This window comes from Pleurodeles waltl, chromosome 5, assembly GCF_031143425.1.
Source record: "Pleurodeles waltl isolate 20211129_DDA chromosome 5, aPleWal1.hap1.20221129, whole genome shotgun sequence".
NCBI classification, from domain to species: Eukaryota; Metazoa; Chordata; class Amphibia; order Caudata; family Salamandridae; genus Pleurodeles; species Pleurodeles waltl.
This window is the reverse complement of record NC_090444.1, coordinates 147,440,571-147,512,659: the sequence shown is the minus strand read 5'-3', so window position 1 is coordinate 147,512,659 and position 72,089 is coordinate 147,440,571. Positions and strand designations below refer to the sequence as shown.

The 72,089-nt window shown below is 43.5% G+C and overlaps 1 protein-coding gene across 3 annotated transcripts; it reads right to left on the bottom strand.

Moving 5' to 3' along the window:
* Positions 1-28,325: 28,325 nt before the first annotated feature.
* On the bottom strand, positions 28,326-48,060 carry YPEL5 (yippee like 5). Of its 3 annotated transcripts, none has more exons than XM_069233818.1 (3): positions 47,716-48,060; positions 40,673-40,843; positions 28,326-29,288 (listed from the first exon to the last, which is right to left on the bottom strand). In XM_069233818.1, exons 2-3 carry the CDS (start codon positions 40,811-40,813, stop codon positions 29,064-29,066), a joined length of 366 nt encoding a protein of 121 aa, XP_069089919.1. In that variant the 5' UTR covers positions 40,814-40,843; positions 47,716-48,060; the 3' UTR covers positions 28,326-29,063. The 3 variants fall into 3 exon arrangements, with proteins under 3 accessions (XP_069089919.1, XP_069089918.1, XP_069089920.1); XM_069233817.1 differs by having other exon boundaries at positions 47,698-48,047; XM_069233819.1 differs by lacking the exon at positions 47,716-48,060 and adding an exon at positions 47,520-47,652.
* Between the last annotated feature and the right edge of the window lie 24,029 nt (positions 48,061-72,089).

The window sequence follows — 72,089 nt, the reverse complement described above, 5'->3', positions numbered from 1 at the left end:
CCCCCCAGAAGACAACATGGTAGGGGCACTGTTAGCAGTAGCCCCTTCCTCCAGGTCAGGGGAGACACCCTTAACCTGGCCTCCCAATCCAGGGTCTGTACCCACAGACTGGATCACTGCCTGGCAACCCAGGACTTCCTGGGGGGCATACCTACCCCCTACCAGGTCAGAGTTTACCCTCTGAACCTGGTCATCCAACCCAGGGTCACCACCCTGCGGTTGAACCACTGCCTGGCACACCAGGACTTCCTTGGGAGCACACTTACCCCCCATCAGGTCAGAGTTTACCCCCTGAACCTGATCATTCAACCCAGAGTCACCACCCTGCGGTTGAACCACTGCCTGGCACACCAGGACTTCCTTGGGAGCACACTTACCCCCCATCAGGTCAGAGTTTACCCCCTGAACCTGATCATTCAACCCAGAGTCACCACCCTGCGGTTGAACCATTGCCTGGCACACCAGGACTTCCAGGGGGGCACACTTACCCCCCTCAAGGGACACACTGTCCCGAAGGGCCACACAAGAGTCTGGCTGGCGCAGGTCTCCTGACCTCTGCCCATGTGACAGAGTCTGGATTCCCCCCAGCCCAGAAATGGTCTCACCAAGGTCATTCATGGGGGGCTCTGCTCTCAGAGCTGACCCCTGACCCTCCAGGTTCTCCACTGGGGTCCGCAACCCCCTCTCAACCCTCTGTCTGGACTTCTGCACCCCCTCACTAGGAGTGGTACTGCCAGACACCAGAACTGGTGGGACGCTGGCTACAGCCGCCCCCCCAAGTTCTCCTGACACTGTGGGGTCTCCCTTAACAGATGGCCCTATGGTACAGGCTAGGCTCCCCTCCTGGTGTTCCCGCAGGGAACCCTCTAGGACCTGGGACCGGATCTCGGGCACCTTGGGCCTCAACCCATCCCCATTCCCTCTCCTCGGAGACTGGACATGGGGTCCCTCACCCATCCCACTACACTGGGACCTACCTGGGACACTACAATCCTTCCCTACCTCACCTGGTTGGGAACTACCTAGACCACTCCTCTCAGGAGCACCCCCAAATGCCTCTTCAGACTCTCTGGTACTCACCCAGAAGTCTGCCTCCATTGTAAGCTCCCTGGGGTCAGAGAACTCACACTCCACCTGGTGTTGGCATAGCTCTGGAAAATAAGGACTAGACATATGCTCTCCAGCAATTACATCACTCAGCCCCTCACATGAATTAACCAAAGTACCCTTCACCCAACCATCCAGTGACTCTGCTTTGAACAAGCACCCCACATCACCCTCCTGAGACTGGTGAGACAGTACCTGACTGTCCCTGACACTCAACCCACACTCTTCTGGGATGTCTTCACACTCCATAACCAGGACTTCTACCTGGGGGGAACCCCTCTCCCTGTCACTCTCAACTAGAGTCAGTAGAGTGTCCCTCCCACCAGTAGGAATATGACTCCCCATGCCAGTTCCCCAATCTACCTCAGAGACCCTGTGCATCACTGGAGCTACCTCATACCCCTGAACCTCCTGGCGTGTGTTAACTCCCTCCTTCAAGTAGGGCACCACCTCTCTGGGCATGTGTACTTCTGCAGCATCACTGGATATACAATTGTTGCTGCCACCATTCCAGCTGGACTCAGCCCTCATGACTTCCAGCTCTTTCAATTTAAGCTCGTAAGCATAAATCATTTTTTTAATCTCTAAGTCCCTCCTCCTTTCTTCCAACTCCTTGAATCGGCGAGCCCTGTCTGCCCGTCTGTCCTGTAACTCTTCAGGAGTCAGACCCTTGGGTGACACCCTGCTATCCCTCCTGGGGACCCTCCCCCCAGGCGTAACAGGTACCTCCACTACACCACTGTGTATCCTCTGCACTTCCCCACCCACATTCTCCTCCTCTGTGTGCCCTCCAGCCTTCTTGATTGTCACCCCGGCCCTCTGTGCCTGTTGCAGCTCCCCCTCCCTGGTGGAGCTCTCAGTGGGACAGTCAAGATCTTTAAGGAACTGTTTCAATTGAGCAACTGAGTACTCCTTCAGTTTCTCCATTTCAAACACAGCTCCAGCTGTTGCATCTCCAGATTGAGACATGATGGTCACAAGTGCAAAGTTCCAAAGGCAGAAAAAAAATAATTTCCCAATGAAGTAAAAAGAATCAGTCAAGGGATCAGCAAAATCATGGAAGTAGAATAAAAAGAGTCCTTAAGAGAAAAATCAAAAGATCACCAAACAAGTAGTATGTGGTCGCGTAGTGGTCTGATATCAAAACAGTAGTGTACACTTAATTACTGTATGTCAAGTACAAATACAAGTCCAAATCCCGACCGCTGGTCACCAATGTTAGAAATGGGGTCTTTGGTTGACAGTCAGGTTACCCCCTGTTCAAGCAAGGACCCTCACTCTAGTTAGGATAAAAGAGAATCACCCTCAGCTAACCCCTGCTTACCCCCTTGGTAGCTTGGCAGAGCAGTAGGCTTAACCTCAGAGTGCTGGGCGTAAAGTATTTGTACCAACACACACAGTAACTTAATGAAAACACTACAAAATGACACAACACCAGTTTAGAAAAATAGGAAATATTTATCTAGACAAAACAAGACCAAAACGACAAAAATCCAACATACACAAGTCAAGTTATGATTTTTTAAAGGTTTAAAATAAAAAGAGTCTTTAGGTAGTTGTAACACCACACTAGCGCTGCTAGCGTGAAAATGTACCTGGTTTGCGGCAAAAATAACCCCGCACGGGCTGTGCGCGTCGAAAATAACCCTGCACGGTTATATGCGTCGAAAACAACTCGGCACGGCGATGCGCGTCGAAACAGCCAGCCACGCGACGGTCCGAAAGTCCCGCGGCGCAGGTTGCGATCTCTCAGCCTTCGTCAGCGATGCTGCGCGTCGTTTCTCCTGCTCCGGGCGTCGATTCTTCGGTCGCGTTTCTTGCGGCGTCGTTTCTCAGCTGCGGAACCGGCGTCGCGTCGTTTTCTCAGCCGCGATCGGATTCGCGTCTATCTTTTCCCCGCACGGCGCTCGGTGCGTGTATTTTTGTCCTTAGGCTGCCAGCCTCTCCTTTCAGGGTCCCAGGAACTGGAAGGGCACCACAGAGCAGAGTAGGGGTCTCTCCAGAGACTCCAGGTGCTGGCAGGAAGAAGTCTTTGCTATCCCTGAGACTTCAATAACAGGAGGCAAGCTCTACATCAAGCCCTTGGAGATTTCTTCTTCAAGATGGAAGGCACACAAAGTCCAGTCTTTGCCCTCTTACTCAGGCAGAAGCAGCACTGCAGGAAAGCTCCACAAAGCACAGTCACAGGCAGGGCAGCACTTGTTCCTCAGCGATCAGCTCTTCTCCAGGCAGAGGTTCCTCTTGATTCCAGAAGTGTTTCTCCAGTTTGTAAGTTTGGGTGCCCTTCTTATACCCATTTTAGTCTTTGAAGTCACCTTCCTTCAAAGGGGACTCACACCTTTTTGTGAAATCCTGCCTTGCCCAGGCAAGGCCTCAGACACACACCAGGGGGTTGGAGACAGCATTGTCAGAGGCAGGCACAGTCCTTTCAGATGAGAGTGACCACTCCACCCCTCCCTCCTAGCAGAGATGGCTAATCAGGAAATGCAGATTACACCCCAGCTCCCTTTGTGTCACTGTCTGGTGTGAGGTGAAAAACAACCCAACTGTCAAACTGACCCAGACAGGGAATCCACAAACAAGGCAGAGTCACAGAATGGTTTAAGCAAGAAAATGCTCACTTTCTAAAAGTGGCATTTCCAAACTCACAATCTTAAAATCAACTTTACTAAAAGATGTATTTTTAAATTGTGAGTTCAGGGATCCCAAACTCCACATGTCCATCTACTCTCTAGGGGAATCTACACTTTAATCATATTTAAAGGTAGCCCCCATATTATCCTATGAGAGAGAGACAGACCTTGCAACAGTGAAAACGAAATTGGCAGTATTTCACTGTCAGGACATATAAACCACATTACTATATGTCCTACCTTATCCATACACTGCACCCTGCCCTTGGGGCTACCTAGGGCCTACCTTAGGGGTGCCTTACAGGTAAGGAAAGGGAAGGTTTAGACCTGGCAAGTGGGTACACTTGCCAAGTCGAATTTACAGTGTAAAATTACACATACAGACACTGCAGTGGCAGGTCTGAGACATGATTACAGAGCTACTTATGTGGGTGGCACAACCAGTGCTGCAGGCCCACTAGTAGCATTTGATTTACAGGCCCTGGCACCTCTAGTGCACCTTACTAGGGACTTACTAGTAAATCAAATATGCCAATCATGGATAAACCACTTACATACAATTTAAACAGGAGAGCATATGCACTTTAGCACTGGTTAGCAGTGGTAAAGTGCTCAGAGTTGAAAAGCCAACAGCAACATGTCAGAAAAATATAGGAGGCAGGAGGCAAAAAAAGTCTGGGGATGACCCTGCAAAAGCAAAAGTCCAACACTAATGCTGTATAGGTTGACTCCCTATTGTAATTCAGTGTCCACTAAAACACTTTTTGGAAGACATTGAAATTACCTGGCATTATGTATGATCCAGAATTAAAAGCAATACCAATCAACATCTACCAGAAACGCAGATTCTTGTGTACATTTTATAATACGTTGCTTTCATTTACTCCCAATCTTATTTATCAAAATCGATTGATGTATGATTGAAACATAGTGAAAACACACTGTAAGCCACAGCTTGATTGTTGGCTCTGGGTATCATGGCCTTTTGAGCTAACTACATATCCTATATATTTCTGGGACCAGAAGAGTTTAGAAGATGTAATAGGACATTATGTTGCATTATTTCATGCCTTTTGTGCAAAAAGGTTCTCATTTTTCCTTCACTTACATCTTTTATTTCTAAGAGTTGTTTCTTTTGGGAAATACTTAAGCAATCCACACAAACTATTTAGAACAATCTATAGCATTTGTGGCTATTGTATGGGTTTTACACTGCTTACGGATACCAATTGCAAATAAGTTTGGAACACAAAAATAGTTACTTGTTTTCTTATACAAACAAATAACTCATATAGTGAGTAGCTCCCTGTTGGGGCCCAGACCCTCAGCTCCTTCCTCTTACGATGCTTCTCCTACAAAAAACAAGCATTGTAAGATGAAAAGGTGGGTATTTCAGCCCCAGCAAGGGGCCTTTGCACTGGTAGGGAGCCAGACATTATTTGGATTTGTTCTCAAGTTACAAGAAATCATAAGTGTTTGGATCCTTGTTATAACACAAACATAAAGACACTTCCTTTCACAATGTTTCTCATTGAGAGAGAAGCATTGTGAAAGGTAGGTGGTGTCCACAATACCAAAATATATGACTCAAGAAGTGAAGTCAGAACTGGAAGGGGAGGAGCTAGGAACAATCCTATTACTACCCTTGCAGTACCTACCTCTGAAGAAATAAAAAATTTTAGTGGAGTAGAATATATTGGGTGGGAGGGTGGTAGAAGCTATGTTGTTCCTCAGACCTCCTCTTGCTTCTCCCTCTCTAGGAAATCTCTCCAATTCCATGATACATGCATGTGATGTTACATGTATATTAGTGAGAGGACCAAATGTAAGTACCAGGCTGATTCATTGCCAGTTTGCCAATATCTATTACTGAGATTGTTCCTCTTTGGGGGGGACAAAGCACTCTTAAAAAATGGACAACTGAGGCTAGGGACTCCCTTTCATGATTGATTGATAGAAACCCAATGAAAAAACACGAGGGTTCTAGTGACGATATAGTTAGGAATTGTAATAATAACTTACTTTACATTTAAATAACCTTAGAACCTCACTGAAAAAATAAAGGTTAAAGGGACGTTATAGTTAGGTGAAAATGTCAGTTAAAACATAATGGGGGTCATTCCGACCTTGGCGGGCGGCTTTGCCGCCCGCCAGGCGGTTACCGCCATGCAGCCGCCAATGCGGCCGCACTCACGCGGCCCCCATTCCGACATTCCCGCTGGGCCGGCGGGCGCAAACCAAGTTTGCGCCCGCCGGCCCAGCGGAAATGAGGCCGCAACATAGGAGCCGGATCCTAATGGAGCCGGCGGTGTTGCAGCCGTGCGACGGGTGCAGTTGCACCCGTCGCGCTATTCACTGTCTGCTATGCAGACAGTGAAAAGCTGGCCCGGGCCCTGTTAGGGGGCCCCTGCACTGCCCATGCCAGTGGCATGGGCAGTGCAGGGGCCCCCAGGACACCCCTTCCTGCCAGCCTCTTCCTGGCGGTGCAAACCGCCAGAAACAGGCTGGCGGTAGGGGGTCATAATCCCCAGGGCAGCGCTGCTTGCAGCGCTGCCCTGGCGGATTATCACCGCCGGGGCATAAACGGCGGGAAACCGCCGGCCCCGGCGGTGCGACCGCGGCAGTACCGCCGCGGTCGGAATAGGGAAGGAAGCACCGCCAGCCTGTTGGCGGTGCTTCCGTCATTTTAGCCCTGGCAGTCTCGGACCGCCAGGGTCAGAATTACCCCCAATATTTTAAGTGACAAAACCACTGAAATTCACCAGTTATAGTTATCTCAAGTAACTATAACTCAAGCCCTGTAGTAACTATAATTCTTGCCCTCCCTATGCACAGTGTTTTTTCATTTTGTACTAAATCTGAAGTAGTCGACCCCAGCCCTTGTATTACACAGTGACTTGCACTTTCATTCTGGCTTTGTTTCCTCAGTAGAGGCTAGTGTATTATAGAACTATCCTTCACAACATTTATGTATTTAAAAATAAAAGGAATGACTGATGAAGAATCAATTCACGCAGATGATCTACATTCTAGGTATCACAACTGACATCACTCAGGTGGCTAGCCATTCTGTTCAGCCCACTGCACCATCATTCCTGCCCCCCATGGAGTCAAGGTTATTCATTATTGTTGACTTCGCTGTCGCTGAGCTGCAATCTCTGCTCCAGAATGGGTTTCATCAGTTCGAGCGTGCCTCACTTATTTCGTGGCATCTCCATATGCATCATCATTCTGGATGAACAATGTCACTGTAGAGGTACCAATGCAGCCAGTGAATGGCTTGGTAAATCACACCCCACTAGGAAATAAGGCCCGATAACTACCTAGGCAGAGAGCCTCTTTATGCAGTTTCCTTTAAATATCTGGTTTTCAGATATCCTACCTTTTACATTGAGGCATACATCTGGATTACGTATCTGACACATGCCCCGTGCCATGATGCTGCACGAGTTCACAGTGGCTTTTCACCCCAAAGCAGTAGGCATGCTGGCACTTGAAAGTGTATTGTACCTACAAGGCAGAATGGAAAACACAGGACTCTTACTATTGCCAGAAAAAAATAGGATACATTAAACATCGCCCCCGTCAGATGGTGTAAGGTGATAACTGTGGCTATGTATTTTGCTGTCAATGTCTGGAAAGGTTTCGTTATAGCTTGTGAAGCAGTCACCAAAATTACATTTTATGTCTGCTTGCATAACTGCCCATGCACACTGGCTGTTCCTGGACATTTAGACGTGGGATCTTCAGGGTAGGCTAACTAGAAAATGATACCTCTTCTGCTGCTGCTGGTGGGTGGACGCCTAGGAGCCTATACTATAATTGGTTACACTTATCCATCTTTACACTCACTCATTTCTACATTCTTCATAACATGAAATCATACTGACATTACATTCGCCCACTTAGCTATCCACACAAAGACACATATTTAAACTCAGCCATCAATTACCAAACACCTTCACGTTAAAAAACTCACGACTTATTGGCTTAACCAATGCTTGTTTTAATTTTAATTACAGAAATTATGAGGGGCTGGGGAGTGAGTCAATTGGAACATGCATAAGAGTAGAGGGCAATTAAGATGTATCCAGTTTCAGTGTATCAGCAGGGAAGGGGGGAGAGAAAGAAGGTTTGAACAGCAAGTTAGTTTTTGAGGATCAGCTGAGCGTTTTAAAACGAATGCAAAAAATGTTTGTACAGACATACCTGATTTCATAAATTGTAAAATGACTGCTTTTACCTTTGCATCTGAAACATGCAATCACTAAAAGTTTTACTTTGCCAACAACTTTTCTCATGGGAGCCACTGACTTCCTTGGCAGAATGTTACTGAAGAATATTTGCCCCAAACTAGATTATAGTCCCCTGGTCTTTTTGCCACTGATTCTTCTAAAGGAAAACAGATACTACCCTTCACCCTCCCCCAAAAGCTGCTACCCAAGAGGGCTTAACTAAGAAGTAATTCATGCAATTTAGTCAACCTACTCTTTCTGAAGCCGCTAACTGATGATTGATTAAAGCTGCAAACATTGTTCTAATCACAAAAGGAGAAAAGATGCTAGACTTCAGTTTGCACTCTACTATTCTCCAAAAACCCACAGGAAATTCCTGTAATGACTTTAGTTAATTTCTCAAGCTTTACTTGGCAGACTGCCCCATTGCAGTTGAAAAGCAGCTCAAGCTGCACCGGAAAGCCATGCACTTCACTGACCCACACTGTGGTGATGTGACCGTTATGAGTCAAACAATGATGGCGGCTGAGACGTCCTCTGAGACGTGTGTTCTTAAGCTACCTAATATGGAGGTGATGCTTCTAGACCTGCATCAGTGGACTGTGGCCTCATGTAGTGGCTTGTGTCTTTGGGGTCTTCATATATTACAGGGTGCCTTTGGGTTTAAATGGCTTTTGGAATGGGCTGCTCTGCCAGTGTAGTGTGGAAGGGAAGTATTTGTTGTATTCTCAGCAGAATAGGCACCTTATAATACCTAGCTGGGATCTCCAGAAGTGCAAAGTGGAGGAGGACTGGTTTCGACAAGTGACGGTTGGTGAGACTTGCTTGCAGAGTAAGTCCTGAGAGCCTTTGTGTTTTTTACATACATAAAGGGCCTGAACTCAGCAGAAGACAGCAGGTATATAATTTACCTCCATACAATGCCTCCTATAGAGCACAAGGCAAAGCCTGTCTGGGACAAAAAGTACTTTCCAATCCTAAATTTGCCCCCCAGGGTAAGAGCTATGTCAGATACAGAAGAGATGACCCAACAATGACCAGCTTGTGACAGGAGGCATCTGTTTTGTTTGAAATATTGCAGGATCTACAGCATGCTTCACAAGAGATAGGCGATAAAGTCTTGGCCTTGGAGGGGATGGTGGCACGCATTGTAGCTAGAGTGATCAATGCAGAAGAAGAACTGCAGAGCATTGGCTCCTCCATTGGATAGCACCTCCAGATGCATGATTTGGGAGATCCAATTACAAATGGTATTCAGAGAACCTGCAGTTCTGTCTATGGTCATAATGAAGTACCAGAATGAGGATCTAGAAAATGCAGCAAGGACTAACAAAGTCTGGGACTATCGCCTGTTCCAGACATTGATATTAAACATATTCTAAATTTCTTCTGAATAGTTTATAGGGATGGTTCAGCTTTGGACATAAACAGAGGAACAAAAATCCCCTCTATGGTCTCAGGCAGCACAACCATAACAGTTCTAGGTAGTGTTAAATAAAGTGAGGCACTAACTAGAGCAGCCACAAGGAAATGCCTGTTTAAGAAAGATGTGGAAAATAAAAAAAAGTGACTGATGGAATGCTTGAATTAATCTCAGCCACTGGTGATTACCCAAGCAGCATTCTCGTCCATTGTTTTTTTTACCCACCATACCACCCAAGACAGGAACCTACCTACATATAAATAAGCCTTAGACCTGCTCCAATAGATACAGTCCAGTCCGAACTGCCAGGCCGAACGGGAACACAGTGGCCTTAAACCAGTTTAAACCTATTTGGGCTTCTTTAATAGGGTGCAGCTTGGTTCCAGTGGAACAGCGATCATGGGACCCATGTCTAGCCATATCCATCTCAATGAGGAAAACAAAAAAGAAAAAGTGATCGGTGGAATGCTTGAATCAATCTCAGGCATTGGCAATTACTCACAGGTCATGCCAGTCCATTGTGTTTTTGTGCAAAATGCCACCTCAGACAGGAACTTGCCATATGCAAATCAGCCTGGCCCTGACAGCAAAGTCAATATATTTGACATTCCACACAATAGATAAGACAGAACCTACAAGTTAAGAAGAGATGATCGCAATTGCTATAGAATTTTAATGGAGAAGATGGCTGTAAGCAGCAGTGGCAGCTCCTGAATAGGGGCGCCAAGCATCGACCCACCACCACTCTGCAACTAGCTGCTTGAAATTTTACAACTTTTACACAAAAACTAATGATCTTGTATTGTGTGCATGTAAATGCTGTAATACAACTTTGACAGCAAAAGAGTTCTCCACTTGCTATATAGGGCATGTCAGGTGGTGGCCGTAACAGTCCAGCCTCTCACAGTTGCAATATGTTGCACTAGCTTCAGGCAGTGTGGCATGCCAGATAATTCGGCTTCAGGGCTTGTAAATCATATGCCTTTTTGCCCTATCAGAAGTTGGGATAGATGAAAGGGGTCTAACCTCTAACCCTATCCTGGCTTTAGAATGGCAAGAAGCTCTTGGACCTGGCTATGGTGTACTGCCTAACCTAATTATGGGATTCGGAAATCTGTGGACCCTGCTGAAAGATCAGGCCAGCTCATATTGAACAGGCTACCCAGGTACGTTTTGTCTTTAGCAGTTGCCGTTTGTATGCAGTTGTGTCGGGGGCTTCGTATGTATGTCAGTGTAACAGTCTCTTTATGGGTGTCTTGGAATGTATGTACGTTTATATGCATGAGTGCATGCAATTTGAAGCCTGTATGGTGGGAGATCTTGGGGCTGTTGGACGGCAAGGATGGGAGCCTCAGTGCCAAGAGGAAGAGTCACATAACCTGTTTCCCATTGTTTGATAATCAAAAGGCAACACGTTCCTTCTAGGTTTCACCTAACTGCATAGGCATTGAAAAGTGTTTGACTGTCAATCAATACAATCACATATTAATACATGTCAACATAGACCACAGTCCATTACATAAGCTCTGTACATATAAAATGTGTCAATGGGTTCCAATTCATACACTGTACAACAAGGATCAACAGTAAACAAATAATGCTCTATGAAAAGTGATCACACAGTACAGGCGGTGCAACAATAGAGAAAAAAATAAGAAGCCTTACAGGGCAGATACATAAAATGATTACGTTTTACAACAGAGAAAAGTCCAACAGTTCTCTTGTTTGCTACTGGTAGGCCTACTCCTTAGTACAATGTCTTTATGCCCCTGAATGACAACTGCATTTCGATCCACAGAAACTTTGAATGGTCATCATCAGGACAGTGATCAGTTTTCAGAGCAAATGGTAGATCCTATGTCATTTGGCAAAAAAGAAGGAATATTCCTAATAAGGAGCCTGGAAAGATCTTTTGTAGGTGAAGACCCCTAAATGCACCTAATGAGATGATGGCACCATTCCGTAATTGCTGGCCAGAGTGAATCAATTACGAATAATAGGGTGTATTTAGGAGTTGGTTGGGCTTCTGTTGTTAAAGGGCACGGTCAGCGTAGATGGGTGCATCTTTTTTGTACAACGGTCAAAGATTGAAAAATCTAACATACATAAGCAAAGATATCACTTTTAAAAATGTGCAGAGTGTTAATCCAGAGGAATCAATGGTTGTCTCTTTTTAACAGACAGTACTTGAGATGCATCAAAAACAAAGACGATGCAGGGTGCAGTGGAGGTGAGGCACTGGAAAACAAAGTGATGCTTCAGTTCCTTACTGCTCAAGGGAGGTGATGTGTCGGTTCCTTACTGACAGGGGAGGTGAGGCATCAGTTCCTTACTGGCAGGGGAGGTGATGCGTCAGTTCCTTACTGGCAGAAGAGGTGATGTGTTGGTTCTCTTCCCACAGGATAGATGATGTATTGGTTTCCAGTCATGTAGCCTTGGTTCCTTGCTGTGGTGTGGAGTTGATGTGAAAATGACGTCGCAGGGACGATGCATGGGAAAATCCAGACGCAAGGTGGTGATGGAGCCACGGTGGAACAGCCACTGCGTTGGTCCTACAGGCGATGCATCAATCCTTCCACCAAAAGGCAGGCGCTGCGTCGATTCTTCAGCTGCAAGGCAGGAACTGCATTGATTCTTCTGCTGCAAGCCCGACGATGTACTGATTTTCAGCTGTGGCAATCCAATGCATGGACTTTCTTCCTCAGAACACCAGTTTCCACTTTCAAGGGCCCGGGAACTGGATTTGGCATCACTTGGAAAGTCAGGACTCTCCGCAGAAGAGTTCAGGCACTAGCAGATAAAATCTTTTATGTCCCTCCGACCCCTTAACAGGAGGCAAGCTCAGTTCAAGCCCTTGGAGAACCTTGGAAAGCAGGCTGTAGAACGCAAAGTTAAGTCCTTTCACTCCCAGGACAGAAGCAGTAAGCAGCAGACCAGCACAACAAAGCAACAGGCAGAGTGGCAGTTTCTCCTACAGTATCCAGTTCTTCTTCCTGGCAGAATGTCCTCAGTCCAGAAGTGTTCTGATGTTGTGGTCTCAGAGGCCCAATACTTCTACCATTTCTGTCTTTGAAGTAAGCAAACTTCAAAGGAAAGTCTTTGTAGTGCACAAGACCCTGCCTTTCCATGCCTTTGTGTGACTGTCTAGAGTGAATTCACAAATAGCCCAACTGTCATCCTGACCCAGACGTGTATTCCACAGACAGGCAGAGGCACAGAATGGTTAAGCAAGAAAATGTCCACTTTCTAAAAGTGGGATTTTCAAACTTACAATTTAAAAACCAACTTCACCGAAAGAGGTATTTTTAAATTGTGAGTTTAGAGACCCCACACTCCTTATCTCTATCTGCTCCCAATGGGAAATTACACTTAAAAGATATTTCAAGGCAATCCCCTTGCAATAGTGAAAAACAAATTTAGCAGTATTTCACTATCAGGACATGTAAAACACATCAGTACTTGCCCTACCTTTTAAATACACTGCACTGCCCATGGGGCTGCCTTGGACCTACCTTAGGGGTGACTTACTTGTAGTAAACGGGAAGGTTTGGGCCTGGCAAGTGGGTTCACAATTAAAACTGCCCACACAGACACTGCAGTAGCAGGTCTGAGACATGTTTACAGGGCTACTTGGGTGGGTGACACAATCAGTGCTGCAGGCCTACTAGTAGCATTTGATTTACAGGTCCTGGGCACATATGGTACACAATACTACCGACTTACTAGTATATCCAATATGCCAATCATGGATAAACCAATCACCAATACCATTTAGACAGAGAGCACTTGCACTTTAGCACTGGTCAGCAGTGGTAAAGTACCCAGAGTCCCAAAGCCAGCAAAAACTAAATTCAGCACAGAATCAAAACAGGAGGTCAGAAGCCAAAAAGATAGGGGAAACCATGCCAAGAGCTGATGGGTCTAATACTATGTAAAACAGAATCAAAACAGGAGGTCAGAAGCCAAAAAGATAGGGGAAACCACGCCAAGAGCTGATGGGTCTAACACAATGCAAGCCTGAGAAATGTCTGCTCATCACAGGTACAAGCTGGGTTTTCAGTTGATTCAAACAGGGTGATCTCTGTAAAAACACACAGGCAAAACAGAAGACTTTCTTTCCAGATATCAACAGAAACACCATATAACAGGGAGTTTAGGTCTAGGTCTTAAAAATATTACACTACAAGCTGAAACTAGCAATCAAAGGAATAAGGATCAGCAGAATAAAGCTATTGATATCTCGAGTAAACCCTTTTCACCTCAACTTTTCACTTAGAGAGAAAACAAATCTCACTTAACTCAGAAAGTACAGAATAATGCCTCTCAAAAACGTAATCAGGGGGAAGGAGGTCAGGAGATCCACAAATCAGTCTCACCCTATTTTAGTGGCATGCCTGAGATAATCTCCAGACCCTCACAGGATGCTAGCCTATCTACCCGAATTGAAAGATGGAGGTTCTGGAACTAGGATTCTGTCAGAAAATAAAGGCGTCCTGGCTGGTGTCATGTTGGATTTCAAATCTCTCTGCACTACTATTGTAGAACAAAAATATTATATTGACTACAGAGGACAAATGCTCTCTAAACCTCTAATGAATTAGATTATACCAGTTCTTCACATTCAATTGCATCATGCATAGAATTGGGGCCACATTCTAAAGATTTGTGCTGTGTGTCATTAAACTACACATGGCAAAATCCAACTAACTCAAATCACAATGAAAAAACACTTGCTAAGAAATGTATAGCACCCCCTACGACCACCCCTCACAGTGATCAAGCTTTATCTAACAAATGGTAAAAAATGTTGATGAAAGTAGAGACCTCACATTAGACTCTGTATTAGATTTTTCATAAACTAGAATCAAAGTTAAGTGAGTTGGAGATGCAGATTGAAGCTCAGGTCAATGACTTTCAGATTGTGTTACAACTCAGACAAAATAAATTAAATCATTGCATAGAAAACGAGTTACTAGAGTCCAATTTGGAAAGACTAAAGGATATTCCTAGGGAGCACAATATTAGATTGATAGGATTACCAGAGGATCTTAAAATAAACTCAGATCTTAAAAGATTTATTGTGCAGTTTTTATGGGACCACACTCCTGAGTTACCTTTGGAGAGGTCTTTGTCTGACAAAATGTAGGTGTGTAGAGAACCTTCATTTGAGTTGAGGAAAGATCCTAACAAACCAGGGAACATCTTAATTTTGTTACCTACTCTCTTAAAGAGAAGATGTCAGTAGCCTGTAGAAATCAGTTCAATGTAACAGTACCTCTGCCTTGGTTAGACAATACATCTATCTTGGTCAGACAGATCACTGAAGATGGCAGCTACATGAGTTCATACCTGGATTTAAGGACATCAGTTCCAAAGCCTTCTTGCTAGACTGAGGATAAAGGTAGATGGTAAACATAAGTTTCCATTTACTATGGAAGAAGCTGAAAAACTTTAACCAGCTGCCATTAAACACAAGAAATGAGCACCAAGTATAAATGATTTTGTCTAGCACCAAAAATTACCTATTTCACTGATTGGTCGGGTTAACTATATTAAAAAGGTTACTTTGGCAGAATATCTATTTCAACACCTTCCTGTTTATATTCATATATTTTTTTTAAAAACGTAAATCTCATCTAGGAAAATAAAACACCTAGAGTTGAGCTGCTTTTTTAGACTTCATACAAAAATTTAAATGGGACGCTCAGCAAGACTAGATTTTCAAAAGCACTACTGGGAGGCCAGATTACCATCCATTTAATATTGTAACTACAAACAGAGCAGACATAGAGACATTTCACAGTTTGAGGGATCTGATGTGGCCTTCCTCTCCCTTGAACTACTTAGTAAAATGTAATTCTGACAACTATTTTATAAAATTTGGGTGATTCAGGATAAAGACCATATCTGGTAGGATATTCAATTTTTTTAAACGTTTCTTAACTACTCTAATTATACAATGTTATGAAATAATTCAGAATTTCCAGCTTTACAAATTTTAAATAACTGACTCTGAGAGAGGAAGACATTTTAACTGATGATGAAATTTGGGACAATAGTCTTGGTTTAACAAAATTCACCTTTACGAACACCAAATATTACCAATAACATTACCTGATGATCTAGCACACTTTTCTGACTATGACGAGATTGGCAAAAAAAGAGTATCCACAAATGCAGACTATGAGGCTGAACATTTACATATTTTTTCTTGCCCTTCTCTTTTGAGATATGGAGTAAATGTGTGATCCTCTGAACAATCATTTTAAAAGGTCCAGTAACCCCTACGGAGCTCCTAGTAATGTTTGGTCTAGCTAATGAATGTGTAATAAATGACGACAAATCACAGACCCTTATTTACTTGGCTTCTGGGATAATTAGACTGGTTGTAGCTGAATGCTGGAAAAGTAAGAATCCTCCAAACTATTATGCTATTTGCTCTGAGACTCTACATGCCTCACAAATGGATCTAACATTAACTTATCTCACAGTCTCACTTACAAAAAGAAGCATATTGTGTAGTAGAGAAAAAGCTCTACAGCCCTGTATGGCTTGACTTACAACACCCCTTTAAATAATTACGCTAATGGGTGATGAGCTTCTCACTTATTTTCCTTTGCTTTCTTAATGTTACTATCAAATAGCAACCCCCTTTTGATTCATCTTATTCCCTTCGTCATGATCTTTGGTTTATCATGCTCATGTTTTTCTGAAAGTAAAAGAACTGCAGTTTCGGATATAACTGATCTGCACAAGTACTACGATGAAGGTTGCAAATTTAGACCAGTTGAGTTACCATGACTTGTGATGCGGATCAGCAGACACCAGAGGTACAAGGATTAGGTTTAAATGAAGAGTGGGGCAGAAAGGGAGTTGCTGAGACTTTTTTTTTTTTATCCGGGGGTTCTGAAAATGAATTTATATGAGGACTTCCAAAAAGAAAATACAAACTAAATAAAAAAATAAAAAGACTGAGTGTTCCATGAAGAAGGATTTGAGTCCTTGAACCAACCTGAGACTGACTGCTCAAGCTAAATCCAGGAGCTGGGAGCAATAAAAAGTAAGCTGTGCCTAGGGTCGTTCATGAATTTCTCTCCATCATTGTTTTACTGAAGTCTATCTGCACAAGCCACATTTTTGTTTTCAACTCCAGCCTTTTCTTGGAAACATTTGAAACAATTAAGTGGACTATTCCAACTTTAACCTCTACCTTGATGTTTTCTGGGTATAAGGGACAGTATTCTATATTTGCTTATGATTGAATAATGGTATGTGTAACTCCAGGTCCCAAAGTTGGCAGATGTTCCTTGTTGTGGTACCTTTACTTTCATTGCTTCTTTGTATAGCTGTACTGTGTACCATGGTTCCGGTTAATAAAAAACAATGAACACCTGAAACACACTGCACAGTTTGCAAGAGGTCGACTTCTGATAGGGACACATAAGGTCCGGTTTGCCTTTTTACCAAGTAATTTTATTTACAGCACAAGCTTAGGTTTCCATGTTTGCATTAACAGCCTAAATATGTCTCAGAAAGTGGTAGATGAAGTTTAATGAATGAAGATGAAAAGCTTTACACACTTTCTTAAAGTGTCTCAGATGATTTCTACGTGGTGCGTTAACTTGTAGAATTTGTGGTTAATCACTCAAGCAGTTGCCATCATTATTTTTCACATAAGGTACAACACTTCAGTGCAATTTGTATCACTGAGAGGAAAGGAAAATGTACACAAGGGTAAAAAAAAAAATGCATGGGTCTAAAACCTACAAAATGTGTAGGGTGCAAGTATAAACTATAAAAAAATGTTTGATTGAAAAAAAAAAAACAATATGTTGCATCTCTGGAAAGAAAAAAACAGATAAAAATCATGAACCTAGAAAAATAAACTGTTTTAATATTACAAAAAAGTAAAAAAGGGCAGTAATTTAAAGGCAAGAAACAGTTGACAATAACAGCTAAGAAACCAGTCTCAAAATGAACTACTTGGATTGTTGTCAAAAACTGACTGTGTGATAACCCCTCTGACCATCCTTATTCTTCTGTAGTGCTTGTCCTTTATAATATGATGGCAATAATACACAATAAAATGGCCAAAGAAGAGCTCCCGTGACGATTTCCATGCTACTTTGTGATGTGTCAGAATAACAAATACACCTGATATCTAATATGAAAATTGCCCGCTTGACTATTGATAGCGATCAAATATACCTCTTACTACAGGGACAGCACCTTTGTAAGAAAGTAGATTGTTTGTTGAAGGGGGCGACAACCCGCTTCAAAGAATGATCACAATCTTGTCAGGGTGAATCACAAATGTCAATAATTAAACCTATGCTTAGTCCCACTACTTTAGAAGGATAGGGGATATTTTATTACGGAAAATGACACCAAAATCCAAAATCCATTCAGTGGAACCATATTTCTGAGTTTTTATAAGCTTAAGGTGATAATAGTGCTGAAAAGGGGGGTGGAGGACCAACTATGGGTAGCTGGTTGCGCCCGGACGAGGGCCGACTCAAAAGTTCAGGCTGCAATGGAGTGTGGGTCGGGTATGGGACAATTTTCAGTCCACTAGGTGTACTGTTTGTTTTTGGTGTAGGGAAGCTGCCTGTTGCTGCAATGCCAGGCCCTGTGTCATTCTGTTGCAGATGTTGTGAAACCTCAGTTGAAATGGGATAACTACATTATGACTCCAGCCAAGGGTCCAGGACCTTGAGGACAACATTTGGTGGGGAGGGGGTCCAGGGTCGGCCAGCAATGGAGACCAGGTCAACTAGAAAGCATCAAAGGCCTCTGGAAGCTTGTTGTATCCCTGTAAGCTCATACAGGATGTCAGCCAGTTGACCAATGGAGTCACTTCTGGGGTCCTGGATTCAAGACAAGCAGGCCCAGTCTGCCTTCTTCAGACAGCAGGTCAGTCCTTCTTTTTAATCTTCTCAGCTCCAGTAGTGTTCTTTCAGTTTCTGTGGTGTGCCATTGTTATACCCAGTGCCAACCTGTGGGTGGGAGACCCTGCCTTTGTCTAACGATAAAACTGGTTCTGGTCCGTTTTTCCCTTTCCCCTGGGTCCGGCTCCAATCTGTACAGTGAAACAAGGCCCAGCAGGCTCAGGTGTGAGCTGAATTTGCCAGTTACAAACAAAAAAGACTCCAGGGATGGAGAGGGTCCAAGGGCAACTATCTTCCTGTGTAAAATGCCTGGTTCATAAGGTTGATGTGTGAACTATACCAGAGGATATGTACCCAAATCCTCCAAAGAAAAGTTAAACTGATAGAAGAAGATGGTAAAGTCCCACTAAGAAAGTCTTTGTTAAGAATCAAAGTCCCATGAGTTCAATAAATTTGGATGAACAGGATTACAAGGAACGTCATAGTTAGTCCAATTTAAATTGTTTGATTGTATTTTGAGAAAACAAGTAACTTCCATTGAGTTACATCAGTATAGATCCAGAAAGAGAGCACAACACGTGTTTCGCCCCACAGGCGCGTACGCCAGGGCTTTCTCAAGGCTGAAAAAGAGAAAACAACATACAGCTAGAGAAAATGATTCAATGATATTGAGAAATATTAATAGGAGAAGGCAGCACCGAAGGGTGGAAACCCGGATTCGTGCAAAAGGATTAGTTTCTCAAATTCACTTGATCCCAAAGATTAATGGTGCATGAAAAAGAAAGCTAAAAATAGTGAATAAAAGAAGGAGAATCTGATGCTTGTGTTACATACTAGCTATGAGATAAATTAATAAAATGGAGTAGTAAAGTCAAGGAGGAGGCGTGATAAAAGCAACCTGCTATTTGAGAACAAAATTGTAGACATGGTGAACAATCGAAGAATGTCAAAAGGACAAGGTTAATAGTGCCTGTGAGTGAATAGTTACAAAAAAGAAGAAGGGAGAGTGAAAGAAACTGTGCGAGTTAGAGTTACTCAAAATAAGGATAATAATAACAACAGTATCAGAATCAGATATGCAATATAACATATAATCAGACATACCCTTAGGACAAAAAACAGCTTTCTAAGACAATCAGTTGTTATATACATGGTTGCAAATTTGGTGGTCTGCAAAATAGATACATACAACCAACATATGATAATAGCAGTAGGTAATAATGCTTAATCAAGCAGATGTAAATAAGAAAGAAAACAGTAGCAGTACAATTCTATTGCCTTATGGCAGCTCTCTAGATAGGTTGATGGTGAAGGTATATATACATGAAAAACGAAAATAATGAGTCCTTCAGGTGGAAAAGATTGTTTTGAAAATATTGAATATAAGTGAAAGAAAATAAGTGCGAGAAAGGGGCTCGTGTTAATCTAGTTACTGAGAACACGAAGTACTATGCGAAAAGGTGAAACTGTGCCCCGTAATGGGATTAAGCAGAGTAGCTCAAAGAGAGCTAGAATACACATTAATTTTAATTTAAATGCGGGGTGCAAGGTTGCAACCACCAGGCTTACCTGGAAGGGAAATCCGATAAGTGAAGCGATCGCGTCCGTCTCCAAAATCTTAAGACGAGATGGGCGCTCAGACGCCGACATCGCGTCTTAAATCCAATTCAAACAATGAAGGGACTCGTGTCCTACCTCCATGTTGTCTGTGAGGTATGGAAAGGGAAAAAGGACTGCCTTGGGCTCGGATGGGCGGCGCCATCTTGGTCCAAGGCAAAAAACGGCACCATCTTGTTATGGAAAATAACTCGGTATGAAAAGGATAAAAGGGGGTAATGACAAAGAGAAAGTATAGTAATCTGGCCTCAAATGATGAGGCAAAGGTATTTACGTGACCTAAAAAGTGAAAAAAAGGTAAAAACCCTGAAAAAAGGACACTTATTGATAAACATACCCGGCAAATAATGCCACTCAATCCAATACACGAAAGCATACAGACTATATAATGTTCTTCACAGCTAGAAAGATTGCTTACCAAGCTATGGAAAAAACACAAATAAGGAACATACAAAAGAAATATTTAAAATGAAAAAAAGTCAGCTAAAAAGAAACCTGTCTGACAGAGAAAACATATTTTTAGGTTAGTAATATATAGCTAGTGCAATTTACATTAACCAAAAATGCCACTCATGTTCTTTGTTAAGTCCATTCTTCACTGTGTCATATTTGATTATGAGACGGCTTTCCTCCTGGCGCAAACGTACAAGTTACCACCTCTTGGGGATGCTGTGATTCGTCGGATGCCACTGAAAGTGAAAGTACGTTGGTAAGAATGAAATTCAATGAAATGTTCTACTAGAGGTGCCTTAATGTCCGATTTCTGTATGTTGTGATAATGTTCTTGTATCCTTGTGAGCTGAATTTGCCAGTGACAGGGTAAGCATCTTCTGAACTCAAGATGAGACTGGGTACACCCCCCCCATCCCAGGCCATCCTGCTCAGGAGAGGGATCTTTCCCCACATCTAAGAACCCTTTTGTGTACAGTCTGGGAGGAATACACATCACACCACAGGTAAGCCATTAACAGTATGGTGATCCTGGACACTGGCAGAAAGGCACAATTGTTTTAGGCAAGATAATGCCAGCTTTCTGAAAGTGGAAAATAAAATGGAGTGGAGGACGTATGTATCTATCTGTTCCCAAATGAATTTATCACTTATTAAATGTATTAAGGTAAAAAGGTAAAACAGTGTTAGTCTATGAGAGTTATGGTTTGCCACAGTGAAAAACAACTTGAGATTTTTTACTGCTAGGACATGTACATCTTTAAATATGTATGTTTTACTTTAAAATACCATGCAACCTACCTTATAAGAATTTAGGCCCTACCTTAGATGTGACATATAATTATTAAACAGGAAGGGTTGGGTCTGGCAAAAGGTTTATTTTTCCAGGTTTCAATGCCATTTTAAAAACGGGTCACAGCTTTCAATAGCATGCGTTAGATCATGGGTACTCACAAACTTTTTCTCGGGGGCCAAAATTGCAGTATGGTTTGCGGCCGAGGGCCACACTGAAGTGACAGCGGGGGGCGGGGCTTAGAGGGGGAACAACCACCCCACCCCCTTTTTCAAAACAATGCTAAACAATGCTGTATTTTGAATCCAGGTATAACTACAAACCTACAAAGGGGACATTTTGAAAAACATTTTTATTATCAGACAATAGTAATCTTAAGAGGCATGGCATGGTAATTCTTGTGAACAGGATATTCAGCACAGGCCCAATGCAGCACAGTTTTCTCTGAGTCTGGAAAATAGGTATGTCAAAGGAAGACATACTACGAACTTATTTTGCACTTCATGTCTCTTATTAGTGTTCTGTAATCTGGTATTATGTCTGAAACGGCAAGCCTTAAGAGCTGATCCAGATGTAAGTCTGTTAGCTTATTTCTGAATTTACTCTTCAAAAGTCCCATTGTGGAAAACGAACTTTCGCAAACATATGTTGACCCGAACATACAAATTATTTTCTGGGCCACTGTAAAAAGAACAGGAAATTTGTCAGAAGGCACAGTGTTCCAGAATTCTTCTGGTGCCTGCCCCAAAAAAGATGCTTCAAGAGCTGAGTTATGCTGCATGTCTATCAGCTCCATTTGTGCTTGCGGTCTTTTCACGCCAATAAGTTCAACAGCATCAAGATTTCGTGCACTCACCATCCAGGGGTTTTCAACCAGCCTGAATAGGGGGGTGAGGGTTCTGAATTGAGAAAATCGCCTTTTGATCTCCCCAGAAATTTCCTCAAGACATGCACCAAGATTTAGCGTTGGCAGCATTTCTTGTGCATTTGGAAACCTCTGAGTCACAGCCAACAGTTTTGGAAAGTGGGTGAAGTCAGCAACATCCAGTTGTTCTTTGAATAGCACAAGCTTACTTTCAAATGAGTAAATACCATTCATCATGGACCACACAAGCTGTTGTTTGCCTTGCAGCATCAAATTAAGAGCATTGAAGTGTGCAAATAGATCTGAAAGAAAATGGAGCATTAAAAGCCATTTCACATCCTTTAGTTCTGGGAATGTTTGACCTCTGCTGTTTGTAAAGTGTTCAATTTCAGGAAGCAAAGCAATGAACCGCTCCAGAACTTTCCCTTTGCTTAGCCATCGCACTTCAGTGTGCATCAAGAGGTCTGTATATTCAGCTTCAGAATCCTGCAGCATAGCCTTAAAAAGTCTATGGTTGAGGGCTTTGGCACGAATAAAATTAACAATTTTCACTGCAAGTTTTAGGACGTTATTCAGTTCTCCATGCTTTAATTTTGCACACAGAACTTCCTGATGAATAATGCAGTGGTAGTCTATTACAGGCTGTCCAGTGAGCTTCTTTTTAAGCAAAGATACAAAGCCTCTGTCATGGCCTACCATAGCAGGCGCGCAATCTGTTGTGATGCTAACAAGACTGTCCAGTGGTATGTGATGTGTTTCGAAGTAGTTGCAGATACTGTCCAGAATATCTTCTCCTCTTGTGTGCCCGTGCAGTGGTAGAAGGCACAGGAGCTCTTCTTTGGGATGAAGTGATTGGTCCAAATACCTCACCCAAACTAATAACTGAGCCACATCGCCTATATCTGTGGACTCATCCATGGCAATGCTGACAGCTCTGATCACCTGCTCCTGGATATTTTCACCCATTGCCTCTATTCTGCGTGCACAAGTGGAATCCGATAGCTGTAAGGCACCAATTTCTTTTAAAATGCTGGATTTGTTGCTATAGTTCTCAAACAAAATTTCAGCTGCTGAAAGGAAACATTTCTTCACCAGCTCTGCCTCCGTGAATGGCTTCTTATGTTTGGCAAGCAGGTAGCATATTTTGAATGATGCTTCTGTAACAGCCTCAGATTCCTTCATTTGGCAAAGGAAGAGCTTCTGCTGGGAAAGAAGTGTTTGCTTTAACGATGCCACTTTTGCTGAACGCAGTTGGGAGTGCAATGGGAAGTTCTCACTATAACTTGCGTGTCGAGTTTTGTAGTGCCGTTCCAGGTTATATCTCTTAAGAACATTTACTTTCTCTTTGCAAAGCAAACAGGTAGCTTTCTCCTTTGGCCATTCAACAAACAAGTACTCTTCTTCCCATGCTGCCTGGAATGATCTGTGTTCACTCTGTATGGATCTGGGTCGTTTGCAAGGCTTGGTAACTGGACTGTAGGCCATTGGTCTCAGCAAGTTTGTGCAATGATTTTCAAGGGTCAGGAATCAGATTTTCCCCTCACAGCCAAAGGACCGACACCACTTCACGACCGACAACACTTTACGAGCGACCGATGGACCGACACCGCCTCACGACCAATGGACCAACACTGCGTCTCGCTACAGACCTCTGTGCACAACAGCAAAGTAATATAAAGTGATGTGTAAAAGGAAACAAAGCATACCGTGATCTAACAATTGGCAACACACATGCTGGCCTTTGCCGATTCCCAGAGGACCATGTTATAAAAAGTATTTTTTGCAATTATGCTTGCAACCTGCTAGGAATACTAGAGTGATAATGAGGCCAATGAATGGTATACGGGCCTCTTTTTGGAAACTGTTTTTTTTCAGCATGCTGGGTCACACAGCAATAGAAATCAACTGTGCGCGAAATGCCAGGGGCCAGATAAAAAAAAGTGTATTATTGTAAGACATTTTCAACAGCCCTGGCTCTAGTAGTATATTCCTACACTAATCACAAGAGCCAAATGGGAATGTTCCAGAGTATATCCCTATCCTAATGCCATTTATCATCCGCACCCCTGGGAGGAGGAGTAAGCTGAAGGTGTTTGCCCATCACACAAAGTGTACCCCACTGGACACTTCACAAATGGTTTCATTTATATTGGGATTGTCATCTGATTTTTGGTAGTTTTCATGGGTGGGTGGTTTCTCTCTGGCTGTACTGGGTTGGTGGGTATGGGTTATAAAAGTAAGCATTATTGTTTAGAGGTTGCACAAACAAAGGTCTAACTTGGTGCCTAAGCATTACAAGACAAAGATACAGCAGCACAGTTCTTACCCTTGCAGGGTCCGGTCTATCACACACAGCGCCATCTGCTCTCACCCCTATCGCCATCTGCACACAGCGCCATCTGCTCTCACCCCTACCCCAGTAACACACACTGCGCCATCTGCACACAGCGCCATCTGCTCCCACCCCTACCCCAGTAACACACACAGCGCCATCTGCACACAGCGCCATCTGCACACAGCGCCATCTGCTCTCACTCCTACCCCAGTAACACACACAGCGCCATCTGCTCTCACCCCTACCCCAGTAACACACACAGCGCCATCTGCTCTCACCCCTACCCCAGTAACACACACAGCGCCATCTGCACACAGCGCCATCTGCTCTCACCCCTACCCCAGTAACACACACAGCGCCATCTGCACACAGCGCCATCTGCTCCCACCCCTACCCCAGTAACACACACAGCGCCATCTGCATACAGCGCCATCTGCTCCCACCCCTACCCCAGTAACACACACAGCGCCATCTGCTCTCACCCCTATCCCAGTAACACACACTGCGCCATCTGCACACAGCGCCATCTGCTCTCACCCCTACCCCAGTAACACACACAGCGCCATCTGCACACAGCGCCATCTGCTCTCACCCCTACCCCAGTAACACACACAGCGCCATCTGCTCTCACCCCTACCCCAGTAACACACACAGCACCATCTGCTCTCACCCCTACCCCAGTAACACACACAGCGCGCACACACACAGCGCCATCTGCTCTCACCCCTACCCCAGTAACACACACAGCGCCATCTGCATACAGCGCCATCTGCTCCCACCCCTACCCCAGTAACACACACAGCGCCATCTGCTCTCACCCCTACCCCAGTAACACACACTGTGCCATCTGCACACAGCGCCATCTGCTTTCACCCCACCCCAGTAACACACACAGCGCGCACACACACAGCGCCATCTGCTCTCACCCCTACCCCAGTAACACACACAGCGCGCACACATACAGCGCCATCTGCTCTCACCCCTACCCCAGTAACACACAAAGCGCACACACACACAGCGCCATCTGCTCTCACCCCTACCCCAGTAACACACACAGCGCCATCTGCATACAGTGCCATCTGCTCCCACCCCTACCGCAGTAACACACACAGCGCCATCTGCTCTCACCCCTACCCCAGTAACACACACTGCGCCATCTGCACACAGCGCCATCTGCTCTCACCCCACCCCAGTAACACACACACACAGCGCCATCTGCTCTCACCCCTACCCCAGTAACACACACAGCGCGCACACATACAGCGCCATCTGCTCTCACCCTTACCCCAGTAACACACACAGCGCGCACACACACAGCGCCATCTGCTCTCACCCCTACCCCAGTAACACACACACACAGCGCACACACACAGCGCAATCTGCTCTCACGCCTACCCCAGTAACACACACTACATTAAAAACAAATAAATAAATAACCAAAGAGCCTTACCTGACTCAAAGCACTGTAAAGATGCCACAAATCTGGAACAGCAGGCAGGCAGGCGGGCAGCAGACGTGGAGCCGGTGACAGCAAGCAGACGACCAAAGCCCCGTAAAAGTTAGCTGCAAGCGCTGACTTTTATGGGGCTTTGGCTTCCAGGATCGTCAGGGCAACGCAATAAACAATGGCCGCCGTATGTAAACATAGAAGAGGGCCGCGGGAGCATGCTCCCGCGGCCCTCTTCTATGTTTACATACGGCTGTCATTATGATATGGCGTTTGGTGAGCGTCTCGCGGGCCGCCAAGCTAGGTCCGTGGGGCCGCTGACGGCCCGCGGGCCGTACTTTGAGTACCGTTGCGTTAGATGGTTTACAATGCTACTTTAGTGGGTGGCACAATTAGTGCTGCATTCCACTGGAATCATTTAATTTACAGGCGCTGGGCACATCTAGTACCCAGAGACTGTAAAGTAAATTAAATGTAACAACCAGGTGCATACCAACTTTACCACTGGTTAGCTGGAGTAAAGTGTCCTAAACTTCAGGGATTGCGGCTGTCGGGTAGGTTTGCCTGCATTGGACCGCGCGCAAAAAACAACGCAATTTTTGTCCTGTGGCCTGCATGTTCCCAAGGAACCCGGTCCTCAGTGTAGGAAGGTTCTGGCGTATTTAGGTTTATAGCTGTGTAGCCTTTTTTCAATGCAAGTTCATTCTTTTCATTATATTATTGAGGTTAGGATTTGTTACATAAAGTTTAGGAGGTATGTGTTTTTTTTATCCTGATGAAGCGCCATGTGATCCGTTTGGACCCTAGAGGTGCGAAACACGTGGATTGCATATTATAGCTAGCAGGGAAGTTTCCCCACTAGCCTTTTCTTTTGGACAAGTTGAGTGGTAGAGCATTATTCCTTATCCACTCCTATGTGTTTAATTAAATAATTTTTTTTGAGGGCCTTGAGCCAATTTTAACCCTTTTTTTCTTTTTTCCCCTACTTTCTCTAAAACAGTAGGTTTACCTTACTCCTACTGGATTTGTCATGACCCGCACTTTTTTTTCAAGATCTCCGGCAAAGAGCCCTTTAATGGGGCCCGTCAGTCATTGCAGCGCCAGTCTGACGAGGAGCTAGCCCTATGATGAAGCATGACATCCAGAGGATGTGCGAGGGCTCTTGCTTCTAACTTTAGAAGTGTCTTGAGGACATGTGTTCTTACTTTCCTTTTCTTTTAGGAACAGTGTACCCTAGTGTTTTTCAAGTTAGTTAGGGAGACTGTACACTGGACCTCACAAAACCTCCCTGTCCCTCTCTTTGCTTTGGCAAAGTGTCCTAAAGCCAACAAAAATTGTCTCAGCAAATATAGGGATGTAAAAATATGGTGTAATACCACAGAAAAGATGGTAAATTGCCAAAAAGCAATATAGAGAAAAATTCCACCCCCCTTTTTGTGCGAGTCCCAAACAGGATGACTGATAAACTACAGAAGTTGTAGAAAACTGCCGTTTACATGGTATTTGACTTACAAAGGACAAGCCCATGTCACTAATTAAAGGCGTCAACTTCTGGTAAATCAAATAATTGTATTTAAAACCCTGCATCACCCACCGTGCCGTTTTCAAATGTGCCCACAAATATCTCCAGGATATATTTTTTAAGACGTATTCAAACTCCGCCACATAGTTGAGCTTCAAACTCTGATTAGATGTTATCTGCAATAGAAATAGCATGACCTTTTGTGTGCTTGCGACCAAGGACCGGAACGAGCGCCCTACTTTTACCAAAAAACCCGAGCATCTTCCATTTAGGAAAGTAGTAATACACCACTCTTTAAGTATCACTCCCTTTCTGTTATTCTTGCTCACACTGTTCCACTCTGCTTTAGCACCTGTACACCTTTCTGGGTAGCAGGCTGCACTTAATACTTTTCAATAACATGCACATTTGACTGCTGAATTATTCTAAGCGACAAATTCACTAAGAAAATGGAAAGCGTGGAGCTGAAGCATGCCTCTTAATAAAATATTTTTTAGCAAAAGGAGACAGGTATTAATGATTCTTGTTAAAAAGTGACCGGAGTTAATCATTCCAAAGATCACAGGACATGCTCGTTTCCAGGACCACTGTAGCGCTCGGAAATCCTAATTTGTCACTAAAGCCTCATATATAGGTACAATTCTAAATGTCCTTTTGACATTTAGGGCCTGATTCTAACTTTGGAGGACGGTGTTAAACCGTCCCAAAAGTGGCGGATATACCACCTACCGTATTACGAGTTCCATAGGATATAATGGACTCGTAATACGGTCGGTGGTATATCCGCCACTTTTGGGATGGTTTAACACCGTCCTCCAAAGTTAGAATCAGGCCCTAAATGCCTAAACACATTTGCTTATCCTGCATACTCACATTTCCAGGCTTAATTCAGGCAGGGCTTTCACAAATGAAAATAACCCCCTTCAGTAATGTCTCTTCATATAAACAGCATTATCAAACTACCTCACAATCATTCAATATCACAAGAGAAAATACTTTAGACTATAATAGCAGTTGAAACATTCCATTTTATTTTTAAATCTCCAGAAAAAATACAGTAAAATGGTTCACAACAGTCAAACTCTACAATTTCTAGCACCTTAATATAGAATGAAACACATTACTTTATTATATTATTATATATATATACGTTATATAAAAACAAGCTTTTGCTGCAGTTCAAAAAGAAGTTTCAAATCAACATCTTCCTCCTAGTCATAAAAAAACATGACAAACCTAGGAATGAGGATATCTTTGCCCAAGAATGACACACACAAATGGGTTCCCTGCTAGCAATCAACCTCAACAAGACAATGGTGTAATGGCCAGCACAAGCCATGCCAACACTGAACCTTTAGCGCTCATCACAAATTCAAACCTCTTTCATATTACAAATGATAAACAATAAGGTTATATAAAATGGATAACAAATGTAGATCTATACTGTTTGCCGATATATCGATGGTTTATAGAACCAACCTCAGCCTAAACAAAAAAACATTTTGTTGCCCCAACACTTACAAGACTTTAAATTTCAAATGTAGCTAATCATAAGGGAAAATCACCACAAGTCATAATGGTGGTTGGATAAAAGCAAATGAAAAAAAGTGATTTTGACATACTTAGTCCATTTCTCACGCTGCTCGTTACTAATCCAACTCTGATGCTAAGGTGACAGTGTACGCAAGTCGATTTTTAACGTTTTGTTTAAGAAAACCTCAGGATAAGAGGACACATTTCTATATGCTTTAAGAATTATCCGATGGCACATGCTCCTCAAAACCCTCGCTCTCACGGACAAGAGCCCTTTCCAGAATCACACGGCCTTCTTTATACCGCTGGCTATCTTCAGTGGCAAACTCATAAATCCACCCTAGTTTGCTGTTGCAGTTCTTGCAGCTCACATCTCGAACCATGTGACGCCCAGTTAGCATTACGCGATCCTGAACTTCACTGTACTGAAGATTTACCACCTAAAAACGACAAGAACAAGAGTTAAACTACTGCCTTAAAACCACTGGGATCAGACAGTGTCATTTACGTGTTTCAGTTACATAACATATTTATTGTGGGAGTTTGGCTTCTTTCAAATAGGATTGGGAGTGCAAGGTACACATGAAGTGGATGGCAATGAAGGATTTATAATCTCATTGCATGGAGGCATGCAACTAGGCTCAAACTTCAAAACAACTTGTGGCAGAAGAAAGGTTCACCAGTACCAGGCACTTCTAGGGGTGTCATCCCTATTGTGTATTTGAAGCATGATTCTAGCGAATAATTGCATTAAATTGTCTGCTTGGCAGATCCCTGCACAGGATACACTTGTCCAAGAGGAAGCACAACTTCACATCTCTGATCAGGAACAAAGGATGAAACACCCCGGTGTCTCAAATAGAGTACAGTGTGAGTGAGTTAATGCAGTGAACTGTATTCCTGTAGGGCGTGTGTAGTGTCTAGAAGTTAAAAGTGAGACAATCAGCTAGAGAGCAAAGAAGGATACTTTCGAGGTGAAGGGGGGAGACTGGGGATGGGGAGATGCTCATGGGGCAGCCTTGAAGGGCCTTTGGTCTACCAAGCCAAGAACAATGAAGATCTCACTCTAGAAAACCCTTTGATTATGAATGGGACCCACGGTATGCATGGTTCAGATGAACATTTTAGCCCCGCACCCTTGCATAAGTATACAAACAAGTTGGTTCCGTTTTTACATTTGCAAACTATACACAGTGCACATGGCTTAAGGATAACATTTAGCACTGCTCGATTCCATGTGGTTTTAACAATTGTTTACAACTCTATGCATTTTGGGTTCGCCCTTCAATAGGAATTACCCAGTGACGATATTCCCCAGGAAAAGGAATATTTTAACTATTTAACATACAAAAGAGCATTTACATTAAAGCACAATAAAAAGATCACAGCGTTAAACTCTATTGCTGCGTGGACTGCATTTCAGTCCCAAAGTGTCTAATGCTTGAGTGTGTGGTGTTAATCATCACTTGCAGCGTAACTGCAATTCTACTTGTTTGTTAGTTTGCATTTCTGTGATCTGTGCTGCTGACAGTACAAAGTGTGCATATCAGCAGCACAGGGAAGTGGACATTAGCAGGGACCCTGTGACTGCACCTGTGTGAAAGTGCTCGTTTTTTCTGCACACCTTTTACTGTCATAACCTAGAGAGATACTGTGCATGTCCAGGGCAGCATTTCAAGGAACTAGCGCAGCAGTACACATTTTGGCCCTCATAACAACTTTGGCGGGTGAAGTTGTAACCGCTGCGCGGCCGCACTGGCCGTCACAACATCCCTGCTGGGCCGGTGGGTGGAAACCGAGCACCGTCCCAGCGGGGATGTCGGCCGCAACACGGGAGCCGGCTCCAAACGGAGCCGGTGGTGTTGCGGCGGTGCGACGGGTGCAGTTGCACCCGTCGCGCTTTTCACTGAAAAGCTCCATGGGGCTGTGGAAGGGGGCCCCGCGACTCCCCTTTTCGCCAGCATTTTCATGGCGGTTCTTACCGCCATGAAAAGGCTGGCGGGAGGGGGACTCGTAATCGCCTGGGCAGCGCTGCAAGCAGCGCTGCCCTGGAGGATAATATCCACCGGGACAATCCGTGGCGCGCGGTCGTAATACGTGAGTTTGCACCGCCAGCCTGTTGGCGGTGCAAACTCCCGCCAGGGTTGTAATGAGGCCCTTTATGTCTTAGCCCCCTGGGCTGTTGTCTTCTAGGCAGCATTATCAATGTTCACTCACTTTGTGACTTATGAAAAAGACACTAAATTGCAGACTCTTATTTTTATTTAGGGAACAAATGGCACAACGCTTTGCCGAGTCCTGTTACCTATAATAGGCTGTCTGAGATACAACAGCGTTCTCAGTAGTAAGAAGGCCTTTATTTAATGTGCAACAGTTAAACTATGTATAAGTTTGGGTTCAGAGCTGTCAGCAGCACATGTGAGCAGATGACTGCCAGTGCATGTTTATTTCCACATACGTCCTGACAAACTTGGCAGTTTGGTCCCAATCAAATCATTTGCAGCTGTAGCAAAGTGTACAACATTGTAACTCCAAGTCGAAAAACGTTAAAAAAAAATAAAACACAATCACAAGGAGATAATCCAGATGTATTAAATGGAAGCTGAACAACACTTTTTGCAGATGTATTGCACAAACTATGGCCCTCATTAGGAGTGCGGCGGTCACAAGACAGCCACACTCGCAATGGCGGTCGGACCACCGCAGACAGGGCGGTCCGACTGCCCTATTAGGACCGTGGCAGAGCCGCCATGGTCCGACCGCCGACACTGCCAGCCTGCAGTTGCTGCCCTGGGGGATTACAAGTCCCATGGCGGAATGGGGCACTGGAGGCCCCTGAACTGCCCATGCACTTGGCATGGGCAGTGCAGGGGCCCCCATGCACAGCCTCGTTGCGCAGTCCACTGCCCGAATTACTGGAAGTGGAATGCGCGACGGATGCTTCTGCCCCCGCCGCACCGCCACATTGGCGACGGCTCCATTAGGAGCCAGTGTCAATGTCAAGGCACTGCAGTGAACTCTTAATGGGGCCGGCGCTGTTTAGGCTGCCTGTGCGGCCTGGCGGCTGAACAAGTTTGGCAGGCGGCAGCAGGCGGCCTCTGCCGCTTGCCAAAATTGTAAGGAGGCCCTATGTGTCTAGATTAAAAAAGAAACAAACTAAGAAAGAAATGTATAAATACGAGTCAGCATTACACAATTAACACTAGGCTAGAAAACAATAAGCTCATAGACAAGGCAATTAATTTAAACTTAGAATACGTGACTGGAGCAACAAATAGGCACCAAGCACAACACTAACACAATAAATAAAAAACTAGCACTACAGCACTAGAGGTAGATGTGATTGACAGAACTCTATTTCACCATGAAAATTATGCACTGAATTCTTTGCAAGCATTATCGAAAGGGAACATGGATCAACAATCCGTTGTGAAAATTCACAACAGTTAAGGGGGTAGAATACAAATATTGTTATTAGCCAAGTGGGGGGTAACTGCCTGATGTGTTGTGTGGGATGGAGACATGGTTCCTCATGTTACAGGCAAGGATGAACCTCAGTTATGTTTTTCTCTGTCTAATCTTTCCCTCTCTAAGAACAGGTTAATGAAGACTGTTGATACCAATTTATAATATTTAGAAATTGAGAAATTGTGCAATGCCTCTTTCAATTGAGAGATAGTTCACTGTACATATTTTAGATGAAAGTGCTAGATCAATAAGCAATAAGGAATTGGCAGGATCCCTGCATTTGAATATTGACAGGAACTGGCTTAAAGCTCCACAATGATTGTATGTCTCTGCAGTAGGAGTATATGTGTGTTTTTAATTATTGATTTCAATCTATTTTGTCACACACACACACACACACACACACACACTACAGTTAAAGTGAAGTTATGGCTAGGAGTACTTATAACAATTTAGCACTTTAAAAAAAGAACTCTGAAATGTGGTTATAAAAAATGGTTGAAGTATTGTTAAACTAAAACAAAAGCCACATTGAAATTGCTAGGGTATCCAACCAGATTTCTGTATATACATTTTTAGGTTGAGTATAGCAGCTCGCAAGCGCTGCTTTTCCGACCCGCTGATATGTATCTGGGCTTCTAACCATGCCCACTGCACGCCCATCACTATCACCCGTTCATGGGCTTGCCTTTCAAAAATCCTTTATTTTCATTGGTAAATGCTTTATGTTTGTCCCTCCTCCGGGTGCTTTAGTTACCGCCTTGGACATCGTCCCTGTTACATGGCTAATTGCACTTTTGCCGATACGTTTGACTGCGAGCGAATTTCTTTTTCCTTTTGTGTGCTCCTTCATGCTGATGCCGTGGCACTTAGAATCGGCTCGCTTATGTGAAACTGTATTACTTTTCATTTTCAATTTAAGTGGCAAGAAATGCTAATAGCTCTAACTTGAGCAAATGCGAGACACACTGCATTGCAAAGGCTTGCTTATTATTTGGGTCAACCAACTGGCCTCAAACCTTGGATAGAGGATAGTTTGCAGACTTGTGATTCACAAGTATCTCAACTTTTAACTGTTCCAGGCTCCACACAGACTTTTTTCAAGCACTAATTTCTCAAAAACTACTGAACAGTTTTACATTAAACCAAGCAAAGGCTCCTCCTTGGATGAAGTTATGGTTTCACACCACTTTGGTGTTATTCAATCCAGGGTTTTTTTGTAGCAGAGAGTTTCTTATGGAAATCCTTTTTTTTTTCTTTTTTATAATCTCACCTTTGTTTTCCATCCTTTCTCTATACCATCCTAAATCTAAAATCGGATAAGGTATGTTGGAACATTTTGTGCAGAATATTCAAACTACATCAAAGTTCTTAGTAAAAAAAAAAAAATACAAAAAAAGAAGTCCTTTCCTTTATGGGGTTAAACCCCCTCCCAAACTCTCCTTTTAAAAAAATCTGAATAAACCGACATATCTACACACACATATAGATACTCATCCCAACTATTTGCCAAGGTAGCTTTCCTTTCCTAAATCGCTAGTTGTTATACCTCTTTAATTTTAAAAATATGTATTTCCTAAACTATTTTAAATGTATTCTTTAGGTCTGGTGTTAGCCACGACCTTTTGATTTTATTAAAATTACATGTATATAAGAGATATATATATATAGATATATATATATATATATATATATATATATATATATATATATATAACCTTAGACACTCCTTCCAATATCAGGAGAACCAGGACACCTCCAATATGAAAATTCAGTTTATTTCAGCACAAAATCCAACGCGTTTCGGCAACAGCCTTACTCATGGACACCACATAAATAAAGTGCTTCACATATATACAGCCCAAGTTGGTCATAGAAATAAAAATAAGAGTGAAAATAAAAATAAGAATAAAAATAAAAAACAGACAAATCCTAATACACCCACAGAAGAACACGTATTTGTGGTGGCCATCTTTAAAGTGCACATTCAATCTTAATACACTGTAATAAATGTTAAATAGTTTTTAAATAGTTTTTAAATCACACTGATATCCCTCATAAGGTTTACATTATCAAAAGACTTGTTCAAAGTTGCTTCTCATGATGTTACTCTTCAAACAGATGGTAGAAAATATAATAAATAAATAAATATTTGATACACTATTGCAAATTTATAAAATAATTCAATTATTAAATATCTCAAATAAATATTACAATTACATATTTCATTTCCATGACGTTTGAGTAAAAATATCTATATATATTTTATCAAGTTCAAATCCAATATATTTTATAAAATATTTCATATAAGTATTAAATACTCAAACCCATATCTCAATTACTACCATTGTATCTTGTACTGCCCAAGTGGGCATATACATTCGCAAGTAACTGTCCTGGAGGATAACATATAATTTCTGTTGTTATACATAAACGACCTCGTTCTACTAGTGCATCATGACTTATTAACCCAAATGGGTGGACATACAAATTTCATTCATAATAAAAAATTAACACCTCTCCATATCTTAATATACATTGAAATAACACCAACACTACAAAATACTATTGTGGTAAAAAATGCTCATTGTACTACAAATCTCCACATATCCTCAAAATATATTAATTACTCTAGATGGATACTCAGTTCCACACTGAAAAATAGCAATCTATCGGGTGAGCAGTGGCAAGCTCTCCAAGAACTGAAAAAAGATCTCACTATTGTCATTAGACAATCTGACAAGGGGGGCAATGTGGTTATTCAGGATACCATTAAATACGTGGCAGAGGGAGTGAGACAGCTCAGTAATGTCCAATGTTATGAGGAAGTGAGCTGGGGTGATGTGAGATTAATGAATGAGAAATATCATGCCATGCTTATAGATTGGAAAGATCAGGGTATGATAGAATGGGACGAGTTCCTGTTTCTTAAGTGTGATCATCCAAAGATCCCAGTGCTATATCTCCTTCCGAAGATTCACAAAGATATGGTTAGTCCACCGGGGAGACCTATAGTTTCGGCTATGGATTCTCTTTTGGAAAATACATTGAAATATATCGATTATTTCCTACGCCCCTTTGTTGAGTCAATACCCTCCTATGTGAGAGACACTACACACTTTCTAAAAATCATTTCTAAAAATCATTGAGGACATTCAATGGGATGATGACTTTTTATGACTTTTTATTATTGACCCTAGATGTGACCAGCTTGTATACAAGTATAGATCATGACTTAGGGGTAAGAGCTATTAGACATTTTCTTAGAGCGAGATCTTTGTCTTTCCTTTTTCACTCAGAAATGTTATGTACTATGATTGAGTTCTGTCTCAAGAATAATTTATTTATTTTTGATGATCATCTGTACAAACAGTTGCAAGGGACAGCTATGGGCACCTGCTTCGCCCCCAGCTATGCCAATTTGTTCATGGGCTGGTGGGAGGAACAGGTGTCTGAAGTGATCACTCAATTTGATGTTAATGTGGTCCTATGGTGCCGTTTTATTGACGACATTTTCGTAATCTGGAAGGGTGATGAGAAAGGAGCTAGACAATTTGTACAAGACTTGAACAATAATGATTACAATTTAAGATTTACTGAACATTTGAATCCAAATTGTATTGAGTTCCTTGAAGTGGAAGTCTATGTAAGAGATAACAGATTGGTGACCAAATTGTTTAGGAAAGCGACAGCTGGTAACAGCTTGCTTTGCGCCCATAGTGCACACCCGGGGACCCTGATACGCAGCATCCCATATGGGGAATTGCTGAGAGCCCGGAGGAACTGTAGTGAGACAGCAGATTTCCAACAGGAATGTGAGGTAATGTGTGAAAGATTTAGAAGTAGAGGCTATTGGGTGAAAGTTATTAATCAAGCTAGACGGAAAGTAGAGTCCTTGAAGAGAGATGATGTTTTGTATAGGACGAATGAGAGTCAGGTGAAGGACAATGACCCAATCAGATTCATTACGACATACAACAACCAGTCTTATAAAATACGGTCTATTCTTAGCAAAAGCTGGCACATTCTACAGACTGACTCCACTATAAACAATTGGATTGGTGACAATCCTCAAATAACCTTCAGGAGAAATAGATCTTTGAAAGACAATTTATGTCGCAATGATGTAACATTGAAGGGATATATGGAGAATACCAAAGTGGCAGGTTTTGCTTGTTGTATGAAATGCAAAGCTTGCAGAACTAGTAACAATTGTAGAACACTAAATGTTCCAGGGATGTCAGACAGTTTTACAATTAGGGGGAACTTTAATTGTAACACAACTTATTGTGTTTATTGTCTGATATGTCCATGTGACAAATTGTACGTGGGGAGCACGATACATAGTGCAAAGAAAAGAGTTCTGGAACACAGACGAGCTATCAAGAATTATGATAAAAACTATCCGGTAGCGAGGCACTTCTTTAAGCAACATTTTGGTAATGAGAATTTATTGAAATTTGTGGTCATTGATCAAGTCAAGATCAACAAAAGGGGCGGTAATAGAGTAAGGACGTTACGTACTTTGGAGTCTAAATACATAATTGAGTTTGAGACATTGGAACCTGTAGGGCTGAATTCGAGTGAGGAACTGAGTATCCATCTAGAGTAATTAATATATTTTGAGGATATGTGGAGATTTGTAGTACAATGAGCATTTTTTACCACAATAGTATTTTGTAGTGTTGGTGTTATTTCAATGTATATTAAGATATGGAGAGGTGTTAATTTTTTATTATGAATGAAATTTGTATGTCCACCCATTTGGGTTAATAAGTCATGATGCACTAGTAGAACGAGGTTGTTTATGTATAACATCAGAAATTATATGTTATCCTCCAGGACAGTTACTTGCGAATGTATATGCCCACTTGGGCAGTACAAGATACAATGGTAGTAATTGAGATATGGGTTTGAGTATTTAATACTTATATGAAATATTTTATAAAATATATTGGATTTGAACTTGATAAAATATATATAGATATTTTTACTCAAACGTCATGGAAATGAAATATGTAATTGTAATATTTATTTGAGATATTTAATAATTGAATTATTTTATAAATTTGCAATAGTGTATCAAATATTTATTTATTTATTATATTTTCTACCATCTGTTTGAAGAGTAACATCATGAGAAGCAACTTTGAACAAGTCTTTTGATAATGTAAACCTTATGAGGGATATCAGTGTGATTTAAAAACTATTTAAAAACTATTTAACATTTATTACAGTGTATTAAGATTGAATGTGCACTTTAAAGATGGCCACCACAAATACGTGTTCTTCTGTGGGTGTATTAGGATTTGTCTGTTTTTTATTTTTATTCTTATTTTTATTTTCACTCTTATTTTTATTTCTATGACCAACTTGGGCTGTATATATGTGAAGCACTTTATTTATGTGGTGTCCATGAGTAAGGCTGTTGCCGAAACGCGTTGGATTTTGTGCTGAAATAAACTGAATTTTCATATTGGAGGTGTCCTGGTTCTCCTGATATTGGAAGGAGTGTCTAAGGTTATATTAGGGTCTCTCAGAACCCATCCAGGACCGCTGTGTGGAGCACCTGCATTCCGGGACTTGGTTACGAATATATATATATATATATACATACATACATACACATATACACACACACACACACACACGCATATCCTATAGAGGCTTTCAGACAGCATTATTCATACACTTACCAGTTATTGTGTCATTCACATTTTAATTCCGGCCCTTAGACTATACAGCGTGAGGCAGTAGGTAAGCCACTTCAGCCACTGGCTAACTTCTCTTTGAGAGATGGCATTCTGCCCTTTCACAAGAAGCACATCCATACATAGAGTAGTTCCTTTCAGGGCCGGGGTCTACTATGACAGTGTGTGCTTTTGGAGGCAAAACAAATATCCGTACTTTAGCCAAAGTATTTTTTTAATTTAAAATTATGAGGGCCCTGCAGCTTCCCCAACAATTACACTTTGAAAAAACATTACAAAACGTAACAATCATTGACAAAGCCAAATGTCTGGCAGCCAACGTCAAACTTATTGTCTTTGCCAAAGCATACTCATTAAAACGTGTTTGAGATTACTAATTTAGTTAATCTGGTATTTATCTTACTTTGTTATTTTTAATGCATTCTCTATGTTTTTATTTTAGGTTATTAATCTTTTACCCAAGTGTCTTAAGTTCGGTTAGAGTATTTAATAATATATTTTAATTGAATGATTACATATATTTACTTGTGATGTAGCGAGTCTCCATGTAGTGCATGCAATGCAGCAACTCAATGTATTATGGGGTGCACCTGTACATTAAGAGCTACTTGTGACGTTTGCAGAACTCAGAGATGATCTCACACACAAAAACATGTGCTTGCTTGTGATTTTCTTTTCTGTAACAGTTCACTCTGACTGACATATCTGCGAATCTGCCTTTTCTGTACATTGAAAGTCAGGGGTGTGGAATTTAATAAAATATCTACTATCCCATGGGATAGGTTGCTTCCTAAATCTCCTTGTCCTGTAAAAAAAATATATATATATACTTGTCCCTTTGGTACCATGTAGTCCGTCAACAAATTATGGCAGCCATCTCATTACGTAAGGTGATAACAGCCTCTCTGATTATGCCAGAGCTAATACTATACTAGTGCTTAAACACTACCAATTTCAAACCATACTATAGCAATTTCCTTATGTTGCCACCTTTCCACAGATCTACATAATGGGGCTGGAGGAAGCAGTAAGCAACTGTTTCAGGACTGGAACGGCTTTGAGTCTGTGCACACCTACTAACTTACATGTTTTAAGGATCTTCACCAGCTCTTCTCTAATCTTTTTCCATACTTGGAAAGGCTGGGAATGTACTGCTGAAAAGGGCAGGAGTAGAGGTTCTTCCAGGGTTTGGAAAAAAAGTGGTTGGAGGGAAAGTGAACTTGTAAATGCTCAACAGATTTTCGCACAAGCAAATCTAAATAAGCATATTTTCTCGTGCTAAAATACAGTTCACAAACATTTTCTAGGAGTATGATTTCCTGGTCTATTTCTGTAAATCCTTGTCTCCTGAAGGCCACTAATTCAAAGACATATACCATGGGTGCACTTTTGTGACGTTCTTTAAGAATTTAGGCCCTGATTAGGTCTGGCGTTAACCATGAAATTTTGCTTTTATTAAAAACTTTTTCCATCTATATCTATCGGCTGGCTTTACTGTAAGTGATAGCATTTTGCTCTTCCACAAGGAGCATATTGGCACACAAAGTAGTTCTGTTCAGTGGCAGGAGCTACTGTCGCAATGTGTGCTTTTTGCAACCAAAAAACTTTTTTTGCTTTTTGCCAATGTTTGCTACACTGGTGAGGGCCTGGCAGCTCCCACAACAATAAAGTGTTACAGAAGCAATGTTAAAACAAGACACGCATTGACAAAACCAAAGACTGACAACCAATGTCGGATTGGTTGGCTTTGCAAGTGCTTGTTTATTCTCATGTTCCCCATAATCTTGTTGAAAAATGATTACACTGATTTTCCATTATGAATATTTTTTTGGAAATAGCATGCATAAACACATTTTACTAAAAGATGCTATAAAGAAATAGGACATAAAATTTCACGGTAACTTAACAAAACGTTTTTTTGCCTACTTGCATTTTTTCCTGTACATTTTAGTTTGAAAGCAAAGAAGTATCAATCTTGCTTACAAGCTTCTGCAAAAATGTGCATTTAATTAGAGAGCATTCTGTGAGCATTATACGAAGCCTCAGATTGTTAAACTTTTCAAACGTGTCTACACTTTTTTTTTTTTACTGGAACCACTGTTAGTAGTGCATTGTGACCTTACAACGTTTGTTTAGTGTGATCACCCTAAAAATAAAGGCTTTGCATCCATGAACCATAAATACAAGTTCAAACAGCATTAACATTCGGATACAAATATTCCCTCAACTGCAGACAGTTCCCTTCCCTATAAACTGGCAGCCAAAGGGTCTCTGCTGCAGGGGGCTGGGCCTGCTTGTCCCAATGACAAAATAAACATGAAAACTTGTTCCCCTTGACCCCAAACAATATGTCCTGGGCGTCGGGCTATAGGAATTCCACACCTCTGAAAGAGTTGTGTTCAGATACTTTGCAGTGACTTCACTGTCTCTTTTTCCATCTTCCATGAGAAATTAAAACAAAAAATGTATTTACATTGTTGGCAATTAAGTGTATTGACGCAATATTTGAACATATACAATTTGCAAGTGGGTGATTGTCTACTTCAAAACAACCTGTCTGCCTTTTATTTCCTACTTGTTCAAAAAATGTTATGTTCTGCTTAGACACCACACGTTTGACACATTTTAAAAGGAATAGTTTGTACCTTGTTGAAAAGGAAAGCTCTTCCTGTAGCGCCGGTAAATCGAGTTGATATGAGCTCTGAACGATTGGTCAAAATTGTATCACAATTTGCACAGGAAAAGAGGCGTGTTCCTCCAATATGGTCCAAGAAAATTCTGCCCATTATTGCACCTTTCTTTTCACAGGATACAACCTAGCAAGACAAACAGAACGTTAGGACAGTCCCAAATAAGCATTATGTTTCATGTAGGAGTTTCAGCATGTAGAAAGCCCAGAGCGCACGATTACTTTTTGGTAGGGGATCAGCTCAACAGTCCCCAAAGAAGATGTCTGACCTGTCTATTCCCAATCAAAAATAAAGAGATGATATGTGAGATCAATGGCAAGTCACAGAACATTTTCTAAAGATTGAACAAAAGAGAAGATCAAAAGAAGAATCAAAGTTGCTAGCTACAAAAAGCACATGCATATTGTATAAAGATATTAATACAAATGTAGGGACATTGTCTGCTTAACTAGAATTCTTTAAATCAAACTGTCTTGAGACCAGAGTAATAAAATGGAAAGTTTGCCACCAAGTAAACCGATCTGCCTACTTACAAATGCCTGGATAGTAGGGCTACAACCAAGGTATGTCCACCCAGCTAAAAGTTCAGAAACACTGTATTTATCAGCAAATAAAACTATGAACAGAAGCATGGATACAAAATACAAGAGGGATTATATTCATACCTTTGTGAGCTACCCAAAAATGTAATCTAATTAATTCACAGATGGGTCCTAATTAAGTCTCCGAATCTCACTGTACAAAAATACATTCCCTCTTCACATCCAAAGAAGTGTGTTCAAGTGTGTGATTGGTGGTGGATTAGTAGATTGTATTCAAACGGTAGAGACAAACATATATCATCAAATATTTTAAGTACAGACTACATGGTGGAACCAGGAACAAAGGAAATGCATTCTTTAAATGGAAAAATAGCACAGAATATTTGAATACCATCTGTAATAAATTGAAAAATTTAGCCTTGGCTCTGGGCCTTCTCAGAATGCCACTGAGTGAGTGAACAGCACATCCGAGGAATGCATAGTAACTGTTTCAGAGTGTTCCATTTGCTGGTCAAAAAAATAATCATAGGCAAAAGGAGACCCATAGACTACCAGCAAAAAGATTTTAATTTATAACACTATAAAGGCATTGCTCATTTGTAAGACAAGATGTTTCTGTGCCTTACTGGTGACAAGAAATAGTTTACTCGAATATTGTCACTGCATACTTCTTTCAACATTCCATTTTTCCACACCTGCTAATACAGCTCCATGAAAGGTAAACTCAGTATAAATATTCGAAGGTTACGTGTGTCAGTGGGATCATCTGAATTTTAGTTCTTCGAACCAACCCAAGAGATAGCAATCAATCACGAAAGTTCAGTTCTTTTCACAGTAAGTTGTCAGTTTTTCACTAAGACAAAGATGAAAATATAGTATGCTAACCAACACAAATACCAGTGGTCCGAATAATCAGTAATCAGTGGTTTCACTCAATTTTCTTTAGTTAGGGTATTTGTAGGGTGCAGGCCCGCAATTAAGTTAATCTAAAAACTATTAACCAAAATGCAGTAGACAGAACGTACCTATCAAAAGCAGTTAATACTCAAACACACATGATGTTAAACGAAGGACGCAGAAGTCACTTAAAAAGGAAGGGACTCAAGGCAGTTGTGGAAGATTGTACCACCGAAACAATAGGTTCATCTGTACAATCTACTGAATTTCAGGTGCGAATCCGCACACTGGGGAGAAAATGGGAGAATGATACATAGTCTGTGGATGTTTAAGGAGAAAACTTGTGTGTCTTGCATCTTCAGTCTGACTCAGGTTGGTCTGAATGATATCTGTTCATTCAGAGAGAGGCAGTCTCTAAGCTAGGTGGCCTGCTGTCGTGTTGGGGATTTCAGTGTGCATGATGGAGCAAGTCAGTGCAGCTTTATGGGTATGAGGAAGACTACTTCCTTTAACTAGGTATGGCGGGGCAAGGCATACTTCTTTAAGAGGGGCCACGTTCCTTTCTAGAAGGCATGTTAATAAGGAATCGCTGCCTCCAATGTGTGCCATGACAAGTGTTTGCACATTTGCTGGAAAATAGCTTGTGGTTGTAATAGTTTGATTTCATGCAATGGTAGGGTTTCTGCCTACTCCCGTAGCCATGATGATTTGATGTAGCTTGGAACCGGTATACATCACTGAAGCCAGTGGAGATGCTCGACTGTACCTTCTACTGTTCCAGTATATAATAAGAAGGCAGAAGTATCTGGTTAACTCATTTTTATTTTTATCTGGTATGACAGTAACTTAGGTCTCTTTCTGGGCTTCATCCAGCAGTTCTGCTTCTTTGACAGGAGAGGCTTTGTTTCAAGGCTATCACTTCTCAAGCTCCGATGTGCAGCAGGACCTGTGCAGCCTCTACCCTTGTCAGCCCAGATGTTGATGCCACCCAAATGGGTACCTCAGAGCCAGACACAGCCGAGCGCGCGGAGCATGTGGGTACAGTGGGCTGGATGTTCCACCAAAGCCATTTTGGCACACTGTTCCTCGGAGCCTGGAGTCCAGTATTGATATTGGAATAAGAGCCTGAATTCTCCAAAATGCTGCGCCAAACAATTAAAGTAAAGGTAGATGATACTGCTGACTATGTCGAGGGACACAGGCTAAAAATACATCTTATGTGGCCTTCATGGCTACTGCCTGCCCCTCCACTTCCTGAACAATACAGAGTCTCTACTTCATGGTTACACTTGCAAGCTGGCATTAATACACATTCAGTTCTTCCACTGTCCTTAATACTTTCTGCTCTCTCACACATTCACACTTGTTCATCCCATACATAATTCATGCCCTTCCCAAAAGATCACCTATTACAAGCTTTCTACACATTAACTGGGAGCCTGTTTCTCATACATTCAATCACTGCTGCTTTCAACCAACTCCATGCTGTACCCTAACCATGAACACGTTAATACTAATCCTGTGCTCTGTGCCACGTGTAGGCAAACTAACCCCAAAATATGGCCCAGATTCCATCCTTAAGCACCCCCACCCCACACTATGAAACCTTACAGTGTTTTCATTCTGTAGAGTGGTCTCTCTTAGTGAAGTGTCTCATGTCACAGGCTGGTGCATTAAAAAAAATCACTAATGGCGCATGTGCATGCTACTTACTAGAGGTGGGGTGATAGGCTGTTGAGTATTTGACCTTTCTGACAGCAGTCGGAAAGTGAGGGTTGATAGACAGTTCTGGTCCCACTGACTAAGCTCGAGATCGATGTTCCGGGCACTGGGCGTGGCTCAATATCAGAAAGTGGCCTGGATTTGGTGTGGGTGGAGTTAAACTGGGTGGGAGTCGTGAAGGGGGCATACAAACAGTTAAAACTGAATAGCAGCATTATAGCAGCAGTGTTTTAGCAATGTTTACTACATTTGTGCCAACTGCACATACTACTCCGCACTTACTTCAACTGTACTAAGCACTGAAACAGTATTTCTATTAAGCGGGGAACTGCCTCATCCTCTGCAGTGCTTTATAAATCCAAATGCACCAGCGCCCAGGTATGTAGATACTACAGTGCCCACCTGCTACAGTACTTCTGCTTTGCTAAAAAAAAAAAAAAAATGCTACAGCACTAACTGTGGCATTCACTGCATCACCCGGTGCTCTTTATCTACTCTCACTACTGATCAAGTAAAACAAGCCATTCTTATCACCAAGTTGGGCTCTCCGTTAGACCCCTGTCTACCAGCAGTGGTACAATTGGCACCTGACTCAGTCGCCAATATTTTGACTACGATTTTCAACCTTACGTTTAGTATAGGTGTCTTTCCCAAACTCTGAAAACCTTCATTCATTTTTCCCTTACTCAAAAAAGGCAAATCTAAATCCACTTGAAACCAATAGTTACTGGCCCATCTCCAGTTTGCCTTTTCCAGCCAAAGTCGAGGAGAAGGCCATGAATCTACAACTGGCAGTCTTCAATGAGAACAATCATCTTTTGGATGATACCCAGTTTGGTTTCAGAAGAGGGCATAGCACAGAGGCTGCACTGATCGTGGGCACAAAAGAAGTCAGGTCGACGCTGGATCGAGGCGGCAGAGCTGCCTTTATCCTCCTCGACCTGTTCACGGCCTTTAATACGGTGAACCATGCCATACTGGTTGAACGTTCATACAAGTTGGGGGACTAACGATTTGGCTTAAATGCTGCTATGCTCTTTTCTTTGAGATCGTGTGCAAAACGTTTCCTTCGCAGATTGTATCTCTGAAACGTTTTTATCTACCTTGCAGTGTCCCCCAGGGCTCTGCTGAGCCTGACCCTGTTCAATCTATACGTCACACCCTTTGCCAGCCTACTCAAAGCATTCGGGTTTTCACTGATATCCTATGCCAATGATACCCAAATTGTGGCTTCTCTTTCCAAAAAATCAGATCTCAGGCGAGCCTTTCAAGAACTGCATGTCGGCGGTCGGTATCTGGATGAGTAACAACTGTTTGAAGTTGAATTCATCTAAGAGAGATGTCCTTCTGTTAGGGAACAACATTTTATTCTGGTCCCCCTCTTGGTGGCCACAAGATCTTGAGGTTTGTCCACACCAGCCAAGAAGGTAAAGAATTTGGGCATCCTCATGGATGAGAAACTAACTTATAAAAGTCAAGCAAATGAGATTATCTCTTCTTCCTTCTACACACTAAAAATCATAAAGAAGAATGCCCACTTTATTACTCCCGACTTACGGAAGACCGTTGTCTCGGCTCTAGTTTTGGCTAGAATAGACTACTGTAATGGCCTTTATCAAAACTTGCAGAAAACTTCTCTGAATAGAATACAAACTTTGCAAAGCTCTGCAGCCCCGCTGTTGTGTGGCATCCACAAAACCCGATCTGTGGCTCCGGTCCTTAATAAACAGCATTTGCTTCCGATTAAGCAATGCATCACCTTTAAGGCGTCATGCATTGCTTTTAGGACTCTTCAAAGAGTAGACCAGGTCTACTTTCAAGATAAGCTCAAATGGTATCGGCCTATAAGAACTCTCCGTTCATGCTGTACTAACAATGTGTTTATTCCATCCTGAAAGCGCTCCTCATGACGAGGGGTTGGAGGTGGGGAGGGATTTGTTAGGTGTACGGCTCACCAGTGGAACAGGCTTCCAGTTAGACTGAAATGGGGCTCCTCCTTACTGGAACTCAGAAAGATGCTTTAAACATAGCTGTTCAGCCACTAGTCAAATTCCCTAGTCATCCCTGGCTCGGTCTCTTATTTACCTTCTTTATCTCCGGGCATAAGAGTGCTTTACAAAACGTATTATCATCATCATCACTGTATAACAATTCACTACTACTGCACCCTTCCATAGACATTGATTCAGTAACCAAAAAACTAGACACCACCATTTTCCCTACTAATGTAATACTTATTTTTGCACAGACTGTGCCTCCTAAACTACAGCACTACAATCCTAGGCATTTATTTTTTGTAATAGTACCCACAGATCATTCATTGACCCACAAGAGCACCTCAAAATACACCAATTAAATGTCTGTGCTGAAAAAAAATCTCTTGTGCATGGTTTAAAAGATTATAATGTCACTCAATCTTTAGTGACACTGTAGCCACGTACAGAGGAACAAGAAAATTGACATACGAATGGCACTGGCGTCAGGGTAGTGAGCCCGACGTTGATGTTGTTAAGTTTGTGTTTAGAATCTATCACTTCCAATAACTGCATCGCAATGTGACTATATAACATAATATGCGAAAATGAAATCCATCGCAAGACCTGCACTATTTTGAATCCAGGAAAGACTTTAATGCATATGTACTGGACGTGTGCTACACGATTTAAATTCCAAATAGGTCAGTGGCTTTGCTCGTGGCCAGGCTCTAAGATCTAAGCCAGAACCTTGCATAGGCTCTCCTCATTAATTTTCTTACTCGCCCATCTTCACAAGTAATTTGGGTCATTCACTCGTCGCCAAAGAGAGACCAAGATCAGGAAGTTGCCACCCCGTGCAATTTTCGTTGGGCTCCCATCCCCATCCATAAGCTCACATTGCAGCGCAAAATTAGCATGAGCGATGCTCTTCTGAATGTGTACATTTCAACTAAGGCCCAAAACCACTTGCATCAGCTCTCTGCTGAAACGATAACGACAAATAACAAAGAGAGTTTCAAAAAACGTAAGTGCTGGGACTTCTCAAATGCTAATAACGTAACACTAGTGTACTGGCATTTCTATAATACTTCCTCACCTATTGCAGATCCACTTCACGTAGAGTAAATGTAGAGAGAGATTTCGTACCAGCAATGTGTTTTTGAAGGCCCTCTCTAGTTCCGAACTGGAGGTGTTTAACTGTACTACTTAAATCGCTTTCAAAAGATGGTACGTTGTTGATCAAAACGCGGACGAGCAGTAATAGTGTACATCAGTGGTAGTTGGATTCCTCTCAATTTAAAAAGACATCAACAGCCGGTGTCCCAACAGGGGAAAGTCTGCGGACGTTATGAATATGCATGTCAGGAAGGAGCAACTGGGCAGAGAAGCTGGGCCTGCGCCGACTTCGGTGCTTCGCTGCTTTAGGCAATTGTCTGGATAAGACAGCGCTGATGACTCACGCGGCCGAGTGTTTGTGCCCAAAGCGAACGCCCATTATGAAGGGGTGAATAAACAGAAAGAGCCCCGCGGTTCGAACAAAAACACTCTGCCTCAAAAATGGATGAAAAAAAAATTAGGGACCTACGAGTACAATCCAGAAATCATTTTCCACACAAAGAAATCACAACAAACAAATGTTTGTTACCGTTAATACGTGGGGCTTACCGTGGTATAGCTGTTCGGTACCTAGCGGAGCCACCCGCCACACCACCGCAGCCTCCCTCTGCCCGGATCGGGAGTGCCGCAGAGAGGGGGGGTGGAGAGCGAGGCGGCGGCTGTCCACAATATGGGGGGACAGCTGACCGAAGTCACCACCGGGTTCCTACCTTCCTACCATACGTACCTCTATCACACAATGTACCTGCTGCGCCTAAGACCTGCGTCCGTTCCCCTCACTGAGCGACGTTTACACCGGACAGCTGACGTCCGCCCCCGAGACAGCTGGGCGACCGCTACGAGCCGCACGAACGAGGATGTTGTTGTTGTTATTGTATTGTTGCGGGTGAGCAGACTTCCGGGGACGAGAGCCACCCGGCCGATAATAGCGTCACGAGCTCGTCGAATCCTTCAGCCCTGACTCCTCCCCGCGGCTTGAGTAGACTGTACCGAAGGGAGCCGTGAGACCTGGCCTTATGTTATCAGCCTTCGCTTCTGGGGTTCCCTCCCCGCCGCCGCTTCCCGTAGCCGTCCCCCTTTGAGGGTCACTTTTGTACGCCGCGGTGACTGCGTGCGCGTCACAAGCTGTCCTCGGCCCTCTGACAGTATAGAGGACTGGGCCCAGCACCCGTACCAACGACCACCCTGTAGAGGGGGTGTAGCCAAATCTCCGTGGGGCAGTTCTAGTTGTGGGCTGGCTGAATGTGCATGCAATACACCAACTAAATCATAGGATTGCTACCCCGAACCTTTGTTAGATGCGAGGAGAGAGGAAATCGTGTATAACAGCTCATTTACTTCACAGAGGTTTCCACCCTATTCCTGTCTATTTGTGTCCTGCTCCTGACAAGTCAGAGCAAGATCAAGGCCAGTTTTCACAGTTGCTCAGGTTTCCAACTGCCGTTTGAGGGATAAAGGAGCGCAGTCGCGTCATACTAGGTAGCTATAGCAGAGCAGTTTAGGCTGAACTAGGAGACATGCAAAGCTCCTGCAATACCACTTATAGTTATACAGTACTTATACACAGCGCTTTAAATGGGCCGGTACTGTCTGGTACTGAGTACCAGCACTTTTCTATTTTGAGCGGGAGAGTACCAGCACATCTCAAGAAAAACGTAAGACTTTTAATTGGGGAGTACCGGCACTTCTCAGAAACAAACAGGTACTCTAGCACAGAGTACCTGCACTTTATTTTTTCAATTTCAAGCACTGCTTATACACAAGTAAAGACAATACTCAGTGTTATCAAAAATAAAGGTATTTATTTGGATGACAAGGCCAAAAATATCTTAGAGGCAATACTCCTTCTGGAGGTAAGTATTATACACAATATATACACTAGACACCAAAATAAGGTAAGTAATTAGACATAGGATAGTGCAAACAATAGGAAATGCTATAGAACACAATGGGAGAAAATAGGTCTAGGGCCAACACAAACCATATACTAAGAAAGTGGAATGCGAATCACAAATTCGCCCCTAGACAAGTGTAGTGTGTGCAGAATCGCTGGGAGATTAAGAATACAGTAAAGGTACGTAAATTACCCCACCCCAGAGCCCAGAAAAGCAGGAGTAAAGTTCTGCAAGTTTCCTTAGGACACACTACACTTCATGATTGGAATTATTGCAAGAACCAACCAAGTCCGCAAACAACAAACAGTGGATTCCTGGACCTGAAGTCCTGCTAAAGAAGGAGACCAAGTCCAGAAGTCGAAAGAAGTTCCAGGAAGGACAGGCGGCCCTGCCAACCCAGAAAATGGTGCAAAAGAAGAGTCCCCGGTTAGACGAAGACTGCAGAAATGCACCCTAGGAAGATGCCAGCAGGTTCCTGCGTGATGCAAAGGATGTTCCACGTCTTGAAGTTGGATGCAGGCAAGTTTTGGCGCTGGATTCCTCCAACAAGCCTTGGTTCCGGCAAAGTCACGTTTTGCATCTACTAGGCGCTATCTGGACCCAGGAGGGACCTAGGGGCCTCAACTCAGCGAGTTGAGCGTCGCAGGATAGAGTGCTGGGGATCTGGGCCAGGCTGTGCACAAAGGAATTTTGCAAATAGTGCACAGAGACCTTAGGAGGTGAAGAACACGTGGTGCACAAGGGTACTGTTGTTCTGGGGGAAGGCAAGGTCTTACCTCCTCCAAATTGTGACAGAAGGACCTCAGGACAGACTGTGTCGATAGGGTCCACCCTCTGTGTTCCAAGGAGCACGCTCGTCGCTGTGAGAGGAGTCTAAGAGAACCGGTCGTCAACTTTAAAGGTGCCTGCGTGAGCAGGGGAGTGACGTCACCCCACCAGAGATTTCTTCGGCCTTTTCTGGTGCAGGGTGAAGACAGGGAGTCCTCAGAGCGTGCACACAGTGGGAACTGTTGCAGCTGCTGGCTGGAGCTGAAGTTGCAGAAGAAAAGTATCCCTTGTGGATACTTTGTTGCTGTTACAGCGGTTCCCTGAGCAGGCTGCGGTTGATCTGAAGTCAGAGAATGAAGTAGTAGTTGCAGAGGATTCCTGCTGGAAACTTGCAAGTAGAATCTGAAGAGAACCCACGGGAGAGACCCTAAATAGCCCTGAGAGGGGGATTGGCTACCTTATCAGGTAAGGACCTATCAGGAGGGGTCTCTGACGTCACCTGCTGGCACTGGCCACTCAGGGCCCTCCAGAATGCCCCCACACCTTGCAAGGCAAGATGGCTGCAGTCTGGGACACACTGGAGGAGCTCTGGGCACCACCCCCAGGGTGGTTATGGACAGGGGAGTGGTCACTCCCCTTTCCTTTGTCCAGTTTCACGCCAGAGCAGGGGACAAGGGGTCCCTGAACCGGTGTAGAGTGGCTTATGCAAGGAGGAGACCAAGTCCAGAAGTCGAAAGAAGTTCCAGGAAGGACAGGCGGCCCTGCCAACCCAGAAAATGGTGCAAAAGAAGAGTCCCCGGTTAGACGAAGACTGCAGAAATGCACCCTAGGAAGATGCCAGCAGGTTCCTGCGTGATGCAAAGGATGTTCCACGTCTTGAAGTTGGATGCTGGCAAGTTTTGGCGCTGGATTCCTCCAACAAGCCTTGGTTCCGGCAAAGTCACGTTTTGCATCTACTAGGCGCTATCTGGACCCAGGAGGGACCTAGGGGCCTCAACTCAGCGAGTTGAGCGTCGCAGGATAAAGTGCTGGGGACCTGGGCCAGGCTGTGCACAAAGGAATTTTGCAAATAGTGCACAGAGACCTTAGGAGGTGAAGAACACGTGGTGCACAGGGGTACTGTTGTTCTGGGGGAAGGCAAGGTCTTACCTCCTCCAAATTGTGACAGAAGGACCTCAGGACAGACTGTGTCGATAGGGTCCACCCTCTGTGTTCCAAGGAGCACGCTCGTCGCTGTGAGAGGAGTCTAAGAGAACCGGTCGTCAACTTTAAAGGTGCCTGCGTGAGCAGGGGAGTGACGTCACCCCACCGGAGATTTCTTCGGCATTTTCTGGTGCAGGGTGAAGACAGGGAGTCCTCAGAGCGTGCACACAGTGGAAACTGTTGCAGCTGCTGGCTGGAGCTGAAGTTGCAGAAGAAAAGTATCCCTTGTGGATACTTTGTTGCTGTTACAGCGGTTCCCTGAGCAGGCTGCGGTTGATCCGAAGTCAGAGGATGAAGTAGTAGTTGCAGAGGATTCCTGCTGGAAACTTGCAAGTAGAATCTGAAGAGAACCCACGGGAGAGACCCTAAATAGCCCTGAGAGGGGGATTGGCTACCTTATCAGGTAAGGACCTATCAGGAGGGGTCTCTGACGTCACTTGCTGGCAGTGGCCACTCAGGGCCCTCCAGAATGCCCCCACACCTTGCAAAGCAAGATGGCTGCAGTCTGGGACACACTGGAGGAGCTCTGGGCACCACCCCCAGGGTGGTTATGGACAGGGGAGTGGTCACTCCCCTTTCCTTTGACAAGTTTCACGCCAGAGCAGGGGACAAGGGGTCCCTGAACCGGTGTAGAGTGGCTTATGGAAGGAGGGCACCATCTGTGCCCTTCAAAGCATTTCCAGAGGCTAGGGGAGGCTACCCCTCCCCAGCCTGTAACATTTATTTCCAAAGGTAGAGGGTGTAACACCCTGCTCCCAAAGGAAATGCTTTGTTCTGCCTTCCTGGGACTGAGGTGCTCAGACCCCAGGAGGGCAGAACCTTGTCTGAGGTGGCAGCATCTGTAGCCGCAGTGCAAGCCTCAGAGAGTTGGTTTGGCAGTACTGGGGGTCCATAGTGGTGCCCCCAGGATACATAGAATTGGCTCCTCAATACCAGATGTGGAATGGGGGGGCAACTCCATGATCGTAGACACCTTACATGGCCATATTCAGCGTTACCATTGTGAAGCTACATATAGGTATTGACCTATATGTAGCGCACGCGTGTAATAGCGTCCCCGCACTCACAAAGTCCCAGGAAATGGCCCTGAACTATGTGGGGGCACCTTTGCTAGTGCAAGGGTTCCCTCACACTTAGTAACTTTGCACCGAACTTTCAGCAAGTGAAGGTTAGCCATATAGGTGACTTATAAGTTACTTAAGTGCAGTGAAAATGGCTGTGAAATAACGCGTGCATTATTTCACACAGGCTGCAGTGGCAGTCCTGTGAAAGGGGTTGTCTGAGCTCCTTATGGGTGGCAAAAGAATTGCTGCAGTCCATAAGGATCTCCTGGAGCCCCAATGTCCTGGGTACCTAGGTACCATATACTAGGAACTTATAAGGCGGGGTCCAGTGTGCCAATTGAAATTGGTAAATTAAGTCACTAGCCTATAGTGACAGATTTAAAAGCAGAGAGATCATAAGCACTGAGGTTCTTGTTAGCAGAGCCTCAGTTACACAGTTAAGCACTACTGACAACACACACATTAGGCCACAAACTATGAGCACTGGGTTCCTGGCTAGCAGGATCCCAGTGAGACAGGCAAAACACACTGAAATATAGGTTTTTATCTATGAGCACTGGGGTCCTGGCTAGCAGGATCCCAGTGACACAGCAAAAACACACTGACACACACTCACAAACAGGCTAAAAGTGGGTGTAACCATGCTAGATAGAGGCTACTTTCTCACAAGCGAGGATTATTGTCCTCACTTTAATGTCACATCCGTTCAAAGAATAAACAATGTGAAAAACCGTAAGAAAAAACATCAAAACTACATATCCCAAGAGAACCAACGCAGGAATAATCAATGGCAATCATTGTCCAATAACAGTACAGTCTGTAGTATATATCCATGTGATGTCCCTTCCTCTTCCTTTTTCTTCGCTGTAGGAAGTTATCCACTTGCATCTCGTGAAAACTCATTACTGGTCGGTGTCTGAAAAATACAAGGCAACAACTCAATACCCATGCCTCTAGTCTGAATTATCTTTCCACCTGATACCAAACATTATATCCATTTAGTCATGAACTTCAATCGTCATTTTGAAAAACGATATACATGATGAACAAATCAACATTGTTGCCATGCCACATTTGCGATATTGGTTTCTCATCGTTATACAGTTCTGAAAAAACATTGCAACTCTTTTAGCGAATTAACATGAGTGAGTTTGTATACTTACTATGACATAGATCTTAGGGTGGGAAAGGATAGTTCCCCAACATCCTGAGAGGGATAATCCTAGCCTCCGTGTCCTTAATAGAATTGAAACTTTCCTTCTTGTTAGCTAGGAAAATTTTCTTTCTTTGTCGGGACCCAGAGGCGAGGATTATGCATGTTTAAAGTTTACCACTAAAGTTGCGGCATCATAGATAGGCTTGAAATAGAATTTCTTAAAGGTCGATTCCGAAGACCAATCTGCAGGATTCATTATGTCCTCCAATCTACCACCTACCGGCACGGCGTTAGAGGCCATAGCTCCCCGAGTCGAGTGAGCTCCAAACCTTTTGACATCAATGCCTGCCTCTTTCATAACCCACCGCACCCATCTTGCAATGGAAGGTGAAGAAACTGCTTTAAAAGGTTTTTTGATCGCTATCAGCAGTTGTCTCTTCTCTGCCGGCCTATATTCACTGGTCAACTCTTCATACGTCTTAATGCAACACCCACACACATCTTAGGAACTTCTGCAAAAGCAGGGTAGGATACTGACCTAGTTTTTGTTCTCCTGGAAATTGTAAACGTCATCCCTTCAGGGGTGAAAACCCTGGCAAATATATCTAATGCATGCACATCTGACACCCTCTTGCAAGAGATGAGGCAGAGAAGAATAGCTAGCTTTGCATGCACAATTCATTCCCATAACTCTGAATACCGAGACTCCGGTGGGCTAGTGAGTCTAATCCCGTTCATAAGTGCTGACCCATGGGTGTTCCCCAACCGGAATGTTATCAATAGGATTGTGGCCTGCGGATATGGCGGATCTAAAGGAATTTACTGTACTATATGGTAAACCCGATTGGGCCACCTCTGCCAAAAAATTAATTACTTGTGTAATGTCTCTCCACACACCAAGGATGCCATCGTCTCCAGGCTGAACGATATCTCTTGGATGTGCCTTTTGCCCATGCCTGTTGGATAAATTCTGAAGCTTACTGTGAAAGACATTCTTCTTTCCCTTTCCATCATTGCCTGAAGTCCTCCATGCCATGAGGGTTAGATGTCCCTGCAGAACTAACATATGGGGTTGTCCCAGGGGGTCCTTGAGTATAGATGGGAACGAGGGCAGAGCAATCCGAAGGTCCCAAGAGAGTTCCATCAACTAGTGAAACCATGCTTGTGACCTCCAGATCGGGGTTATCAGAATCAATGACGCTTTCTGTCTCCGAGCTTGGGCCGCCACTCTGGGAATCATCATGAACGGTGGGAAGGCATATGGATTGTTCTTGGGCCAGTCCTGTAGGAACGCATCAACTGCTTCAGCTTCCGGATCCGGAGGCCAACTCACAAACCTTGGTAGTTGTCGATTCAGCCTCAATGCAAAGAGGTCCAGATCGCATGGGCCACACCTGTCAATGAGGGCTAGGAAGGTATTGCAGTCAAACTGCCAGTCGCTGCTGTCCGCAAAGTTCCTGGAATTCCAGTCCGCAACCATATTGTTGATTCCTGGGAGGTACTCCGCTATCACTGAAATCTGTCTCTCGAGGCAGTAGTGCCAGAAGTTCTTCGCGAGATCTGCCAGGACCTTCGATCAAGTCCCCCCATACGGTTGACATATCGTACCACTGAGATGTTGTCCATCTTCAGTAGGATAGAACAGGCTATCCTGTCCCTGGTGAGAGATTTGATCACAAAGAAATCCCGCCAGTAGTTCCAGACAGTTGATGTGGAGCTTCAGTTCCTCTTCCGACCACCTGCCTCCCATGGAGATCTCTCCGCATCTTGCTCCCCAGCTGAGATGGCTGGCATCCGATTCTGTGATCAGGTCCGGTGCTGTACTGAATATTGTTTGGCTGTTCCAGGCTTCCATGTTGTCCAGCCACCATGGAGCTCCGATCTGGCTTCCATCGACAAGATCAGTAGTTCTGAATAAGCTAGACCCTTTCAGTCTTTGCAGAGCTCTGTAATAGAGAGGTCCCGGGAATATGACCTGAATAGATGACAATAGGAGTCCCACTGGCGAGTTGTCTCAGGGAGATTCTGTCCTTTCTGAGGACTTTCCGAATTTCCTTTTTCATTTTGGTCATCTTGGGGACTGGGAGGCTCAGAGTGGCTTCTGTCAAATCGATAAGGAAACCTAAGAATGACATCTTCTGGTTCGGGTTCAGCTCCGATTTGTCTCAGTTGATGACAAAGCCTAATTCCTGCAGGAGCGCAATAATCATGTTCAGGTTGTGTGTGAGATGGTGTTGAGACTGATACATCAGCAGAATGTCATCTAGATAGATGATCATCCTCACTCCCTTGGTGTGCAGGTTCTCCACCACCTGTCGGAGTAGTTTGGTAAAGCACCAGGGTGCTGAGCATAGTCCGAACGGGAGAGCCTTGAATTCGAATGTCTGTTCCCGCCAAGTAAATTAGAGGAATCTTTAGTGCGGGGGATAGATAGGGACTAAAAGGTAGGCGTCCTTGAGGTCCAATCAGACCATCCAATCTCCTGTGGACAACATGTCTCTCAAAAGGTATTGACCCTCCATCTTGAAGTGGCGATATACCAGCTACTCGTTGAACTCCCTCAAGTTTATTACAGGTCTGAGCCCTTTGTCCTTCTTCTGGGCTAAGAAGAGATTGCTCACAAACCTGTGTGGGTGGGGAGTTGTTCTGCAAATGCCCCTTTTGCTAGGAGTTCTCTTACCGCTAAGTCTATTAGAAGGGACTCTTTGTTTAAAAAAAACAAGGGGCGAGGACGCACGTTCTGAACAGGAGTTTGGTGGAATTGTATGCAAAAGCCTCTTACCATCTGGAGAACCCAGGGGTCTATGGTGATCTGTTCCAAATTATGTACAAACCGTCTTAACCTCCCCCCCAGGTGGATGGGAGGGGAAGAAGGGTTGGCTCTTACCAGTTTTTCCTTTCTGCAAGGAGAAGGCGCCTCTGCTGCCTCGGTCAGGTTTGCCTCTTCCAGTTCCTTGGTTCAGATAGAATGGGTTTTGTCTTTCGCCGTTCCAGCCGTTATTTTGTCTGGTTTGATTTTTATAGGGACCTTGGTTCGTTGGGAGGCCTACCACTTCCGGCCCCTGCAAAAACCTTCCCTGTAAAAATTTTCTTTATCGACGATTGTGCCTTGTGGAGAATGTGGAGACGAACTTCCCCAGCTCCCTGACAAAAGGCTCGCCGGCTTCAAAAGTTCCAACCTCTCCCAGTTTGGGATCTATTTTGGTAAGAAGCGATTTTCTCCTTTCTGCCCCCAGGGCGCAGTTAGCGTTGCCCAGAAAGCATACTTGTCTCTGAGCCCAGCCTGCTACTATGTCGGTCACATAGGCGTTCCCAACTGTTTGGCGTGTTCCGCCATTTCTATGATCTTTGTAATGGGCCCCACTACATCCAAAACCTTGTCCTGGCACGCCTTCCAGGATCGATCTAAATCCTTCTTCGGGTCGTGCATATACTTGCTGAAGAAGGTGCACATTTTAGGGTCTATATCGGGTGTGGCGCCACCTTCCCAGCCAATGCAGGCGTAGGGCACTCCGCTCATAAATGCGCTCGGACTTCCTTCTCTAGGGGTTGGCGAATCTTGTTCCCCACATACTCCGCACCTTAGTGACTGGAGTCCATTTCAAAGACCTGGGGTGGTTAATCTCCTCTGGGTCAAACATGCCCGAGTGCCCAGTCTCCCTGTCCGGGGAATCTGAAGCTGATGAACCCGGGCACCAATGCCTACCCAAGTCACCCTCATCGTCTGATGACATGTCTCCTTCTGTCTCACCATCCCCTCTCGTGGAATCGTTGGGGTCAGGGTCCCAATTTGGGGCAACTAGGTCACCAATTTCCCCAGGTACATCATCCTCCTGGCAGGGTGCTTGTTTCAGCGTGCGCGCACTCTTATGGAAGGTCTCATATAATTTATTGAAACCTTTGAGGTGGCCCGCGTCATGCTTCCTTGCCTTTTTGCCACCTGCCTGCTCCACGCTAGTACCTGCGCCTAAGCAAGCAGGGTCGGAAAACACCCCTGGGATGTTTTTGGCCAACATATCAACCTTCTCTTGCAGAGGTGCCAATGCCCTAGATATAGCTTTTGACAGGGCTCTACTTACCTCTGCAGGCAGGCGGTGTGGCCAACTCTCACTAGCCTCCTGTGAGGAGGAATATTTGTGGTCTCGTGTTGAGTCCAGGCTCCTCTGAGGTGGAGAACTCCAGGTGAGGGGAATATTCTATTATCCCTAGTTTAAATAGCTAAAAGGTATGCACCCTATAATATTTTGGCAGCCCCTGCAAGTGCTCTGGTGTTAAGAGGAAAATCCTCTTTTTATAGTGGGTGGGATACCTAGAGCCAACCCAACATGCCCTAAGGCCTACTCTGACTGCGAAACGCGGTATATGCGGGGTCGGCAGGCAGCACTGAGGGAATCCCAAGGGGAAGCTTTCTCAGTGCTTGCCTCGCGAAAGGGCATAGCTGTCCAAGCGCTCACTGAGCTGCCTTGACAGGTAGCGTCTCGCCGAACGAATCTTCCAGTGGTGTGAAAGAGCGCCCTCTGCAGGACTCACACGGTATGAAGTGTGCTAGGGCCAGAGCCTGCTGCGCGGGTAACACTGCTTCGTTTCTATGGAAACACACTAACCACAGTCGGGAATGCAATCAATGTCAAGAGTATATCAATAGTAGACAGAATAGCATGCACTGTTAATCGCGAAGGGAAAAGCCGTGACTTAACTGACAAGGAGCAGTGAAGAAGAAGGAAGAGGAAGGGACGTTACATGGATATATAATACAGACTGTACTTTTATTGGACAATGGTTTCCATAGAGTATTCCCAGGTTGGGGCTCCTGGAATATGTAGTGTTGATGTTTTTTCTTACAAGTGTTTTACATTGTTTATTCTTGGAATGGCTGTGACATTAAAGGAAGATGATGCATAATCCTCGCCTCTCGGTCCTGACACAGAATTCCATTTCGGCTCCAAGACCCGCTATCTGGAGACCGTTCTAGTTGTATAAAGCTTTAATCCCCCACTATATCTCTGCCTTGTGATGCTGAAAGAAAACATAGAGTACAACATTTACATTTTTTCTGTTTCCTTTCAATATTTGTTTATTCATTTTATATTATATATTTTGTTTTAGCTCCTTCCTTTCTTACTAGGTACATACAGACCTTCCTAGGCTTCCTGAATATTGAGCCAGAAGCTGCCCACTCCAACATCAGCCAAATGCACCTCATCTGAGGGAAGCACTTTCATTCAGATTCCTACTCAGGAATTTGTATATTCAATCTGAAACAGATTGTTTCATAAGTCTCTACATATTGAAGTTAGTTCACCTCCTGAACAGTTTGATAGCAGCTGTTGACCTGGCCTCCCACCCTCCTTACACAGAATGGCAGAGTTTCTGACCAACGTGTGTCACAGTGGGCCACCAGAGCTGGTAAGAGTCTTTATAGGCTGACCTATAAGTATGTCTGGTTTATCCAAACCCCTCAATAATAGCTGCCAAACTTTGATTCAACAACAAGGAGTATTAATCCTTTCCTATCAGAGTATGTGGTTGCAACCCTCCTGTATTGAAATTCAGGCCCCATCCTAATCTATTCCTGTAGGAGGCTGGACTGGCTTGTAGTGAGTACCAAGGGGTACTTGCACCTTGCACCAGGCCCAGTTATCCCTTATTAGTGTATAGGGTGTCTAGCAGCTCAGGCTGATAGATAATGGTAGCTTAGCAGAGCAGCTTAGGCTGAACTAGGAGACGTGTGAAGCTACTACAGTACCACTTAGTGTCATATGCACAATATCATAAGAAAACACAATACACAGTTATACTAAAAATAAAGGTACTTTATTTTTATGACAATATGCCAAAGTATCTTAGAGTGTACCCTCAGTGAGAGGATAGGAAATATACACAAGATATATATACACAATAGCAAAAATATGCAGTATAGTCTTAGAAAACAGTGCAAACAATGTATAGTTACAATAGGATGCAATGGGGAAACATAGGGATAGGGGCAACACAAACCATATACTCCAAAAGTGGAATGCGAACCACGAATGGACCCCAAACCTATGTGACCTTGTAGAGGGTCGCTGGGACTATTAGAAAATAGTGAGAGTTAGAAAAATAACCCTCCCCAAGACCCTGAAAAGTGAGTGCAAAGTGCACTAAAGTTCCCCTAGGGACAAAGAAGTCGTGTTAGAGGAACAATGCAGGAAAGACACAAACCAACAATGCAACAACTGTGGATTTCCAATCTAGGGTACCTGTGGAACAAGGGGACCAAGTCCAAAAGTCACAAGCAAGTCGGAGATGGGCAGATGCCCAGGAAATGGCAGCTGCGGGTGCAAAGAAGCTTCTACTGGACAGAAGAAGCTGCGGTTTCTGCAGGAACGCAAAGGGCTAGAGACTTCCCCTTTGGAGGACGGATCCCTCTCGCCTTGTAGAGTCGTGCAGAAGTGTTTTCCCGCCGAAAGAACGCCAACAAGCCTTGCTAGCTGCAAATCGTGCGGTTAGCGTTTTTGGATGCTGCTGTGGCCCAGGAGGGACCAGGAGGTCGCAAATTGGACCAGGAGGTAGAGGGGACGTCGAGCAAGACAAGGAGCCCTCTTAGCAGCAGGTAGCACCCGGAGAAGTGCCAGAAACAGGCACTACGAGGATGCGTGAAACGGTGCTCACCCGAAGTCGCACAAAGAAGTCCCACGTCGCCGGAGAACAACTTAGGAGGTCGTGCAATGCAGGTTAGAGTGCCGTGGACCCAGGCTGGACTGTGCACAAAGGATTTCCGCCGGAAGTGCACGGAGGCCGGAGTAGCTGCAAAAGTCGAGGTTCCCAGCAATGCAGTCTAGCGAGGTGAGGCAAGGACTTACCTCCACCAAACTTGGACTGAAGAGTCACTGGACTGTGGGGGCCACTTGGACAGAGTTGCTGGATTCGAGGGACCTCGCTCGCCGTGCTGAGAGGAGACCCAAGGGACCGGTAATGCAGCTTTTTGGTGCCTGCGGTTGCAGGGGGAAGATTCCGTCGACCCACAGGAGATTTCTTCGGAGCTTCTAGTGCAGAGAGGAGGCAGACTACCCCCACAGCATGCACCACCAGGAAAACAGTCGAGAAGGCGGCAGGATCAACGTTACAGAGTTGCAGTAGTCGTCTTTGCTACTATGTTGCAGTTTTGCAGGCTTCCAGCACGGTCAGCAGTCGATTCCTTGGCAGAAGGTGAAGAGAGAGATGCAGAGGAACTCGGATGAGCTCTTGCATTCGTTATCTAAAGTTTCCCCAGAGACAGAGACCCTAAATAGCCAGAAAAGAGGGTTTGGCTACCTAGGAGAGAGGATAGGCTAGCAACACCTGAAGGAGCCTATCAGAAGGAGTCTCTGACGTCACCTGCTGGCACTGGCCACTCAGAGCAGTTCAGTGTGCCAGCAGCACCTCTGTTTCCAAGATGGCAGAGGTCTGGAGCACACTGGAGGAGCTCTGGACACCTCCCAGGGGAGGTGCAGGTCAGGGGAGTGGTCACTCCCCTTTCCTTTGTCCAGTTTCGCGCCAGAGCAGGGCTAAGGGGTCCCCTGAACCGGTGTAGACTGGCTTATGCAGAATTGGGCACATCTGTGCCCAAGAAAGCATTTCCAGAGGCTGGGGGAGGCTACTCCTCCCCTGCCTTCACACCATTTTCCAAAGGGAGAGGGTGTCACACCCTCTCTCAGAGGAAGTTCTTTGTTCTGCCATCCTGGGCCAGGCCTGGCTGGACCCCAGGAGGGCAGATGCCTGTCTGAGGGGTTGGCAGCAGCAGCAGCTGCAGTGAAACCCCAGGAAGGGCAGTTTGGCAGTACCAGGGTCTGTGCTACAGACCACTGGGATCATGGGATTGTGCCAACTATGCCAGGATGGCATAGAGGGGGCAATTCCATGATCATAGACATGTTACATGGCCATATTCGGAGTTACCATTGTGAAGCTACATATAGGTAGTGACCTATATGTAGTGCACGCGTGTAATGGTGTCCCCGCACTCACAAAGTTCAGGGAATTGGCTCTGAACAATGTGGGGGCACCTTGGCTAGTGCCAGGGTACCCTCACACTAAGTAACTTTGCACCTAACCTTTACTAGGTAAAGGTTAGACATATAGGTGACGTATAAGTTACTTAAGTGCAGTGAAAAATGGCTGTGAAATAACGTGAACGTTATTTCACTCAGGCTGCAGTGGCAGGCCTGTGTAAGAATTGTCAGAGCTCCCTATGGGTGGCAAAAGAAATGCTGCAGCCCATAGGGATCTCCTGGAACCCCAATACCCTGGGTACCTCAGTACCATATACTAGGGAATTATAAGGGTGTTCCAGTAAGCCAATGTAAATTGGTAAAAATGGTCACTAGCCTGTTAGTGACAATTTGGAAAGAAATGAGAGAGCATAACCACTGAGGTTCTGATTAGCAGAGCCTCAGTGAGACAGTTAGTCACTACACAGGTAACACATTCAGGCACACTTATGAGCACTGGGGCCCTGGGTTACCAGGGTCCCAGTGACACATACAACTAAAACAACATATATACAGTGAAAAATGGGGGTAACATGCCAGGCAAGATGGTACTTTCCTACAATTCCTAGATCAAATAAACAGTATATTCTTTGTAATTCTACACAACCTAATCTTGCCCATAGTAACATCAGAGTCATTAACTGCTATGGTGAACAAAATACAATTCGAGCACCACTAGTCTGTACCCAATTCCCTCCAAAGTTTGCAATGACAACCATCCTTTGAGCATCAGGTTTTGACAAAAACCTAAAAAAGTATTTTGTTAATTCCTCACAATTTGCTGCCACAGAAAACAGCAGGCGATAATTTCAGGCATTCAGTGGTATTGCTGCTACACTCAACACTTTTTCAACATAAAGTGCCAGCATTACTGACATTGGCCAATTCTTACCACAGGATGCAGTGGCAGCCCTTCAGGTTTGAACAATACAGCATGAATTTGTAAATTCTCTGTAATCCACTGCAACTAACCTTGCAGAAACTCCTTGGGAGATTCAAACTGGAAGTCAATCCTTTGGTGAATCTGTGATTGTTAACGGAAACTAAGCACAATTCCAGCATGATTCCTGCTACAGGATATCATGGCCATACTCCTTTGCGAAGTTGGGTACAAACACATAATAGAACCCTTCACTTTTTTTAACTCACTGCACCAAACCTTCCACGCCATAACTCCTAGAATTCATTGATTGCCATTGTCACGATGCTTAACATTCTGTTTAATTTTGCTGGAATTGCACTATGCTGAGTACCTTGATTAACCATTAATAGAAAATGGGAATTAAATCAGGCCTTGAAAAACCATAAAATTGTTACCAGACCTGCAGGTCTAGTGACTTGAATAATCTACTCAACCTAACTACAATGTACTTGACCAGTAAACTGGTCTCAGATTGTGTGATCATAGCCAAATATTTTAGAGTCACTTTTTCCTTCATTATCACACGAGAGCACCTTAAAATATGTGTTTAGCATTTTTTCCTGTACAAAAACGTTGCTTGATTTAGTAGATTAAACGTTTACTCCATGTGTAATAAGAATCTAGCTCAATTATAGGGAACACATGACCCCTGCCTTGCCTTTTAGTTCACAAATAGCATTGTCATCAGGGCTGTGGCAGGAATGATTTTCAGTTCATGTTTGAGAACTCACTTCTAATAAGTACATTACTAAAACATTATGTGGGAGCACACACATCACATTTTCCATTGAATGGACCACAAACTTTCACAATAACATGCAATTTTACCTATCAAACTATGTAGTGTATAAATAATTATCTGCAGAAATTCGGTTTTAGCAAAAAAATTGATCATTTGCACATCACCAAATAAGTGTTCTGATTTGTTTTCATCCTATTAAAATGTTTGTTTCCATAACACAGAATAAAAAAAAAACTGTGTTCCTAACTACTGAAATATTTTTAAAATATGTGTACATTTCATTTTCAAGATATTTAGATATTGTTTTAGAAAAATACCTGACATCCTACACCCTTTCATTTCACACTGTTAGTATAGCAGGATTGTCAGACTGTTCACTTTACAAAGTAGTCTAACTTTTCAGTCAGAAAAAGAAAAGTAAACACTAACTTTCAGGGGAAAATAAGCAGCAAATTGTAAGAAGACATAAGCTGAAATTTGACCCCTGTCTTGGAATGCGCAGCACTCCCTTTAAGGGGGCTGTATATAACTTGCATATAAATTGTCAATTATGTAGCCCACAATCTAGCCCATTTTCCAACAATGGAACATCTATTCCTTCAGATAGCCAGAACGCCCCCAATGACTGTAAGAGTCCCGGGAGGTTTAAGATCACTTTGTGGAACATAGCTGGCTTGAAAATTAAATTACAGATTGCTGAATGGTGTGAGTTTTTTGCAGGATTCCAACTATTGGGTTTTTAAGAGAGATGGCAAGTGGATCCTATAAACTTAAATGGTTATAAAACATTTCATACCCCAGCCACCCCATCCACTATCAGAAGAGCAAAAGAAGGCCTTTGTACTTATGTGGCCATCTTTAAACCTCTTATTGAGGTTCGCTTGGCAGTATCTAATGTGTGCATTCAGATTAATACTGGCAAGTTGTCGGCCGAGCTTCTTCTAGCCCTGGTGAACTTTATAATAACTTAAGTGTGTTGGAAGTATGTAGTACACTTAAGCAATTGGATTGTGAACTTACAACATTGCTCAAGAGACCTAATGTGGATTTGAGAATTCTGTGGGGTGGTGATTTTAATGTTAATTTGTGTCAATCTTATTCGGCTAAAAACTGTGGGCTTTCTTATTATAATGGCAGGGTATTATCACATTTCACTCACTCTGGATATGGTGATCTTAATGATTTTTTATCTCAGTATGATATAGGTTTCTGTAATTAATTTTGTCGTCCACCTGTCCCATTTACTAGAACTTTTAATGGTAGGAGGACAATACAGATATAGACTGTGCTCTATTTCCAGTGTGTTACTCTGAGATGATACAGGAGTTTGTCACTCATGGTATTGCCAGGAGTGACCACTACCCCCAGAGTTTACTTGCAGTGTGGGATATTTTGTCACATAGTTGTAAACCCCATATTGAGGACAATATCGAAACCAACCACTGGCACCAAGAGCTGTAATCTTCGGTGGACCCAGATTGATTGAGTTAAATTCCTAAAACATCTGGTGGCTTCCCAAGGAGATGCATTCACTACTTGTTTAGATGAGACAGCTGCTCAGGAGGATATTATTGTGGCTTTTATTAAAATCACAGAGGGAGTTAAAAGTGGCTTATTTGTTGCGTACCCAAGATTATTCCGCGAAAAGAGGAGGATGGTTCGACTCATTGTGTGCGCAGTCTTATAGGAGGTTAAAATTGGCCCTGCAGAAGGTGCCCAGGTGCAGAGCTGAGGTGCAGATCCTTAGAAGAGAATATAAGAAAGCTTTGGTTCAGAAAATGAGAAACTTAAAAGATGAGGCCTGGGAGACACTTTTTGAAGCTAGCCTAACAGGAGACAATAGGGTGTTCTGGCAAGCAGTAAATACCCCTTTTTCGAAAACTGAAGATTCCGCTAGGTTGGAAATTGCTATTAAAGAATCAGAATGGGTTGACTATTTTTAAGATATTTATAAGAACCGTGGGGGGATGTCAACCCACTTGGTTACTGACAAGCCTTTCCCTCTTAAACCACCTTCGAGTTTAAGTGAGATCCTATTTACAGTGGAGATTACACTAGCTCTAGAATCTAGTAAAAGTAGAAAGGCTCCAGGCCCAGATTACATCCCAGTAGATCATTACAAGGCCAATACTTCCCTGTGGGCTTCGTTGTTAACTCTAGTGTTGCGAGCATGTGCCAACTCTGGGTTTTTAACTACCTTGTCTGAATTCCTCGTAGACCCAGTTTATAAGAAGGGAGATCGTCTTAATCCTGCCTGTTATCACCCAATATCTCTATTGGATTCACTGGTGAAGGCTGTGAGTGTGTGTTATTGAACAGATTAGAGAATTGGGCTAAATCACAGGGTATTTTATCTGAGCTTCAGTATGGGCTTTGACCCTGTATTGGTACGGTTGAACAGGGTCTTAACTTGGCCCTTATTGTAGAGAAATATACGTGGATTAAAACTAGCAATCTTTATTTGGCCTTTGTAGATTTGTAGATTTATGGCATATAATGACGGATATTAGAGTGGACCCCCACTTGGTTGATATTCTGAGGCATTTGTATCTGGATAACACAGCTATGGTAAGATATGGGATTAAGAGGGAGTGCTTGCGTAAGTTTCACATAGAGAAAGGGGTCAGGCAAGGTTGCGTTTTAGCACCTTTTCTATTGACCCAATATGTTAATATCTTAGGGCAGGCTTTGACTAAGAAGTATATTGATGTCCCTTTTGTCAGGCGTCGCCCAATTCCGGTCCTCCTCTATGCGGACAATGCTGTACTAATAGCCCACACCCCATTGGTTTATAGTGCTTGATGACTTTTGCAAAGTTTATGCGTAACTTAGAGCTTTCTATTAACAAGGTGAAAACCTTTGTTATGAAGTGTGGCAAAAGACCTGTAAAATGTAGTAATCATCTATTGAAGGCACCCATATTGAGTTTACCAAAACCTTTGCATACTTAGGCATAATGTTTGATCAGAGGGGTAGTTGGAAGTCGGCTGTACATACCAGGAAGTTCCATTATAGTAAATCTACCATGGCACTCTGTAATTTTTCTAGAAAGTTGAGGAGGAAACCTGCGAAGGAGCTATTAGCCATTTATAATACAAACTGTGTGTCCACAGCTATTTACAGTGCTGGTGTATGGGGACATTCTGATCGTGAACTGCTGCAAGTGGTAGAAAATGTGTTTTTGTGGTTTGTTCTCGCAGTTCCTGACAGTTGCTCCACTTATTTGTGCCATGTCGAATTCGGACTTACTTCCCTTAGCGATTTAGTGAAAATTCAACCTATTTTATTATGACACAAGGTTTGGACTACTGAGCAAGCTGACCTAAATAGAGATATTGGTAAGGATTGCTTAAAGCTAGAAGCTGCCTCTCAGTTTCACAGGTTAAGATATGTTAAACATTTTTTGACTGACATGGGACATGTGGAATATTTTGACCATCCGGAACATTTAGGGGGTCATTCTGACCCTGGCGGTAGACTACCGCCAGGCCAACGACCGCGGATGCACGCCAACAGGCTGGCGGTGCATCCATGGGCATTCTGACCGCGGCGGTACCGCCGTGGTCAGAAACGGAAAACCGGCGGTGTCCCGCCGGTTTCCCGCTGCCCTGGGGAATCCTCCATGGTGGCGCTGCAGGCAGCGCCGCCATGGGGATTCCGACCCCCTTACCGCCAGCCTGGCTCTGGCGGTTTTGACCGTCAGAACCTGGCTGGCGGTAACGGGTGTCGCGGGGCCCCCTAACAGGGCCCCACCAAGATTTCCAGTGTCTGCCAAGCAGACACTGAAAATCGCGACGGGTGCAACTGCACCCGTCGCACCCCTTCCACTCCGCCGGCTCCATTCGGAGCCGGCATCCTCATGGAAGGGGGTTTCCCGCTGGGCTGGCGGGTGGCCTTCTGGCGGTCGCCCGCCAGCCCAGCGGGAAACTCAGAATTACCGCGGCGGTCTTTTGACCGCGCAGCGGTATTCTGACGGCGGTACTTTGGCGGGCGGCCTCCGCCGCCCGCCAAAGTCAGAATGAGGCCCTTAATGTCCATAAATAGAAAGCTTCTTAGAGCAGATTGCCTGGCTTTGTGTGATGATCAAAGGTTGACTTGCCAATTAGTGAAGCCCATTGTTCGTAGGCACATAACTACCCTGATTACATTTGATTTGCAACCTTATCTACAACTTGTACATAATGATCAGCAAAAATGTTTTTTAACATGTTTCATGCTAGATATATTTAATCGTTTAATCAGTTTCCTGTTAACCAATGATTGGTCTAGGAATTTAAGTAAATGCCCTTGTGATCACATTTCCGAACAGAGTACGATGCACTGTGTTTTATTTTGTAAATTTTATAAGGATTTGAGGAAGTTTTCGATTTTACCAGTTTTGAAGTCTTGTGGTTTTAAACAATGTCGGCCGCCTCTTTATTCTTACAGTTTCCATCAGACATCCATATTTGTCATTGAATGGCGACATTTTTATGGGCAGTGCTTGAATGTAGGAATTTACTGCTTACTTCTTAACCTGTAATTTATTTTTCTTTACTTTATACAGCTGTATATATTCTAGTATTCAATGAATGTATATTTATATTTTGTGATTTATGGCTTTCATGATTTTTACTATATGAAATCGAATAAAGCTTTAAACTCGAATGCACAGCAAATGCAATAAGATAAAAACAAGATTTAAAGGCTTTTTTATTGCTCATTCAATTTCTGAGTGAACAGAACACCTGTTCCTTGTGAGCTGCCAGAAAGGCTAATAGGCCTGAAAAATAGCTCGCCTCTATACAATCTAACTCACCAGAGTGAACGAGTGAGTTGATTTCTCGAGGCCTGTAAATATATTCTACCCACATAGGTATCATCTTTTCCCTGCCAGAGGATGGAATGCCAACTCTTCTTCAAGATTCAGGTTTGAGCATTCCATTTATAAAAGGTTAAATTTGAAACCACTTGTAATTACTACACTCAAAGCTTTGGAGAGTCAGTGATTGTCCTTGAATCAAAATACACTTTTGGCAAAAAGAACATTTGGCTCTTTCCCCAGATGCAGTGATGGCAACCCTCCTTCGAGGATCAGTATCAAATAAACCCCTTGAAGTGGTCACATTGTCACCTCTATATTTCACAATAGCCCATCCCCCAGGGACAGCTCCCTTGAAAAACATTTGTTACAGTCACTATGCCCTCATAATATGTGGATACATTTCTCCCCGATACCAGACCTTTGTTAGAGCCCTTTCCACTAAATCCGAGTTGGCCCTTGAGATAACAACTTTCCTTCATGTGGACAAGCAGGTATGAATGGGGGAGACGGGGAATGCTGCTCTGTAACACAAATTATGCAAGTTAGTGTGGCCTATGCAGTATATTTTTCCTTTGCTGAAACATGAGCTGTTAACTTAGACACTCACCCTGTCCTGTTAAACATCTTAAAAGTAAGCATAGAACTACATCAGATCACGACAAAGTGTTCTCCAGAAAAACCAAACCATGTCAGAGGAGAGACATTAAAAGCGGGACACTTTTAATTCAAATGATCCTTTTCTCCAGAAGACCATGGTGTATCTTGCAGTCCATATCCTTACAAGCATGCAATGAAATAAGCATCATGGCGTATGGGGGACATGCTTGTTTAGACATCCCCTCACTGTGATTCAACCCAGAAAAGTAAATGCTGCTCATAAAATAGTTTATGAAATTTAGCGATTGATTTGTTGCCTGGGCCAAGGTAAAGCCTTACACATAAGATGGACCCATCCAAAACACCACTTCAACTTCATTTGTTATCTAAAACCCTATTGCCTTAGCTTGTTGAGTTCTCATCCCACAGTGACCATGTTGACCAACCCTTGATTACCAATTGTTGGATTGTCGCATGGTGTAGAAATAGGTGGCATGAGATCCACTATTCCCATTGGTGCCTGTTGCTTGTTACAAAATATGCTACTAACCCTATGACATTGCAACCTAAGTAAGCAGTTGACTGATTGACCCTGCAGTATGGTCTGAACTCATTGCTTAAATGGAGCCAGTGTTAATTCTCCACACTTATGACAGTTAATCACATGATGTCAATGTTTATCTAGAATGAGATGAACTCATCAAGAGTGTTTAAAATGCAATATATGTTATCATAAATAATACCAGTGTGTCTAGGCCATTGGTGTAGCTTTGGTCGTCCTAGAATAGTCCTAAATGCTACACTAGTAGGGGTGTTATTTCAAGTAGCTGTGTTGCTGCTGGCGTTTGGCAGCACTGGTAGGGACAATACGTGGTACAAGCTGCAGTGGCCTCCTGCGAGATACCAAGGGCCCTGGCACACCCTTTGTTACAAATTAAAATTAAGCACTGTTTGAACTGCTATGATAATGTGGCAATAGAGGAACAAAGCATACTGTACAACAAGGCAATTTGTTTTAAGCACACTGTGTGGTAGTATTCCATCACCTTTTTAACATCCAAATAGTGTATGGGAAAACGTTTTACCTGATTAGCACCATTTTAACAGCTGAATACCAAATTACAATCGACCTCCACAACAAGGGGCCAGGAGGAGGCAGAAGGGTCTGCCAGGGTATGGCACTGGTGGTTCTTCAGTAACATGTTTAGTGTCTGACACTTTTTTGATCTTGTCATAGCAGAGTGCCCAGTGAAATATTGACAATAATTTAAGATTAAATGAGGGTGTTCTTGCTGAGTCAGCCCTTTCAACTTGGCATGTGCTTGAGGAGTTGTGCCAATAAGCTTAAACAAAGATACACCCACAGGAATTTATCTGGTCATAGCTAGGAGCTGCATGCCATTGTGCAAATGTGAGTACTGCCCTGTTGCCTCCTGTGACAATGCTGAGGATGTGGCAAAGGTGTCTGAAGTTGTAATGTTGGATGTGTAAGCCATTGGAGGTGATTAGAATGGTTTATTTTCACTCAGCTCGTTGCCTGCGTTTCATGAATTCAATGAGGATGAAAGGCCGAGTGGGCCCGCCAAGATCCAAACCTGTGCCCTGTGGAGCATACCAGCTGTTCTTGCAACTAAGAAGTGAGCCTATGATTTAATGATGCGTTTGTTAACTGGGTAGGAGTCGAGTAGTAGTGGCAAGCAAGTAAATTCGGACAGATTATTTTCTACACTTATATCCCATGTTATACAAGCACTAATTGATTTGGTTTCTGGAATGAACAATGCCGTTTGACACTTTAAACTATTAATCTTTTTACCTTAAATAATGGTGACCTTAAAGGGAGTTGAATCATGGACTTTTGGCCTGAGAGACAGACTTTAACCAGAAGGCAATTAGTCATGCTCATCGAGAGCCTTACCAAGGCTGTTGGTCTGTCCTCTGTAACAACAGAACACCAGGTTCAGCAAGTGTTGGGAGTCACGTTGACCTAACTAATAAAGGCATTGTTTCGCCTGCAACAGAGTCCTTTTCGAGCAGTGGTGTATTGATGAACAGACATCTCCAAAGCATCGATATTAGTAAGTACTGCAGAGTCATACGGAATTTAAGATTAGTTGGGCCTTTGGATACATATTTGCCATAACAAAAGGCATTTATTAAATTGCATCCCTACCAAGGACTCCACTGCAAAAGTACGTATTGCACTTTATTAATTATCATTTTCATGCCAGTCTCCTATGTATGTACACAAACCCATGTGTATGCACATAAGTATGGATTTAGCTTTGTGGTTCAGACATATTGCAAGACGACTAACCAGATTAAACTATTTTCTAAGCATCTTATGACATGTTGCAATGTATATGAGCACAATATAAATCACTAGGTTCTACAGCACAAGCAAAAATAAATGACAACTGTGATCTTTTGAGTGACTGTTCTTACGAGTTGTGACTGCTAGCCAATTTCTGTGCAAGATGCCAGTATGGAGCCAAGAAATAGCAGGGGCTTAATACAATAAACATTCAAGGGTTTATACTATAACGTTATTCTGCTGTGTGTAAATTGTTGTATCTGACTTTTGGCATTCCCCAGATAAACTGATAGGGACGCTCAGAATAAGTGGATTGCTGGTTTTAATATGACCAGAATTGAAACCCATGAAATTGAACACATGAGGTTAAGAAAACGTAAATGCATGACTGGTTCATTCTGTCCAAACAGCAAGATAGCGTCGACTGTAACTGTTCAAAAGAAGAGATCAAAGTGAATTGAGACCCTTCCCCCCAAATAAGGAATGTGGTCATTTGTTAAAACTAATTTGCTAACCTGGAACATGTTTAAAAAAATATTACCTTGTGGCGTTTGAAAATACAGAACACTGTGAATATAGTTTCCCACCCACAGCACACGGAGAACTGCAACCTGTAACCTTGCCGGGAGTCATGCGGCGGCATCTGTAAAGCAGCTCTGAGGTTCAGCGTACCCTGTTGTAAAAATCTAAACAGAAATAGAAATCCCTCACACTTACTGGAGAATGCCATGGTTAAGAGAAACACTATACATAGCTCTGAAAATGAACATTGAATATTTCAAACCCACTAACTTGAAAACAGTCACAGTTGGACAAGACCTTCCTCGAATGCTTCTGCAAGTAGACCTCTGCCAAAATGATAGTGTGTCCCGAAATGGAAGATGAGACCATGCCAACATGTAGAGGGTCCCCTCGTTAATTAGATACCTGCAGTACCCTGTGATTAAACCAGCCTGTAATTGGGGGACAAAAGTGGAAGCAGAGCTGGACACCCATTCACCATCAGAAAATAAATCCAACATGAAATAGCCATGAATAAGTAAGCAGGAAAATCTCAGTAAAAGGCAGAAACAGGACTTTTGGACATGGCCTTTTCTGCAGGGTTATCTCCAAACATTTTGCCTTCCTCCCCCCTATTTCCTGACCTTTTAATTGGCTGTAGGACTCTGGGCACTTTAGTGCTAAAGTGCATGTGTTCTCTCCCCTAAAACATTGTATGATTGGCTTACACCTGTTTAATTTACCTGTCAGTCCCTTGTAAAGTGGTATGCCATATACCCAGGGCCTGTAAATGAAATGCTACTAGTGGCCCTGCAGCACAGATTATGCTACCCACAGAAGTAGCCTTTCAAACCTGTCTCAGGCCTTCCACTACAGGGCCTGCATGCACAGTTTACTGCCACATTGATTTGGCATTTCAAACTACTTGCCAAGGCCTAAACTCCTCTTTTAGTACACCTAAGTCACCCCGGAGGTAGGCCCTAGGTAAGCCTGTGTGCAGGGTATGTGAAAGGTAGGACATGTACTTATATGTTTTGCGTGTCCTAGTAGTGACAAACATGTTGTTTCATTTTTCACTTTGAGGGCTGCTCCTCTCATGGGTTAGCATAGGGAATTCCCTTATATATTTGTAAGTGGTAATTTC

Bases quoted from the DNA above. Each gene is read 5' to 3' on its own strand.
- YPEL5 (XM_069233818.1), bottom strand. From the start codon at position 40,813: ATGGGCAGAATTTTCTTGGACCATATTGGAGGAACACGCCTCTTTTCC. The intron at 29,289-40,672 runs GTACAAACTATT...TGTCGTTTTTAG, and splicing joins GAGCTTTCCTTTTCAACAAG to GTGGTAAATCTTCAGTACAG.